Raw genomic sequence first — 72,089 nt, forward strand, 5'->3', positions numbered from 1 at the left:
GTCCGTGAGGAGGAGCTGTGTGAGCTGCTCACATCCCCCAGGTGTTTTTACTGGTTGGATTCACTTCTGGTCGGGTTCAATACAGCGAATCAGAGTTCTGACCAGAACGTGAGATTCTAAAGTTTCACAAGGTCAAAGTCAATCTTATCTCTGCCCCGATATCCACTCCCTTACTTTCCCATAGCATCTTTCACATGTCAAAGTCAATCTTATCTCTGCCCCGATATTCACTCCCTTACTTTCCAATGGGAGTTTTTCACATAAACTATTCTTTCTCATACAATTAAACCTTTGTGCACAAATATAATGATGTCCATAAGGACCTTGAAAAAGAACATGTGTGTGCGCTGGTGAAAAGGAGGTGTGTGTGAAACAGGATCTCTGGGTCAGTGAGTTGTAAGTGAGAATATCATTTCTATATATGTGATTACTTAAAACAGTTCAAACAATACATGTTCACTAAAATACAATTCAAAATAATACATGTTCACTTCAATACAGTGTAGAATCATATCTTTTTACTTCACAGGCAAGCTAACTGTGTTGATTAGATAGATAGATTAGATAGATACACACTCCTACCACAACTACTACTAACGAATCTAAAACAACTAAGTTTCTCTAATATTTTGTGATTTGCATTTGATTTCGTCCAGCCAGATCAGGAAACTCCTGGCGTATCTGACGGACAACACACACACGGGATGACCCACTCTGATGCCTCGTCCTAAAAAGCCCCGGCAGCTGCTTACAAAGCTGCAATAGGCAAGATGCCGAAAACGCCCATAAGGGGAGGAATGGATGATATACAGTGTAAATGTGTATATTTACGCATGTTCATTTTGTACATTTCTAAAAATAAAGTTTGATGGAAATACTTAGTAGGCCTATCCTTTCTTCCCTGAATTATTTGCTCCTATAACATATCATTCATATATAGCAAACCATGATTTGATTTCTAATCAAACAGTAGTAGTTTATTACAGGTAAAAATAACTTACACTTCTATAACAACAGTTGTAGGTACAGTTCGGTTAGTTAGCGTATAAAATATACGGCTGCACCGAGGCCATTATAAGACTGTTGTTCCGCTGAGAGCGAGCCGAAAAAAGCAGTTAGACATGGGCGGAGCCTCTCTGGTGGTTGACTAATCAGAACAGAGTGACCAATCGGAGCACACTAGGCTCACAGGGAGGGGGGGGCAAGAGCTCCAACGAGCCGTTTAGTGGAGAGAGTGAATACTGCTGAATACACATACTTTACAGAGATGCTATATGCGAAACCAATGTGAGTTTGGAAAATTGCACAGTATAAATCTATTTTAGTATACCTCAACAATGGAATTATGATCAGTGGAAATGGCCATGACATGGGCCCTTTAATGGAACAGACCCATGAAGATGAAACCTTTAGACAGTTCACGCACTTGTAAATATGTGGCTAATTATTTGTACAGACAGTTCACTGATTTGTAATGTAATTTTCTTTTTACAGATAGTTGTGGCAAACTTTTTTTTTTATTGTATCGCACACTATTGACTATTTTTATCGTATTGTATTTTTGTATTGTCTGTACACTGTACAGTTCTTTGGATAATAATAAATGAACCACTTTTTACCGCTACTGCAAAATGCAAAACTTTATTTCGTACCTTCATACTACAGCCATTAGAGAATGAGGATACAATTAGCTATACTACACTAAAAGTCAGAAGATACATCATGATATGTACATGATGATACATCATTTGCCTGTCAGTGTTATTTATATATATCTTTGATTATAATTACTGATGCATGGAATGTGGTAGCAGCAGTACTTTAAGGTTGCCAGCCACAATGCTGAATCTGAATCTTCAAAGTTACCAAAGTTATCAAATAAATGTAGCGCAGTATAAAGTAGCCTACACCATTTGCCTGAATGGGAGTGGAGCAGTACAGTAAATGTACTTTGTTACTGTCTACCACTGTTCATTGTTCATTTACCTATTGTGAGCATCACATGGAAATGTACATTTGCAAGACTGTTTCTGCCCCCTCTATTCACATGTAACCTTTCATACATGATGGTTTCTTCATTCTCGAACTGTTGTGGAGCAGAAGTATACAGTTGCAGGATTAGTCTCAAGTACCTCAAGATTGTCCTTAAGTACAGTGCCTAAGTAAATGAGCTACTGTCTACCACTGTTCATTGTTCATTTACCTATTGTGAGCATCACATGGAAATGTACATTTTGCAAGAAGTGGCCATTATTCAGATGGGTGTTCCTGATGTTCAGGTGTATATCAGTATGTAGTGTCTCTACTTTAAAGAGTCCTCTCCTGCTGATGTTCAGGTGTATATCAGTATGTAGTGTCTCTACTTTAAAGAGTCCTCTCCTGCTGATGTTCAGGTGTGTATCAGTATGTAGTGTCTCTACTTTAAAGAGTCCTCTCCTGCTGATGTTCAGGTGTATATCAGTATGTAGTGTCTCTACTTTAAAGAGTCCTCTCCTGCTGATGTTCAGGTGTATATCAGTATGTAGTGTCTCTACTTTAAAGAGTCCTCTCCTGCTGATGTTCAGGTGTGTATCAGTATGTAGTGTCTCTACTTTAAAGAGTCCTCTCCTGCTGATGTTCAGGTGTATATCAGTATGTAGTGTCTCTACTTTAAAGAGTCCTCTCCTGCTGATGTTCAGGTGTATATCAGTATGTAGTGTCTCTACTTTAAAGAGTCCTCTCCTGCTGATGTTCAGGTGTGTATCAGTATGTAGTGTCTCTACTTTAAAGAGTCCTCTCCTGCTGATGTTCAGGTGTATATCAGTATGTAGTGTCTCTACTTTAAAGAGTCCTCTCCTGCTGATGTTCAGGTGTATATCAGTATGTAGTGTCTCTACTTTAAAGAGTCCTCTCCTGCTGATGTTCAGGTGTATATCAGTATGTAGTGTCTCTACTTTAAAGAGTCCTCTCCTGCTGATGTTCAGGTGTATATCAGTATGTAGTGTCTCTACTTTAAAGAGTCCTCTCCTGCTGATGTTCAGGTGTATATCAGTATGTAGTGTCTCTACTTTAAAGAGTCCTCTCCTGCTGATGTTCAGGTGTATATCAGTATGTAGTGTCTCTACTTTAAAGAGTCCTCTCCTGCTGATGTTCAGGTGTATATCAGTATGTAGTGTCTCTACTGGGACATGTCCCCATGCTTTAATGTTCAAAAAGCTCTTTATTTTTCTCATACTGCCTGTGCTGCAGCACCTCTTTTCACCCTCTGTCTGAAACCAGAGCCCAGTCTGCTCTGATTGGTTAGCTGGCCGGCTCTGTTGTGATTGGTCAACCGCTTGGTGATGTCCCGCCCCTTAGCCTATCACGTACAATGTGTTGGAACGCTAGCCAATAGAAGGCTAGTGTTACAAAGTGATGTCACTATGTCATGGAAGTAAACAAAGGAGAAAAACTCCATCTGGAGGGATTTTAGTCTTTGGATACCATTGACATTTACAGAAACACTACAGGAAAGGGAACACATCAAAAAGCAAAATAGGGCCTCTTTAACAATGTTTACCAGACAATATGTTGAACTACATGTTTGATTCATAGCAGTTTATTCATTCAAAGAACCAACTCAAGTCAGACAGCATGAAATCAGCTTGTTGTTTTTGTTGTGCATTACATTGGGAAACGACTCTATCTAAAAATACATTCTATATACATTTATACAACAGTTCAGTGTGATTATCTCAACATTTTCTTTGTGGTTCTTTGTCTGATTACATCACGCCTAAAGTCCTGAAATAAACAAAACACACAAATCAGTATTGTCGACTCTTTAGCTGCCACTACATTAAACAACACAAACATAGAGAAACACTTTACACTTCATTCAATATCTTTTTTTCTGACCGTGAAAGTGTCCGACAAACAGAACTATGTCCCGTCCTGTTATACATCCAATAGAGCATGTTGTTTGTCCATCAGCTAACTTCAAATAACAAAAACACTAACAAAAACTATTAAATGTACAGTTTTAAATCCGTTTCATGGGATCTTTAGAGTAAATAAAGACATGGGGCAGTCCATTATATCAGTAGCAGTGCATTTAGTGTTATTTATAGGGATCAGACGAGGCAGGAGTTTTATATTTCTTGGAGTTCACAGCCTTTGTTGTTCTTGAATTGATGAAATCTGATTTCCTGTAGCCACACTGTGAAAACAAAGGGTTGATTATTGACACTATGGCCCAATCCCAAACCACGCCCTACACACTACCCCTACACACTACCCCTACACACTACCCCTCCGTTTGCGTGTTCGCGTGGAGGGTCCGCCACATTAAGTGCTGTTCCAAACCAACGAGTGTGGAGCAGTGTCGAGGGGGAGTGGGCTATCAAGCCATCAAACAGCGAGGGTGTTTCTCAATGTCGAGGAAAGCTGCTCCAGAGCCACTATTTCAAGCACACTACGTCATCGAGTGCCGCCGAAAGACTGTTCCAATGTCCAGCATACTTCAGCGTAATTCTACCGAGGCCGGCGTACTTTGTAGCGAGAAATTTCGAGGCTGCACATGTGTAGACTCCGCGGTCTTAAAATCCCCACAATGCTTTGCGCACGGACCAATTTCCAAATCTTTGGCGGAAATCGCGCTCCATTTAAGGCGGGACATCGCATATGACGCACACCTGCACACCTGTTAGTCTGTTCCACCATTCTTCGTTTTCCGAGGCTAGGAAGGATTCTTGCTTCACTTCTGAAGCAAGTGACTCGGAAGACATGTGCTACCAAGCAAGCGTCCTCAACATTGAGAAACACCCCGAGTCTGCATCGGTGCTGACTGGAGACCGGTCTCTACCTGACCGGTCTCAACGCGGTGTGTGTCCGTCAGGAAACACGCTGTTTACAAACAGTTCCAGCAAACATCCACTGATAAACTGCGATGTTAACAACCTCATGATAACCTCATCTTTGTTTAATTTAGGATCATACCTGTGTTTAGTCTAGAAAAAGGTAAATGTGTGCATTTTATTATAAAGTTGTGTATATTTACAGATTGTTGCAAAAACTAAGAAGCTTATAAACATCAGGTTTAAAACTAAAAGAGCTTTACAAAAAACACAATTAAAGATGTTTGGAGTTTTATTTTAGTTATTGATTTTAATTTGTTGTCTAAGAGATGCTGATTTGAAACCGTTGTTACATACAGTTACGGCATTTCCTGTTTCTGCCGGAGAGAGGGGGAGTTTGTCCCAAAGCTTGCCGCTGTATTTCCTCCCTCCATCTGACAGGAGTGTGTAGGGGTAGGGTGTAGGGCGTGGTTTGGGATTGGGCCGAAGTCTATAAACGGTCACTGCACAGGCTCTTAAAGCCAATTTGAATGTGTTTAACTTTAGTGCCCTCTAGTGGTTATAAGAAGAAGAAGACAGTGGGATAAGAACAGGCCTGAATTACTGATAACAGACTCTTATAAAGCACATTACAGACTGTAGTTGATACATAAAAAGCAAATATACTTTAGGACACTACTCACAAAATATCAACGTTCAAAGTTAAGTTATTTTATACAGAAAAGACTGACAACTAATTGCTTTATCTAAATCAAGCAAAAACCAAAAGTGTTTATTAAAAGCTTCTAATTTGAGCCTCACAAACAATGATAACAACGCACCTTCCTGAAGGCCCCGTGTAGATCGCTGTATTTCCACATGCTGTGCAGCAGGATGCACGCTGCCTGACCCGCTCTCGTTGGTCCATAACTAGAAAATTAACAGGTTAGATTATTTTTCCCAAGAGGTAGGACCAAGACATTGTTTTGCAAGTTAAAAGTAAGTCTCAAGTGTTTGCAATCAGGCAAGTCCAGAGGCAAGTCCAGAGGCAAGTCTCAAACCTGACAAATCCAAAGTCATATTGGAAAGTCGACTCCTTAGTAAAAACTGACGGGTTCAAAGACATGACTTACTGGTCAAAATGTAAGACTGAAGTCCCAAGTGAAGTCCCGAACACAATACTTAATGTCTTAAATCCTAAATATATCTTAATGTGCTCTTCACCAATTTTTGAAAATGCAAAGGTTCTTTTTCTCATGTCGATAAGGATGACTAAGACCTGAGTCTGACTCCAGTCCAAGTCATGTGATCTACATTTCACTGGAATCAAATTTACTATAATAACATGTCACAATTAAAATGGATTGATTGATTGAATTTAGGTTAAAAAAACACTGCAAGTCAGATGCTTCTGGATGAATCATTTCTTAAAAGGTACCCAACAAATAAGAGTGCCATCACATTCATATAGTGCTGTAAATGATTCAGTTTCTTTTGGATCACATTTCAACTTCAGTGTACATATACATATGTAGTTAAATAGTTTCACAGAGTGGTCCGTTTCTTGACAAAACAACAACAATAAGCTCACAAGAACATGGGTTGTTTTCTTTTCAATATAACACATTGACAGTATACAGTAGATCATTAAATAAAATATTCAAACAGTTAAACAAAAGAAGGGTGTATCGGGGTAATACACACTTTCCATTTCTCCCAAATGTCCTCAAATGTAAGTTCCTGGAGCCTCGAAGGTTAATCTTTCCATTACAAAGATTTCATAAATGATATTGCACCAATCCTCTATAGTTGGGCTGTTTGGTTTGAGCCATTTCTTTGTGATTACTTTCCTCACAGCTACACTCAACTACACACCAAATAAGTATTCTGTTTTAATATTTCAGTGATTCAGTTTTATATCACGAGGAGTGTTACTGACCCGTTGTCCTTGCTGCTGATGTTGATGATGTTGGGCAGCGCTCCCTGGTTGAAGATGGCTCTGACGTTCTGCATGTCGCTCTGGCTCAGATTGAGCAGGGTGTTACAGAGCGTGGCCGTCACCTCGGTGGGCAGATCGGTGCCGGTGTCGTCGCACGGTAACATCTCCACCACCTCCGACAACACCTGCTTCACTTCAGGAGGAGGAGAGGAATTAGTCTTCTTGCCAGAGTCCTTTTATGAACCAGGAAATATTGATACCCCAAAGTCTAATGATTGAAATGTTTAGTACGGGTCCCCAGCACATAGATATTGCCAGATGCTAACTTGCATATGTTGCATTAATTAGCATATGCATATTTTTTTTCATGCTTCTTAGTTAACATTAAGCTGTCTTTGGCTCTTTTCTGCTGTAACAATGAACATTTACCCTCTGTGGGACTAATACAAGTATTCTGATTCTGATTCTGATATTTTGGCGTGGTTTTGAAGGATAATGAGGATGCCAAATCCATTTCAAATATTTTCAGGATCCAAAATGGCAGTTTTAAGCAGCAAGTGGCCATATTTGTACTCTCTGTGGGCTAATTTTGATACATTTTGGGTAGATTTTAAAGTTTCAGGGGACTAAAAACTGCCATTTTTGATCCTGAAAATGTCAGAAATTGACTCAACATCCTCAATAACCTCCAAAACCACACCTCCAAAAATTGTCCAATTAGGCCAAGCAATTGTTTAACTATTTCGCTCCATATGCTTCTTAATGCTTCTTAATGCAATTTATGCTAATTGTGCAAATTGTCCCACAGATGCAAGTTAGCATCCGGCAGTTTCTATGTGCTGGGGACCCATACTATACATTTCAAAAATGAAACTTTCGGGTGCTCAACACTGCTGGAAAGTAGACTAAATTGTGAAGAATGAACTCTAAGTTTAGTTCAAGTATGTGTATTTTGTTGCAACCAGTTACCGATCTCGGGGTGCAGCTCCTGGTATCGTGAGAGGTTTTTAACGACAGACAGAGCCGTCCTCTTCACATCGTTCTCTCCCTCCTCCAACATCCTCTTCACGTGCTGGAGGCCATTTTCCCGCTGGACGATAGTGAAGGTGATGGATTCACTCCTCTGCAGGGTCCCATATATCAGAGTCCAGGTTAATAAAATACTAATACAGGATATTTCTCACTAAATGTATCGGACATGTACGACCCTACTAACATTTCTCAATAGCAGAGCACAGAGGGAATAAGGCTTCATATTCTCTCCTGTTAGCAGATTTAACTCTAAACTCAGGAGGTTTTTATATAGTTTCCTTCTTACCGCCCCGCTGCCGGCGGTGATGTTCTGCAGCGCCCCGAGCGCCGCCTCCTGCGTGCCGGTCCTCACGCTGCGGGCCATCAGAGACAGGTACATGCGGACCGTAATGGCGCTCCACAGCCACTCCACCCCCCGAGGGTTAGACTTCTCCTTCAGGAGCGGCCACTCTCGCTCCAGATCCTGGGAACAAACACTGGATGAGCTCAGAATCAGAATCCCTTTATTAGTCCCACAGAGGGGAAATGTACATTGTTACAGCAAAAAGAGCCAAAGACAGCTTAATGTTACCTAAGAAGCATGCATAAAATTAAAAAATTAAAATGTATATATATATATAAGCCTTCCTATTATAATAATTTGTTTGCGAATATATATATATATATATATTTTAGTAATAATTATATAATCTATTGATAATTGTAAATGTATATTGTATGTTGACATACATTTAGTCAAAAGAAAAAAATATGTATGTAAATAATTTAGTTTTTGGGAGAAGGGGTGGGATTAAATACGTGTCAACTTCTTCCCACCCCTTTTCAGGTAAGTAGGCCGATCATTTGTTTATATATCATTTGTAAGTCAATAATATTTTTGTTTATCAATTTGATACTGCTTAAGTTTGTACAGTATTATAATTCTCATGTTTCATTTAATTATAATTTTTTGTATTATTGTTTTACACATTCGAAATAAATCAAATCAAATTCTAACGTGTATCCCAGTGACTCTCTCTGATATTACACAGTCCTTTAAAAGATAGCAACACTAAAAGCACGTCAAGTGCTGACACAGAAGCACATGAGAAAGCTCTCTGATGTTCCTCTCCCGCTAAATATGATTGCCTTCTAAAAATAAAGTTTTATGGCTGATTAAACCTGCAGCAATGCACGCAATACTGCTCTTAAATATCACACTGCACGAACATCTTGTGTATAGTCAACAGGATTAGGGTCTGGAGGGATTACCTGTGTGATCTTAGCGCTGCGATAAGCGAAGCAGCCAACAGCTGTTTCCTTCGGAGTCAAGTTTTGTCGAGACTCTGTGATATCTGTGATCCTCTGAGGGAGCTCGGCCTCCATCTGATAGGACAGGTTGTGCATGATGCAGACGCAGTTCTCCGTGGACTTCAGAGCAGACATGTAGATAAATAATAAGTTAGATAAAGAACCTGAGTAATCACACAGATACTGAAACTCTTTAATCCAGTGAGAGACTACATGATTTATGTGTACATGCCGTACAGAATAGAAAAGGTATATATATTTATTTATTTTATTTTAGATATTTATATTTTACCTCCTTGTGTCTCTTAAACTGCTGCATGTTTCCCTCATTTTTTTTTAATGTGTGCCAATTTGTTGGATATATATAGCACATCCTTTCACCTTGTCGTCCGTCTTGTAGTCAGCCACCGCTCCCCGGATGTAGTAGACCAGAGAGTCGATCAGATTCTCACATTCCCTCATCGCCTTCCTGCCGTCGGGACCGGCAGAGCTCAGATTCCTGGAAACAGAAAGAAAAACAATCAAGGTCATGTGACGTGTGTGTGTGTGTGTGTGTGTGTGTGTGTGTGTGTGTGTGTGTGTGTGTGTGTGTGTGTGTGTGTGTGTGTGTGTGTGTGTGTGTGTGTGTGTATGTGTGTGTGTGTGTGTGTGTGTGTGTGTGTGTGTGTGTGTGTGTGTGTGTGTGTGTGTGTGTGTGTGTGTGTGTGTATGTGTGTATGTGTGTGTGTGTGTGGTGTGTGTGTGTGTGTGTATGTGTGTGTGTGTGTGTGTGTGTGTGTGTGTGTGTGTGTGTGTGTGTGTGTGTGTGTGTGTATGTGTGTGTGTGTGTGTTTCAATCACACACCCACTGACCCATTAAAGAATACCCACATGACAGAGAGACAATAAAAGTCTGTTTCTGTCAGACCAGAATTGCAAGAAGTGTGTGTGCGTGTGCGTGTGTGTGTGTGTGTGGACAAAATGAGGGGAATCATTAATTTTAGGGTGAAGACTTGGTTAGGTTGAGGGTTAGGGTTAGGCATGTAAGTCAATGTAATGTCCCCTGAAGTGATGTATACATGGTATGTGTGTGTGTGTGTGTGTGTGTGTGTGTGTGTGTGTGTGTGTGTGTTTCAATCACACACCCACTGACCCATTAAAGAATACCCACATGACAGAGAGACAATAAAAGTCTGTTTCTGTCAGACCAGAATTGCAAGAAGTGTGTGTGTGTGTGTGTGTGTGTGTGTGTGTGTGTGTGTGTGTGTGTGTGTGTGTGTGTGTGTGTGTGTGTGTGTGTGTGTGTGTGTGTGTGTGTGTGTGTGTGTGTGTGTGTGTGTGTGTGTGTGTGTGCATGACAGAGAGCCAATAAAAGTCTGTTTCTGTCAGACCAGAATTGCAAGGGGTCGATGGATTTGAATGAATGATATCCAATTTCCAGAGGAAAAGAAATACAACGATTGTTATTCTGTGTCCCGAAAAAGGTTATTTGTGCAGTAATATAATATAAACCGGAGAGAAACTCATCATTTTTATCTTCCGCAGGGACCTCGAAAGGATAGAGGAGAACTTGATAACATGAGACCGGCGAGGAGTGCATGAATTATTCAGTTTCCTCCTTTGAATCGGCTTCAGCTGCTGCTTCGTACACAGACTCACAGTGTGTCTCAACAACATGATACACAACGTGATACACAACGTGATACACAGTGAGAGACACCAGGAGATAAATTGTAGTTCCACACAATGCCATGATGTTGTATAAAGATAGGATTGGGATTCATATGTTTTGGTCGCTATGCTTCATGAGAAAGCAGCGTTTATTCAGGCTTTATTTGATGCGGTAGTTAGTGGAAACTGAACTAGTTATTTGTGGCTAATGAGGAAGAAATTGCAAATATCACAAGCTACCACGCTGGGAAGGTAATTGAATGCTTGACACAGTTTTTTAATTATTAAACCGTTGGAACAGTTGCATACCTGTATAGCAACACGTGTGTATCTTTACTGCTTATTTGTACTGTTAGCTAATTAAAATCCCCTTGGTGGATTAATAAAGATTCATATTAATCTTATAATACATCGTAAGACTTAGCATGTTAATATTTTGTATCAATGGTAGCTTGATGTATCATAATGACTTTTCCCCCTGCGCCATCAACAGGTTCACATTAGTTAAAGGTCCCATGTCATGGCCATTTCCATTGATCATAATTCCATTGTTGAGGTCTACTAGAATAGATTTATATTGTGCAATTTTCCAAACTCACATTGGTTTCTCATACAGCATCTCTGTAAACTACGTGTATTCAATGAATTTCACTCTCTGCCTTTAACGGCTCGTTGTAGCTCCAATAGCTCCAGCCCAGTGTGCTCTGATTGGTCGGGACGTTGTGAATCGCGCTGAGCTCCGTGGAGGTGTTGTTTCTTTGTTAGCGATACACAGCCAAACACAGCCAAACTCATCCTGAGCACACACAAAGTCACAGCCGAAGTAAAAACAATAAGTGTGGCTTGATATTGAGTAAGAAAAAGGTTGATAAACGCTGTGAGAATGGGTCTGCAGAGAGAATTTCACCGCAATCCCAACTGTCTGTTATCAGCCTGCAGCCAGGGAGGAGAAATCAGCTGAGCTGCCTGCTCCCTGCACACAGATGTGTGTGTGAGGAAGTCCGTGGATTGGTCAATTTGGACCAATCAGCGGGGGCTTAACGTAACGGCTCCGCGGACGTAACGTAACGGCTCCACGGATTGGTCCATTTCGTTCCGGGTACGGCTTGACATCATGCCGTCCCGGAAGAATCAAATGGACAGTGACGTATCTCCAACGAGGCGTTTTGGGGAGGTATTTTCTGTGTTAGAGTTTTACTCCCTACAGGGTGTACTTTGAGGGTTTTGACTCTGCACACCGTTTACATGCATAAAAACCTTCATAACACACAAGGGGACGGGTAATAACCGGAAAAGCATGACATGGGCCCTTTAAGACAAGAGATCTAATAAACACAATGTTAGTTTTTACATATATTGACTTCGATGTGATCTCAAATTGTCCAAGTTGTACTGTTAGACACCTCCCCAAAGTAAGGGCATGCCAAATGTCAAGATTACAGACCAATCAGATCAAATGTTGTCTTATTTCTTCCTATAATACTAATTCATCTTTGGGTTAGCACCATGATTGTGCATGGCAGCTTTTTTATGCTAACATTCTGCACAATTGCACACTCTTGGATATTTCTATCAACATGTAGCTGTCCTGTTTTCTTGTCTAAAGTATTTTATATATATTTTTCAACAAGATTCACCCTAAATCAAACACAGTGATAGTTCGTTCTGCAGCAAAACAGTCAGTATGTCTTATTTGTTATTACAGCAAGACTCAGATAAGGGAGGATAACAGTCTATGTTGAGAGACTGTTGACTCACAACTCAGCTGATACTGTATCGTAATGTTATTCAATTATTGTTATATTACTGTGGTTATGCAATCTGTCAACTCTTACCCTACTTTGATATCATAAAGTCATTCCTAAGGATGCAGTGACAAAACTCGGGTTACACTGCACGTCTGTTTCACTGCTGACAGATTGTAAACTATATTTATTTAAAATGATCATCCATTTTTCTTAAGGAGACAACATCCTTTATTTGAGCAGGACCTGTGAACTCATACTTGTTATTTCTTGTCATTGTAAAAGTTATTTCTTTTTGGTTGTTTTGTACAAAAACAATGATTTGTTTAAAACAATGAATCCAATATCCCGGATGCTAATGACGATGACATAATCTTCTATTTTCAAGAAAAATGTACGCTAGAGGGGGACGGACTAGAAATGTTTTTAAGCTTCTTCTTGCCCCTGTTGAACATGACAGAGACTATTTGAGAATTCATTTTAAAAATTGTTTTTTTGTACCTTGAACGTTTTTGTTTTGCCTCTCTTTGTTATAATTATTATTATACATTTTTTTAAAACATTATTATAATTGTTGTATGTTTTGTTTCTGACATGTTCCATAAATTGACTAATATTTAAAGGGGACCTATCATGCAAAATGCACTTTTGTACGTCTTTTATACATGAATATGTGTCCCCGGTGTGTCAGGGAACTCACCAAGTGTCAGAAAACACAACCCTCTCTATTTTCCTCCATACCCAAATCTCTAAAAACGGGCTGCAATGGAGCTGATTATTATTTGAATTTTTCTGACGTCAGAAAAGGGGTGCTCCGCCTATATGGGCAACTCTCCACCTATCAGGGGAATGAGAGACCGCTCGAAAGCGCTGGAGACGCTGTAGTACATATGCCAGGCCTGTAAGTGGCGCTGTAGTCTGCCACAAAAGCAGAATCAGCCCTTGCAAAAACAGGGCTGGAAAAGAGCAAATAGAGCGAAATGAGGCATGGCTAAAATGCATGATCTGTTTGGTATTTTGAAAAAAAACCTTCACAGACATGTTTTATATAGGTATGGCCCTACAATATATTTTCGAATATAGCATGATAGGTCCACTTTAATGTCAAGCAAAGTTGTGAATCCTTTTGTCGAAATGCTGTACTCAGCATGGTCTGAGCTGTATATCTGACACAAGAGGAGGTGTCTCTTTACTCAAATCTATTCATCCTCTCTGCAGAAGCTGCCGGAGTATCTTGTTTCAGGATAACAAAAGGATCTCACCGCAGGCAGCCGGTGGCATTGTGGAAAGCGTCGGAGTCGGCCAGCAGCTCGTCTTTTGGGTTTTCTCCTTCAAAAATGCCGGAGCTTGGAACCAGAACGGAGTGAGTGAGGACGGAGAGGGACGCTCCTCTGGAGAGACGCTCCTTCAGGAGGTCGTGAGAGGAGAGGTTCCACAAGAGCCCTGGGAGGGAAATGGCAATACACTTTATTATAGGCAAAGACATTTGTTGAAATATCTAAGTTTAAAGGGGCACTATTATGTTTTATGGTATTTCCCCTTTCCTTGTTTGTTTGTAGCCATTATTTATCCAGGTAAAAATCCCATTGAGATCAACGATCTCTTTTACAAGGGAGACCTGCCGCACATTGGTTACACATGTAACAGAAAACAAAAAAGGACACATACAACATAATGACAGGGGTACAATTTACAAACCTTTTCACAAAGACAGGTAGTATCAAATATCAATTCCTCAAGTGTTAGGGAATAATTTGCTTAGGTATTCAACCTGACCCAGTTCATCATTTTCTCCTCTCACTGTCTCGTTTCCCACGGCATAGTTCTACGGCCTTGGGTATTGCTGCTATCTCTCTTAAGGAGGGGCAGCTTGGGCGCATTGTTGTTGCCAGTCTATGACGGAGCACAAGCCGCCATGAGGTAGTTTACTGTTCAGGGACGTAGGTTCCCTGGCGCACATTCTTTCCTATGGACGAGAGCTCTAGTTAGATTCAGGGTCCATAATTGTTAAGTCTCACTGATGAAGAATGTTGATTATTACACTCTGAACTAGTTAAAACATCGAGCTGCAGAAAGAGTTCTTCAGAATTGGTTTGGCAACCGCTGTGTCAACTCGTGACACACCACCTGTCTTGTCAATTCTCCGGCCGTAACTCCAAATAAACCGTCAGTGTTTGCCATCAAAGCTCCAGCTCTCCTCGTGCCTCTCTGAGTCCTGTTTCCAATTGCTTCAGAAGTTTCCCCCACATCAAGCTGTGCTTTAAAATGATGCAGGGGAACCAAAATGCTCATTTTCAATATGTTTTGCAGAGTGTTCCAAGCTAGAGGAGCTGCGCACATAAAAGTTGTAGTGCCTAAAACAGTCCTAGCACTTGGTACATGTAATAAAAACACATCCTGGGATCTTAGGCAATAGCTACTCTCTGTGATATCAGTGAGCAGATGTAAGGTGGTAGTTTACCCAGCATGGCTTTATAAAAGAACATGTACCAATGACTGAGTCTCCGAACAGTAAGTGATGGCAGACTTGCCCTGGCATACAGGGTACAGTGATGAGTAAGTATGCATATGCAGTGTGTTATATGGATTTGTGTGCATGTAAATGGTGTGTAAAGGCTAGTTTATCTCCCACACAACCCCCCCCCCCCCCTGCCTGAAACGCCTCCATTGGACTCCTTTATTTACCTCTGTAACACAATGACATCACTATGTAACACACATTACTCAGCACAAATGGTAAGTCCTTAATGACTCGGCTGAGACTCACTTGACAGAAATTCAGTAACAATTACTCAGAAGAGAGGACACAACAGGAGAGTTTTTAAAATGTAAATTGGGTTAACATGGATAATATGTTGAGCAATCTTTTCCAATATTGGCACCACTTACAGTCCATTTTTATGGCATTATAACTGTTGATACTACACAAAATACATTTCTCACCAGTGCAGCAATGACTGTGCTGTTTCCAATGAGTTGTATATAGCAGTGGCCAACAATGGGTGAAATGTGAAGAAGCAAAAGAAGCCACTAACAGTAAAGAAAGTAAAGTAAGTTCAGGTGTGAGCAGCAATCCCATATCAACCACTGACCTGTCAGATGCCGCCTGGTCTCTAGATCCCGGCTGCTCTTCAGCGTCTGCAGGACGGAGTTCAGCCCGTTGCTCTCCTTCACCTCCATCTTGTTCTCGCTGCTCTGGTAGACGACGTTTCGCAGCGCTCCTGCGGCGAGGCGCTGCACCTCCTCGTGGTCGTGGTTCAGCAGCTGCAGGAGCTTTCCTATCCCACGCAGATAGTACACCTGGAAACAAAATGGATTACTGATTTAAAGATAATTCGGGACAGAGAGGCGCACGGCGTGAGATATATCAACAACATGGAGGAGCTTAAATCTCTTCTAAAGCCATAGACATTCAAAGAGTCTCTGGGAGGTCTTTGAGTGTGATTTTTTATGTCTAGGCTTGGAGTACTGTTAATTTTTTAGAGCTAGTTTTATTGAGTCTTAGACCAGGGTCAAATTTCCCAGGGACACAACGATATGCTAACTGCAGTGGGGTTTGAACCTGTGACCCCCTGATCCGAACACCAACGCATAACCCACTGCACCACACGCCTCAATGATCAAACGTACCATCTTCCTGGCCTCAGCGCTCTTGAAACATTGGTTCTGGATGTGTCCGGCTGCACTGATCAGCGTCTCCTCGTTATCCTCCTGACTCAGCAGGTTCACGGCCCGCTCTAACGTCATCTCTGGAGGCCTCTCTGACTTCCTGTGTGAGGAAGCACAATGCAAACACATGTTAAGATGTGGGCTTCACTACACACATGTTAGGCTGGAGGTTCAACCTGCTATAAATATTTTTCTGACGACTTTTTACTTTCACTTCTTACTTTTTGAACACAAATACCTGTACTTTCTACTTCTTACTTTTTGAACACAAATACCTGTACTTTCTACTTCTTACATTTTCCAAACAGGCTGGTTCCTTTAGTTTGAATGTGTGTTTGGTGGCGTGATCATTATTATTTAGAGTCATTGCGTGCCTATTGATTTGAACACGATCCGTGTATCCATCATTTCCTGGTCTTCTCTAAAGAAGAGGGACCAATGAAAACGTTGTCATGTTGCCGTTGTTCAGCATGGAAACATTCATTAGCTAACAATGACATTATTGTTCTATTAATATAAAGGGAGGTCAGGTACTCTTTAAAACAGCTGGTAGTTATGGGCACTTTTTACTTAAGTACATTTCAAAGCCCTCTTTACTTTTACTTGAGTAAAGAAGTTTAGTCAGTACTTCTACCAGAGTATTTTTAAACACGAGTATCTGTACTTCTACTTGAGTAAAGGCTGTGTGTACTTTTGCCATCTCTGATAGTGTCCTGCAATAAGATAGGTGAACACATGTGGTCTTACACTGTCCTGACGGTCTGTGCGCGTTTCTGCTGAAAGGGCAGATCCACCTCCATCTGTCTCCCCATGTCCACGCTGGTGAGGGAGGGGGGGTATGAGTTCAGTCTGTGGAGCCCCAGCCCGTCCCTCCTGACCCGACCCAGCCAGGACAGCCCCCCGTCCGGAGGCTGGGTCCCCACAGTGTGCTGGTCCTGTCTGACGGGGTTTTGGCTCCATCCATATTCTCCATCCTCCCATATACCCTGCTGAAACACAGGCTGTGGCACCCCCTGTCTGATGGATCTGTGCCGGAAGGTTCCCAGAGCAGAAGAAGCCGTGATTGGACGAGCCACACGAAGAGGAGCTTCTGAGAAGGCGTATCGGCGGAAGGATTCGGACCCGTGAGAGAAACCCATCCCTGCCCTGTGGGAGGGATTTGGCCCCGGGTGGGTGTAGGTCCCGTAACGGAGGGTGCTGGAGTTGAAGCGAGGTAACTCTGGGCTGGGCGGGGGGGAAACTTCCACCCTCCTGGAGGGTCTCCGCACATTGTGGCTCGATAGGGAGCGGTAAGTGGGACCCCATCCGTTTACCTGTGAGGGAAACACAAGGTGAACTTTAAAGGTCTCCTATTATACTGTTTTTCATCAATATATTATAGGTCTCAGATATATACAAAACATGTCTCTGATTGGCTCCAAACACCAAACAGATCATTGCAGCATCCCATAATCCCCTCTGTTTCAGCCCTGTTCCAAAAGTGCTGATTCTCTGTCTGTTACTTTAGATCAGCGGTCTCCAACCTTTCTTCATCTGAGAGCTACTTTGAAAAAATGAAAGTGGCCAAGAGCTACTTGCATCACATCGCTTACATTTATTCGCATAGCCCTCATCAGTTGAATTAAGCTACTTTTGTACACGTGTGAAATTGCAATACCCAAAAAAAATCAAGGTCCAAGAAAACGACAATTTCTCACTTCTTATTATGGCCCACATAGTAAATACATCACCTTAATCACCACCTTACAAGCATCTTATGGCACATGTGTAAAATAAGTGCATACACTCTTTTTCAGTTAGTGAGATGACTGGCACTGCATGGAGTCCACCATACAGGTGTATGCTGGAGTGTACCCACTTAGGTTCACTCTAATAGAGTCATTTAAATGTTCATCAGTCAGTCTTGTTCTGTATTTAGATTTCATGACATTCATGTCAGAAAAATCTGCTTCACAAAGTAGAGCCAAATAAAGTATTTCCAGTGCTGCTTGGGCAAGGTTCTTTTCTGGGTCTACAAGGCTCCAGAAATGTTGTGAGTTTAGCTGAGACTCAAGCTGAACATGATTTTGGAGATTTATAACCTCCACCTCCATCTCGACAGGATTGACACTGGACAGTTCAGCCATCTTCTTCTTCTTCTTCTTCTTCATCTTGCCATGAAATTATGAACCATAATAAATCAATTGTATAGGTCTAGCCTCCCTATATCTGTGTGTGAAATTGTTCCATCCTCAAAAACAAAAAAACAATACTTCTGCAGTCTAGCTGCAGCTTCTAGCAACGGTCTTCTGTTTAAAAAAAGGACACTGAAGGTCCTCCTGAATGTGGCATCACAAACATGACTTGAGTCTGAACACAGTAGACAACAGGAGTATTTACAACAGCATATAAAAACAAAAATACTGCATGTGGGTGCACACTTATTCTCTGTCTTACTGTTACATAAATCTCATGAATGTATGTATGAGATTAAGTTAGCTTCATAATATCTCAATCAGTGATTAAGTGAATAATAACAGGTCACTATCAGCCTGTCACTCATTATTTTCAGGGAGGGGGCGGGGTTTGGAGGAACAGAGAGGAGACAGTGATCGCGGAAGCTTTCCTCCTGCCTTCACAAACTTTACACACACGTATTTATCAACTGAAAATAGCAAGAGGACATTCATACTCTGCAATCCAAGACTTGATTAAATCCACCAAAAACCTGACATGGTGCTAACGCGAGTATTTTTAAAAACATAAATCCATGTGTGTCTGAGCCGCAGCGACACGGACTGATTCAGGTGCATTTATTGTCGTCTACACAGTCAGTGAACCCGCGAGCGGCGAGCTACTGAAAAGCTGCCTGCGAGCTGTTACCTTGGTTGCTGATTGGCTAATGGTTACCAAGCCAAAACATCGTTATGACATCATAAAGTGGCCAAAATCTGATCAGCTCATTTTCAGACAGGTTTTTTATATAAATGGATCAGGACAAAAAGAGAGAGAATCTTTTTTCCTGAAACTTTCAGATTCTCTTTTCACAGAGGGGACACATGTTGATGAAGAAGAGACATGAAGAAGAGGGGACACATGTTGATGAAGAAGAGACATGAAGAAGAGGGGACAAATGTTGATGTAGAAGAGACATGAGGAAGAGGGGACACATGTTGATGTAGAAGAGACGTGAAGAAGAGGGGACACATGTTGATGTAGAAGAGACATGAGGAAGAGGGGACACATGGTGATGTAGAAGAGACATGAAGAAGAGGGGACACATGTTGATGTAGAAGAGACGTGAAGAAGAGGGGACACATGTTGATGTAGAAGAGACATGAAGAAGAGGGGACAAATGTTGATGTAGAAGAGACATGAGGAAGAGGGGACACATGTTGATGTAGAAGAGACATGAAGAAGAGGGGACACATGTTGATGTAGAAGAGACGTGAAGAAGAGGGGACACATGTTGATGTAGAAGAGACATGAGGAAGAGGGGACACATGTTGATGTAGAAGAGACATGAAGAAGAGGGGACACATGTTGATGTACAAGAGACATGAAGAAGAGGGGACACATGTTGATGTAGAAGAGACGTGAAGAAGAGGGGACACATGTTGATGTAGAAGAGACATGAGGAAGAGGGGACACATGTTGATGTAGAAGAGACATGAAGAAGAGGGGACACATGTTGATGTAGAAGAGACATGAAGAAGAGGGGACACATGTTGATGTAGAAGAGACATGAAGAAGAGGGGACACATGTTGATGTAGAAGAGACATGAAGAAGAGGGGACACATGTTGATGTAGAAGAGACGTGAAGAAGAGGGGACACATGTTGATGTAGAAGAGACATGAGGAAGAGGGGACACATGTTGATGTAGAAGAGACATGAAGAAGAGGGGACACATGTTGATGTAGAAGAGACATTAAGAAGAGGGGGCACATGTTGATGTAGAAGAGACATGAAGAAGAGGGGACACATGTTGATGTAGAAGAGACGTGAACAAGTGGACTTCGCATAATAGGTGACCTTTAACATTCGTATGGGATTACAGTCCAAAATACACATAGTTGTTTAATAATTAACTTATCAAAAAGGTCTTTATGACTCCTTGTTAAGTTATCTAAAATATATGCGGGTTATCAAAGTCCATGGAGGCCCATAAGAGCTAACTCACAAAGACAGATAGATTATATGGAGTTTATAAATAAATATAATGCTTATGCTTTACCTTAACTTCCAATCAATTGTTAAAAAATGCTTTTATTGTCTTAATCAGTTAATGAAATACATGTCAACGCACTTTATTAAATGGCTTAGGACAAAAATACCCTCTAATTTCACAATTTATCAGATTGCAAAAGAAAACAAATCATTTTTTTCGTCACTTTAGGAGTCCATAACCTTTAAAGCCAACACTGTTAAAAAGTCACAAATGATGTATGATGTTGTGCTGAATGTAAAAACACACACACACTGATTCATTGGATAAGCATGGAGGCAAAGCAGCAGCAGATGATTTGCCCACATTTAAATAACGCTGTACAATGTGTCCATGCGGATCTTTCTTAATGGACAGGTACAAAACTTCTCTGTCATGGAAATAGAGTTACTTCATCATCAGTTTTATCAGACGTAAAGGACAACAGATGAACTTTGAAGAAGATGATACACGTCTCTGAATTGCACGAGTGTGTTAGTCAGGGTATATGCAGGAATCCTGAAGTCAAATGTAAAACCTTTTAAGACCTTTTTTAAGACCCTTTCCATACATTTTAAGACCTCATCGCCACTTTGAGTTTTAACCGGTTTCATTGGCGACACACTTTACCTCACATTTACTATATACAGTATTGATTGTCCTTCCTGCTTATCTTCCAACCATTTGGACGCAGACTTGCATTTCCCCATAACGACGTTGATTAACAACCGGCGTAAACGGACCTTCGCGCGCTATCAAGCAGTGAGCGTGCGATGTCCTGTTCAGATGACGTCAAATCCAACGGGATGCCATAAATAAACTACACAGAATCACACTACACACCTACGCAATGATTACATTCAGGCAAACTGTAGAATACAACCTCTTTGGACAATTGATATACTTATTGGAAACAAGCTACAAAATGTAATACCTTGGAAAATGCCGTTTAATACTTTTTAAGACCCCGCGGACACCCTGGTTAGTGCACGCAAGAGTAGAATAGAAGAATAGGGAGGGATGAAACCCTCTTTAATGGTCACACATGCAGAGCACACAGCACACACAGTGAAATTTGGCCTCTGCTTTTAACCCATCCTAGTACAAGGAGTCTAGTACTAGGAGCAGTGGGCAGCTATTGTACAGCGCCCGGGGAGCAATGGGAGTGGGGGGGAAGGGGGGTGTCCGGTGCCTTGCTCAAGGGCACCACGGCAGGGCAGGAGGTGAACTGGGACCTCTCCAAGTAGAAGTCCACACTCCATATTTAGGTCTGGTCGGGGACTTGAACCAGCGACCCTACGGCTCCCAGTCCAAGCCCCTACTGACTGAGCCACTGATTGACCAATCAATCAGCCACTGAGTAAAGAGAGTGAGATGTCTTACCTTCATGTTTGGCAAAGATCCATCTGCAGCATCGAAGCTCTTTGTAGAATTTTTGTGTAAATGGACACCACCTGAAACAAGTTGAAGAGGTTTTGTTAGTATATACTGTTTCACACTGTAGTTACCTAAAGGCATGGCAACACTCCAACACTTCCTCATGACTCTGATACTGAAGTACACACTCATAGAGCTGCGAGTGTACGAATGCAAATCAAATGTTGTGCTCATTTGCATCAATAGGACGCAGAGGGAGAGAGAAGTGAGATACACTAAACCAAAACACATCAGGAAATCCTATCTGTTACTTGTGCTTTTTTTCATTGACATAGTTGACATAAATACTTATTATCTACCTAAAGGCCAAAGAAAAATCCATTATTTCTTAAAATGATCTTCTAAATTAGCACACAAGTCTAAGCTGTCCTGAACATATTGTTTTTACGTTTTCAATGATGACTAACACAGATGTTTTTTTAGCATACAAATACATAATAAATAAGGGCATAGGTGACATGTCCATCTCCCTTCCAGCGAATGAATGAAGCTGCAGGAACCTGTTGGACAGGCAGGACTGAGAGCAAGCATACCACAGGAAGGCCTGTATTGATAGTAAATTATAGCAGACCTTCACACAGAGCACATCCTCTGATAGAGACGGACAGGTGTAGTGTTTGGTAGTCAGGGAGACGAGATAATTAGAGATAAGATAAAAATGTATGTTTTATTTTGTTGTTTTTATTAGCATTTTCACTGTTGTCAGCCTGTATGTTGCATGGTTTTATTCACTTTTTATTTTAAATGTAATTTATTTTTAGGGTTACTTTACAAGATCTGTCAAGAGACTATATATTTTTTAATTATTCATTATTTTATTTTTCATTTATTTATTTTTAGAAATTAAGCGTTTTTTTCTAAATTCAAGTAATATTTTATGAAAACAAATTAACTTAAAGGTCACCTATTATGCTATTTTTAGGCAATAGCATAGGTCTCAGATATATACAAATATATAAAAAACATGTCTATGAAGTGTTTTGCTCAAAATACCAAACAGATCACCCATTCTAGCCATGCCTCATATCCCTCTATTTCACTTCCTGTTTCTAAAGTGCTGATTTGGGGTATAAAGCTTTAAAACATTTTTTTTTAATTAAAATCAAAAAGGAGGGGGCTGAGCTCATGTGGGACCCGGCAGCTACTGTCTAAACTAAATACTGTCGTGATGAAACGCCATATCATGGATTATCAAGGATTATTTCTGAAACAGTATGGAGCTCAAAGGCTTTCTCTCTTGCCGGTTATACCACAAGGTGAGTTCCTTTTTATTTCCTGCTTTTATTACGTCATATCAGACGCAAATCTGGATCAGCTCCGTTGAAGCCCCGTTTTTAGAGATTTGGGTACGGAGGAAAAGAGAGAGGGTTTTATTTTCTGACGCTGCGTGAGTTCCCCGACACACCGGGGACACATATTTAAGTATAAAAGACATCAAAAAGTGCATTTTGCATGATAGGTCCCCTTTAAATGCTCCACTATGTTCACCAGCTGGTTTAACAACTGTTAGATTTTCCACAATCAGTTGTATTATTGATTATATCTGATTTCATGAAGGTGTATTTTCCAGAAATGGTTGTTTTACAGTCTTTTTTCACTGGTTTCTTAACACCTTTTAACGTTAAGTTACGTTATTTTAACTTCTGGAAATATAGTTACTAATCTAATCAAAGAGTTTTAAAGAAGCTAAGTGAGTGCAAGCATACACTGCTTTATTTTAAGAGCCTACACGCCAAACTAATAGTTGTCTGATACAGTTATTTCCAAACTAAAGGGTCAAATGAATTATAATCTTAAAAATTACCATTAAAAATGACCCTTCTCAGTGTACCAAATCTATGAATCAGAATTGAGTTTATTGACAGGTACGTTTACACATAAGGAATTTGCTTTAGTGGATGATAGTGCAAACATAAACAACATAAGAAAATAATTTGTCAAAAGTATAAGGATTATAAAAAGAAAATGTAAAAAAAACGATTTTAACATTAAAAAAACAAGACTAGATTAACACTACATGTAAATATACAAAAGAAACGTACAAAAAAACTGGAGTGTGTGAAGATATCAGAGAGCCTTTGTGTGATAGCTAGTGTAAATAAGGCCTCCATTCATTCACAGAGATTCAGATACGTTACCATTTAACAGGTGTACAGCAATAAGTAACAGTATTTAAAAAAACAACAACAAGTGTAGCATGCAGAAGTAGTGTGATAGCAAGGTGTACCAAACCTATCAAACTGGAGTGTGTGAACATACGTTTTTTTTTACTGCACATATTTTATATTTTATTCCATTCTGTTTCAATGTAAATACTGCTTAATTTTATTGATTTTTTTTCTTATTTTTTTTTTTTAAATGTTACAATAGTGTTCTTAAAATCGTTCTCTATCTGTGTTTTTTAATTCTTGTTTTACTTATATGTATGCACCAGACACCAAGTCAAATTCCTCGTACTTGTCAACTTACCTGGTAATAAACCCGTTTCTGATTCTGATATCTGATATCTGATATCTGAGAGCCTTTGTGTGATAGCTAGTGTAAATAGGGCCTCCATTCATTAACAGTGTTCAGAATACATTACCATTTGACACAGTCTTCCTCGCCTTCCGGGCCAGAGTGAGCTGGACCTGCTGCTGGACCCGCAGCTGGGACTCAGAACCGGACCCGGTACCGGGCAGAGCCAGGCTGCTGTCCTCCAGAGCCAGACCGTCCTGAGCGGGTAGAGCAGACTTAAAGAACACCTCGTCCATCGTGAGCTGATCCAAACCAGTCTAGTTTACCTCGGACGCTTCATTTGACTCGACAGGTAGAAACTCGATGAAGTCCTGCTTTGTTGTCCCGCTGGATGATATGACGCATAGGGGCGGGGCTAGATGAGGGGCGGGGCTTACAGGCGATTCACCTGAGGTGTCAGGTGACGCTGCAGGCAGGGATCGATTCGTTACCTATTACAACCAGAACCAGGGGTGTAAAGTAACTACATTTACTCAAGTACACAGGTGAGAGAAGTAGATCTTAAGTCAAAGTAGAAGTACCAGAGTACTCAGTAAAAGTCCTGCATTCAAAATGTTACTCAGGTAAAAGTAGAAAAGTATTAGCATCAAAATATAGTTAAAGTATCAAAAGTAAAAGTAGTCATTGTGCAGATTGGTCCATTTCAGAATAATATATATGATATGTTTTATAATGATTGATCATGAAAGTGTTCTCAAAGCTGGTAAAGGTGCAGCTAGTTTGAATGACTTTGTATACTGCAGGGTAGCTTGTGAATTTACTCCAGGTGGAACTAAAGTCTGATTTAACACTTGATTATATTTCACATCATTCATCCACATCTGTAAAGTAACTAAAGGTATTAAATACATGTAGTGGAGTACACCATTTACCTCTGAACTGTAGTGGGTCAGAAGTAAAAAGCAGCACAACATTGAAATACTGAAATACTAAATTACAAGTATCTGAAATTTGTAATTAAGTACAGTACTTTAGTAAATGTACTTAGTTACTTTCCACCTCTGGGGTTAAGTCAGCTCAAATGGGCCACTTTCCAGTCCATGTTTTATTACATCATCACCTTAGCCATTCTATTCTTATCTTTATTGTTAGGCTTCACTCATAAAAGAAAAATCCCATATGAACCTGAGCATAATAGGGTCCTTTAAAGATGTTACGACTTGTTTAATAATCACCTGCAAACAGAACTGGATTCTGGGTAAAGCTCCTAAAGGCTTAATCTAGGCGTGTTAACTTGTGGATTTATGCAAATGTAGTTCCAGGGTCAACCTTTAGTTGTACAGCTGTGTCATTTGACTCTGAGCAAACTGTCCAACCCAAAAATGACTTACCTGTACAGGTGCTCATCCCTGCTGAGAATGGGGGGCGTTGGTGGGAAGAAACACACATTTTACCCCGAGGCCTTTAAAGCAGGTTCATCTAGTCATGACTCAAAAACAATGACCTTTTCCATGTGATTAAAAAACACAACAACAGCTGCTGAGCTACTGAAATATTTCCATTTTTGGAACAGAGCATATGGTATAAATAAACGAAACTTCAGCCACAGTTACAACAAGATTTTTCCCCTTTAATGCAATCTTTTCGCAAAAAAACCATCGTTCCAGTCCTCGTGTCTTTTACATTAAACGTCTCTGTGCATAATACTCATGACGAAACAGTGAGAAATCTTCGCTCTGGATACATCCGTGTGACATAACAGACAACCACGCATCCAAATCCCAACATTTAGTGGACGCCGGTGTCTTACATTGTTGAGCACATACATTTCATCGTGGTGTTTTTAATTTAAATCTCATGCTTTACTCATAAAAGACTCATTCAATGACCCACGCATCAAACAAAGGGTTCAATAGGTGGAGGAAGGAGGTGTTTCAGCATTAAATATAAAGATTAATGGGTTTAAATTAAATGTTGAATGTAGTGTGAGATGGTCTTTTACTCTCAGTTGAATCACAATACCAAAAAAATTGCTTCGTTAGTTGTAATTTCAACCATGAAGGATGCAGTCAATCATTAAAAAAATGCACTTTTTTAACATTACAAATGATTATATCGTGTCATTTGATGAATTATCCACCTTGATCATTATCATTTATGATCAAAAATGTTCCCATCTGACAATTTTTTTTAAATTTGGCACATAGTATTTCATGTTCATCAACCCACAATACACACTTACACACACACACAGGTTTGAGGTGTTTGGACTTTACCAGTCGAACAAGGCAGAGTTGATCAGATTTGTCAGATTTTAAGCAGATTCGACGAAACTCTGGGACGTTTTGAAGCATGGAGAAAACTTAAGAGATATGTTACACTCCTTCTGAACAGTGGGAATAAACAGTAACATCAAAATGTGTCTGTGGTTGTAAGCATTCCCTTACTGTCCAGTCTTTATTTAGCAAAAACTGCACTTCCCTTTATATTGTAAAAAATCTAATGTTATGATTTACACCTATATTCGTTTTTGAGTTAATCAGCTGTTAAAAAAAATATTTTCTTTACCCCAAAATCTCTGAAATGTTAAAGATTCAGTCGTTAATTTTTTTGCCGATCTAATGTTTATATACCATCCTGACAAACTTGTGAATTTTGCCATGTCATGATTTAAAATGTCCTTCACAGTTAAACCCTTGGCACATTGTCAGCAATACAAATATTCTGTACACACCGCTCTCGTTTGTTTTCTCCTACACATAGTTAAAAAATATATAAAATATTAAGAGACATTTTACAGGTACATTCAGGTTAAAAACACGTTCAATGTTTCTCTGCAAAGCTATTTACAAATCTCTAGAGTCGTCATTCAGCCGTCGACACAGGAGGGAGTGAGAGTCTCTTTTTCAGCGACGATATATGTGAAAAATAATTACAAAACACAAAATAATGACCTGAAATGGGACCGCCAATTTGAGCCATTTTGGATTTGGATTTCTGTCTTTTTGATGAAAAAGTAGGTTTGAAAACTTTCAAAGGATCATTTTATGCCTTTAATTGAGCACCCAGAATTGCGCTTGTTCAGGCAATACCAAAAAAACATGACTTTATATTGATAAAAACTGCATTACTTCTACATTTTTGAACCAGTGATAGCTGTGTTTTCACTTTGAAATAATGAAAATACTTCGTAGTTGCAGCCAAGGCGCAAGTAACCCTAGTTACAAGCAAAAAAACAATCATATTGTACAGGGAAAATGTTATTTTGTGGTCTGATATCGCCTTATAGCACCATGAGACGTGATATAACAGCTTCATAGTGATTTAGAGAGCAATTCACTTCAGATCATCTTCATTGAAAGACAATCCAATTCTTTAATTAGCACATTTGAATAGAATCAATGACCCTAAAAGCACGTAGAGATGTACCTTTTAAATACTTCCACTGTGACCGCATGGGAACGGTAACACAAGGTTAATGCGAACGTCACGAGACATTGGCTGAATGTTAACCAGGAACACAGCAGTGTAGTGTTAAAGGATATCGATCACATGACTCAGCGTTTACACTTTACTGAGGTATCCACTCACTGATGTCATTATTTACTTACTTTTTAAGCGCCATTTTACCACCATGCCACTTCCTTATCTACCTGAATGTGTTCTCCTGTTAAATTGTAGTCATTTTGATTTGATATACTTCATGCATGCCTTTTTTTATATATATATATATAAAATAGTGTTCTCTTTTCTTTGTTTCTATCTATGTACATTTCCCCTTTGTGGGAGGATCAAAGGACTTCTGATTCCTCCGATGTTTTGATAGGAGATGTTGTGGTGGCTTTATCATTTTAAATTTTAGGATTTATTTGGATAATTAATGCTGACATGGTGTAAAGAAAATCCCTTTTTGTAGTGTAATGTGAATATGATATATCCCTATGTCCTCATTGGTTGAGAATATGGAAACATTCCCTACATGGACATGGCTTTAGGGTCACTTACCCCTTTTATTGACTAGAAAGCATATCCATTCCGCTAAAGAAAAAATGACGTCGGTGATTTAAAATGACCCAAAGACAACATTCATACAGATTCTGTGTAAGGCATTCCTTCGACAGCTCAGTAACTCCAGCAGAGTGTGGTGTTTCCAGCAAAAAAAAGTGTTCTTGAGATATCCACAGTTGTCCTGCTCCGTCACGCGAGACTGAATCAGTTCTGGTGATGGCTTTGGTCTGTCCTGCAGCTACGACTACAAGTTATACGGTAAAGGAAAGAGTCATTTAGATTCATGCAAGACTGTACAGGCGTTTTGAGTGACAGGTAGCTCAGTCCTATCTGCAGGAGGAGCCCAGCACGCTGCCCGTCGAGGGCGTGGTTGCCGTGGCGCTGTAATGGGGGTAGTTGTCGTTTGGGGGGGGTCCCGGGAGGATGGAGTTCCCGTTGGTGGGGGAGCAGCTGAGCTGGAGCCGGCGCAGGTAGTCTGCGTGCACCGGTTTGTGGCTCTGCAGCACTCTGATGGCCTCGTCCACCGTGAACCACTCCCGCTTCCGGCCTGCAGGGGGAGACAGAGAGCAGCGTGACACACAGGAAACACCCACTGACTGACTGACACCACCGGGAAACTCCTGAGGTTTATTATCCACATTTAATGTTGTATAATGTTTAAATTTGCAAAGAGGCATTTAAGAACATTCTCAGTTTTCAGGAACATCTATCTATCTATCCATCTATCCATCTATCTATCTATCTATCTATCTATCCTCCTACCTACCTACCTACCTACCTATCTATCTATCTATCCTCCTACCTACCTACCTACCTATCTATCTATCTATCTATCCTCCTACCTACCTACCTACCTATCTATCTGTCTATCCATCTACCTACCTATCTATCTATCCATCTACCTACCTACCTACCTATCTATCTATCTATCTACCTACCTACCTATCTATCTATCACGTTAAATATGTGCATTATTGCATACATGTACGAAACATGTATGCAATACAGAATAAGGCAATTATAATCTTTAATATGTTCTCTTATCTTTTACAGGGAGAAATGGTTCACTGAAAGTAGGAAGTGTCATGTGATGCAGAGCTGAAGTGTTTTGCAGAAGGCCTTCACAACAGGAAGTGTGTGTGAAGCCAATTGGTCCGCACCAATATAATCATCATATAATGGTCATGAATTCACGGCATATACACCTCTAAAAACGTGCTAACATGTAGTAATAAACCGTGTGTGGGGATCAGTGACAGGTGGAGGATGCTCCCCACTGAGAGCATACAGAGTGAAGCCTACATGCTACTGACAGCTGGAGCATCCTGCAGACAGAGAGAGGATTTATCTCCTGTTGTCACTGCGTGCCCCAACACCAGTATAATCTCTGGCCTTCACATTAATACAAAACATGGTTCTGTAAAAGCTGTCCTCTGCAGAGCAAGGAGAGACACAGATATGGAAGTAAATAAGAGACATGAGAGTTTGATTTAACAGCCTGTAAATAACATTAGAGTTTAATCACCATCGAAGTCGTAGATTAGGAATATTTTACTTATAAAATTATGCATTTTAATGTATTTGTTCTGAATTCTCCTCCTGAGCAAAAGGTGAAATGTCTTGATTTGTGATTACAAAAAAAGAATAATGTCTTAATTTCAGATCTAATCATTAAAGGTGGGGTAGGTAAGTTTGAGAAACCGGCTCGAGATACACTTTTTGTTATATTCCATGGAATGCTCTTAACATCCCGATAGCAATGAATATCTTAAGTGCTTTGACAAAAAATCCATAAAAAACTGTCATCTGTGGAAGCCGTAGTACTGTAAAAGCACAACGATGGATGGCCTACCTGCCTGTCAGCCTTCCATCTGTGCACAAACTTATCTCGTGCCCTCATTGGTCATGTGCGCGTTCGTGTGTGTTGGAGGAGGGGCTCTGTAAGGAAGTGGCAGATTTTCTCCGGTTGTGTATTTTCAAATTCTAGCGATCTCGAGCTGGTTTCTCCAAAATTACCTACCCCACCTTTAAAGTAAAAAATGACCAATCCAGTTCGACTGCTGTTCAATTTGAAAATTCAGCTTTTAAAATAGAAAATCAAAGAGATGTTGTATTTTAAATTTTAATAAGACAAATCCATTTACATACTTTGTTCTGGTAGTAATCTAGAGACTATGTTTTGATTAGGATAACACAAAATGCCAAATCAAGCCCAGGGGCCCAAAGAGTGTGTTTAAATTGAAAATGGCAACACTGTTCTTGTTGTCGAAGCGTCAGCTAAATGCAATGTCATGTAATTTAGGATCTCACTGATGACAGAAATCAATGCCAGAGTCACGGTCTGGGCGGGTAAATATATTTCTATGAAATCTGTGGTATTTCACTATCAATTACTCAGTGGCTTGTAAATACTCATGTCTCTTATTTGCCTAAATACAGACACCACAGCCCCTGCAGACACTTGTGAGAAGCTGCCGTACCGATGTTGACGGAGTCCTCCCAGGCCTCCAGGGTCTCGGTGACGGTCAACACGTAAACGTACGTCCGGTGCTTCCTGTCCTGGTTTTGCTGTAGAAATCAGACGAAAATGAGACTGAATGATCATAAAAATGGTGGTGGTTAAGGTTAGTTGGTGTATATAGCGCATTTCAGACACAAAGGCAAAGAAATTAGTTAAAAAAAAAGAGACATTGTGAATACACATAATGTTGCAAGAAGCGCTGAAGAACAATGTTAAAACATAGTTAAATGACCTCTGGAAAAGCAAGGTTTTTAGCCTTGATTTTAAAGAAGGGATGGACCTCAGATTCAGCACATTTGATGTAAGATAAATCTGTGAAATCTTACCTCAAATACTCCCAGCAGACGTCCTAGCTGGCCCTTCACACCGGCCTGAGGAAGTAAATCACAAATCATTAGAAACTCACTTCTTTCCAACACAAACAGACAGAAGAGGACACAGAAAAGTTGATCAAACACAGACTGTGTTCTGCGTCAGAACAATGGGTTTTGTGTTTTACTTGTCAATGTTTTAAAGGACTAGCTGTACTGAAGTCTCTGTACCCTCTCTGGCTTTGTTCTGTAGTACACTACAGAATAACGCTGAGATCTTTTTTAAAGTTCGCTTGTGTCCTCCGAGGCCTCACAGCTATTTGAAGTAAGGTTCTCGATCAAAGACTTCCAGCAGTGCGAATACAATAATTTCACGTGAAATCCTCAGTATGCCTTGAACACGGCACGAATCCTGAACGACTACCAGTGCGGAAATGTAATTATGTCTCTTTCATAACCCCATAACAGTTGCTTTATTAATTCACAGGAGTCACATTACTGGCAGGGTACGTGACATCCATCCCCTGCTCAGCATACTTCACAAGTGTCAATCTGTCCCACCAATGCGGGGCTGCGGGATTCATGAGAGCTCAGGAATCCAACGAGGTGCCGAGTTTAGATCGCTGACGTTGCTGAGAACACAAGGTTCCCGATCGGTGGGCCCTCAGTCACCCAGATACTGACACCGTGGCCCCCTGAAGGTCTCACCCTCCGCATACTGCCGACAACTGCTCCTGCTCTACTGGAAATGGACATCTGCACTGCAATGCATGGGCGGATCTAAAGGGGGGGCCGAAGGTGGCCGGTGCCCCTGTAACCATGAGTGTAATGGGAATTAAAGCGGTCGATTTTCCCTATATTCCAGTTGCCATTATTAGGGGAGAGACTGATCTTTACGCCGTCACAAACAGATGCATTTCCGGTCGTTGGATGCAGTTTAGTTCGATGTTTATTGAAGAGTTCGAACAATACCTGACCCTTTTTTTGGTCACCTTTGACCCCATTTATACAACCTTTGCAGCTTATCCCCGCCATCAAGTGTTCAGAAACTGACATGTCAACAATTAACATAAATGGCTCCTACAATGAGCTTTGACCGCCTGTGGCCCCCCCTCCAAGCAAAGAATTTACGGTATAATGTGAATACAATTTAAGGTAGCATTGTGCTGTTACTAGCCAAAGTTAACTGGAGTGCATTTTGTCTTTCATAATGTAATTAAATACAATTTGACAACAAAAAAAAGAAACGCCAATGATGGTAGGTTTTTTGTGCGCTATGACTATATCTAAAAAGTGTATTTATAGACTGTTATTGTTATACTTTTCTGTTATTAAAGTCAACATCACCTGTCGATAGGTCTATGAAATGTCAGTTAATAGTGGAAAGTATAAATTGGTGTCTTTAAACATTTCGCTGTGTCATGTTTCTGCCACTTTTCCATGATCATGTAAAGATTATCAAAATTGTTTGTAATTATTTTTCTGTCTAGCAACTAATCGATTAGTCTTAGATTAGACTTATTGTTCCAGCTCTACCTGCGACAGGTGTTGCAAACAAGCTATAAACACACACTAGGAATAAGTGGGCAAAATATTACAATTGTATTTTCGGATCCTGAACGAGACCGCCGCCAGAGCGCGTCTCCCCGTTACCTGCAGAAGGAAGCCATGCACGCAGCGCAGCCCCGCTCTCTTTAACTCCAGGTGACTTTCTGCCGCTTTCCTCCGTGGTGCAGGGCTGATCGTTTCACCACAGAGGAAAGCACTTCACAAATTGCAGTACCCATAAGGAGCTGTACAAATGCCGCAGTTTTTGCGTGGCTGTGTCTTTAGTTGAAAGCCCAGTGGCGATCTGCTCATCTCTCATCGAAATAACATGCTACACAGGGGCGAACTGGCCATCTGTGTGTTCTGGAGAATCACAGAACGGACGATCGTCCATTATTATGCCGTTTAAACCAATTATTTAAATGTGTTTGTTGAATTCGGCATCATGTAAGTTGCGCTGACAGGTCCACACACTGCTTCCCCGCAACTCCTCACCACCCCCCTTTGATAATTCACGATCGTCGGCACTTCATATCAAAAAGGTTGCCGACCCCTGATCTATGAATATTGTTTCCATCCCTATCAAATAACTGTAAAAACAACATAATAGCCCTGATTTGTAGCACTGTAGGAAGATCCTGCAGTTTATGGAGTTGCATGACTGAGGTCTTTTACAAGAAGCTTTAACACCGAGGCATTTACACAGCGAATAGTTTCCATGCTCTGAATACCTGCTGGACGGACAGATGGTGTTGGGGTGAAGCTAAAGATCAAACACGGTAAAAACAACTATTCTTTGGTGTTAACCTGCCAAGTTCAACCGTCTATAAATATTTAGATGTATCAGCAAGCAGGTTAAATGTCCGTTCAGCTTCTCAGCAGTCAGTGTCAGTACGTTGTCTGTGTATACATGTATGTGCAAACTGTGTACTTGTAGTGTAAGTCATGTGTGAATAAGCTATTCTCTTTTATCTTGTACTAGTGTAAATGGACTATGTTGTATTTATCATTTGTTTTATCTTTTGTTGAACTGCAGGACCAAGGAGTCCAAAACAAAATTCCTTACGTGGACAATAAAGCGTTTTATATCGTATCTTATTACACGGCTTAGTTAAATACTCGATTCTGATTGGTCAGTTCCGACATTTAAGAGGTTGTTAATACTCGATAACACACCGCTGCTAAGCAAAAATAATGACCGTTGCTAAGAAGGATCAAGAGAGGACAGGAAAGAGGTTAAAAGACGTCATTGTTGCTATAATCGCTGCACATTATCCCTGACGTATCGTATAGCTCAGTTATCGATCGTACAGAACGACCTTATTTTAGACGGGGAGAAACTTAAAAGCTTTGATTTGTTCCTCACCTCCTCGAACACCTCGCGCACTGCGGCTCCACACGGCTCCTCCTCCGGCTCCATCCCCCCCCCGGGGACGATCCACTGGTCCGGGTGCCGGCTGCTGCTGACCAGCAACACCTGGAGAAGAAAGCACATGTTTCAGAAGTGTTTAGCAACTGTTAGAGCCTTGGGTTATTGTAAAAAAGGCCAAATATTGTCGCCTAATCAAGACCGGTAGCGGAGACTATAAAAGACTACATTTCCCACAATGCCACCCTCTTAAGAGACACAGATATGGGCAACCTGTGAGAAAGACTGCACAGAGACACCGTTTTTTAACCGTTATTTTATTTTATCCTACACAACTTCAAGAAAGAAAGAACATCCAAGTTGTTGCCTCTTTGGTTTTGATTTGTTTGACTATTGTGAAGGCCTGCTTTCTTTGTGAGAAAAATAACGCATTAAAAATGTCTGTTTAAGGCGTCTAAGTGGCTCGATTGGAAGCAAAGGGAGGAAGCCACGACACTAACCTTTATTTCATTGGAAACTTAAGTCATACTGCCCTTTAGACACAAATAAACATGTCACATAAAGTGGAAGCTAAAGGTCCCTGCGGTTCAGAGCGGGGTGCATTAATTCACATTTATTACATGGCTTAGTTGAATACTCAATTCTGATTGGTCAATTCAGAACACGCGACACGTTGTTAATACAGTAGTACAGACCGCTGTCAAGGACTTATTGACCGTTGCTAAGGAGGATCAAGAAAGAGAAAGTAAAAGAGGGTAAAAGACTGAGCGCTGGACGTCAGATAAATCACCAGAAGAAGGCTTTAAGCGTGCCGTGCCATGCACGGCCCGTTTTTGGTTGCGTTTCCACTTGGCGTAGTTCCGGCTAGCGGGTACTATTTCACAGTTTTTCTGGCCCCATAAAATCGAGTTTCTTTCCGGGCCAACAAACAGGGCTGAGTCGGGCTGAGTTTGCTAAACTAGAGAGAGAATCGCTGGCAAGGGGGCTACAACTACAACAAAATGAACATATTTGACCGTGATTTAATTGTAATACACGTTTCAAAATGATGCCGAAGTAACAACATACTGATACCGGTTAGTAAAAACCATGAATTAATGCTTTGAAAAGTCTGCAGACAGACGGCAGGCGAAAAACCTTTTAAAATGCGTGTTTTCTGAATGGAGATCGGCTAAGCTAACGTTGCATATGCTCCGACCGTCCACACTCACAACAACGGCCTATACAGACATAAATAAAGCAGCGACTGTATTCTCCATGACACAGGCAGTCTGTGGTTTGTACTTGTTTAACTTTTGTCTAGTTTCTGAACAGATATGAGGAGCTGTGAGCTCTGAGTGCTAACAGCTAACGGCTGATGTTTTGGTTTTATGTTTCGCATTGAAGATGACGTCACAGCTCCGCCTACACTGCGTTACTATAGTTACTGCCCCAGCTACTAAACTGTAATGGAAACGCAGCATAAAGTGAGCCAGTCCTAACAAGGCCTAACGAGGCCTAGCCGTACCGAGCGAGGCCGAGCGAGGCCCTGTAGTGGAAATGCGCCATTGGATCAGTAACTGTGAACAGAGTTGGACAGTGCTGCCGTAAAGTTGTTGTTGTCGCAGTTCCAGCCGTTGGTGCGCCGTGGAACGGAGTTTTTTTTTTTTTTTAGCGGAAGAAATACGATCATTTTTAAGTCAATAAAATAATTTCAATTCATATATGGAGTCGATTCCTTAGTTTGTTTTAGTTTGTTTTAGTACATCAGGCTGATCAAGATCCCTCCGCTTCGCTCCTGATCAGCCTGTCGGGTGTTCTTTTCCCCATAATGACCGCCTCGCTGCACATTATCCTTTACATAGAAACTGAGGCCTTGACATGAGACATGTGACCTTTGACCCTGGTCTCAAGATGATTGGTGAGACTCTGCTATTTATTCTCTGTTGCTGCTCACAGGAGCCTAAATACACCACAAAGTTCATAGCTTTAAAATGTTGAGGCGGTATAAATGTTCTCCTGGAGTTGATTGAATAAGAGATGGAACGACTAATCGATTCATGGCAAACTATTTATATTTAATCTGTGAATATTTACGTTTTTCCTTTATGACATTCAAGTGAGTGAAAACTATGATTCGTTGTGGACAAAACGAGACATTTAAAGTCATCATGTTGGGCTTTTGAGAAACACAATAACATTTTCTGGCATGTATAGACCAAATATCTCAACAATAGATCAGGAAAACAACCCACAGGTTAATTAAATAATCCTTAAATTGCCACCAATGGAATATATAGGAAAATATGAGATTGATTAATAGACAAAAAACATACTTTACTCCAATTTCAATTCAATTAGTATTTTCAATTACTGTAAAATATCGCAGTCAAAAATAAGTTAGCTCCCTCAAACCAGAGCGAACTGAAGATTTTTGGGGACCTTTGCATTTATCCGTTATATTTTTCCATTAAGAAAAAAGAGAATAATCACATTTACAATTGTTTTTGTCTACTTTGCCAATAACATTTTGTAGATATTCTACAGACGCTCAGTCAAAGCCGGTGTAGAAGCGGTTCCATAACATCCTTACAAAGCAAACAATGCCTGTAAACCAATCAGGAGCCTCTCTCATTCAGTCAGTGCTCTCCTAAGCGACTGCAGGGCTTGAATTACTCTACAGTTGCAGAGTACGGAGATACGCTCGGATCAGATGTGCCCGTGTGTGCAGTTTGGCCCCGTCTCCGTATAGCAACCACAACAGAGCAGCTGCTGTAAGCATTATCGCATTTTCATGGAGCCGTTCGCTCATCATTAAAAAGGCAGACTGTGACCGGACGGGGGTCGTAACAAAACCAACAGTATTAACTCTTGTCAGTGGTTCATTTATTTGTGATTGAACGGCATTTTTATCTGCCAGAAATGACCTCATAATACACAGCATAGGCAACACACATGCAATACAAGAGCGTGTCGAGCGGCTTGTATAACATATGGTGACATTTACCACCCATCTGATCACCATATCCAGTAATCTGCCAGTCTGTCACTTACCCTAACTCTAATCCTAACTCGGTGTTTGTAAATCTTAAATAATGGGATTGTGGGCTGCACCTATCTCGTGAGGGTTTAGGTTCACGGCTTATTCGGAAAGCGCTCTTTCACCAAACTCCATCAACTATATTGCCTATTTTAAGTCGAGTAATAAGTGAGCAAAATCAATCAAATGACGGTAAATTATTCTTGATAATTGAATATACTTATACCTAAACAGCCTACATCATAGCTTTCTTTTAACAGGGTTTAATTATCTTCATCTTGGCAGCTTAACCCCTTAAAACTAAGATTGCTATTTATCTCCCTTCACAGCACTGTTAGGGGGGATGAGGGGCAAAGGAAGGGTATGTTTCAAGCTTGCTATGCAAAAAAGGTATTGGGCTTTATCAACTAAGCTTTGTTAGAAAGTGTTATCAACTTCAATTGACAAAATGTATTGAAAAATGTGGCTCACTAACACATGAATACTTGGAAACCCCTTCCCCTGACGATGTGGGTTTAGGATAAAGGGCAGTGGGGCAGATAAACACTACTAATGTAAAGCGTGAGGATTAGTACGAGCATGCTCGGGAGACATTTCCACCAGGTGAGGAGGTCCTAGGAAAACACACAACAGGTGTATGGTGTACCGTAAGTGTTGGCAGTTAGAGGAAGGGGTATTGACACTTGCAGAATGTGACGTCTTCTCAGGGGAGTGCAGATTGTAAAGAAATGTGCAAAGTCAACCTTGTGACCTGTTTGAATGAGCTCTTTGATGGCTTTTGACCGTGAGGTGAGCTAAAACTGAACTTCTGTCCTTCAAACCAACACTTAAAAAAAGGGTGTGTGAGCGTGAGAGGGTTTATTGGACATGTCACTTAATAGAAAATATTTGAAAATGGGCTATTAAATGTGCTTTCTCAGTGGTATGACGTCGTGTTTTGGATAGGTTTGGGTTCTCAGAGCACTCAAACCCACTGCCCTTTGCTGTCTGGTGTGTGTGTGTGATTTTGTGTGTGTGTGTGATTTTGTGTGTGTGTGTATGTGTGTGTGTGTGTGTGAGGCCTAAAAGGGAAACCACCGTTGTCAACATGTCCTAAGTCCAAAGTGTGTACAAAACAAAAGCCACATAGCTTCCAGGGCATCGAGGACAAAGCACATTTCTGCTCTGTTTGTTCCCTTTTTATTTATTGTGTCCGTCCCTTCAGAATACAGGGCAAGCTGCTTTTAGTTTTGTTATTATGAATTTAGGAATGTAGAGCACTGAATCGACATATTACAAACGGAGTATAATTAGGAATTAGTTTCTTCACATGTGCTTCTGAGATAAATACAGCTCCACATTCATAACAGGGAGCAGCAGCAGCTTGATTTTCCTTTAAGCTTTGCAGAAAGACACTTCACTATCACAATGATATCAAACCTGCAAGCTTCTACTCATCTCTCTAAAAGCTGCCAGTTTTGTGAAGATGTTTTAGAAAACCAAGCACATTCACTGAAATGCAAGTATGTGAAGTTCATTCAGAGGTCAGCTAGGTGAATGTCATGATAACGACCTTTTCTAGTGATCAACCCAACATCAGTCAGATGCAAATAATTGACTTTAAACATTATTAAGAATAGAAAAAAGGAAATTGATATTGTTTCTCTATTATAGTGAAGTACAGAAACACCTTTTTGGAAAACTATGAGAATGAAGAGAGGTGATTGAAGATGAGAAATTATTGTATATGTATGTATAAATGTAAATGTAAGTAGGAATAACTTGCACAATGACTTAAAGGACAATCATTGATCAAGTAAGGGGTGGGAATTAATAAGCATTTGCTTCCTCCTACTCCCTTTCGGACACATATGATTTATTATTTTTTTATTATTATTATTATTATTAATAATATGAAGATTTTTTTGTTGTTGAATATATAAATATTATCGTGAATGTGGATAAATACTGTATTTTAACAATACGGTATTCTGTTTTTTCACATTTGTTATTTTTTATTTTTTTAATCTGTTCGAAATAAAGATTGAAATTAAATTAAATGAAAGCACCTTTTTTCTATCTTTTTCTTTTAGCTAACTTTCAACTTTGTATCCAATACTTACAGAGGGGTGCATCGATGATGTATTTTTGTAAGGCGACCAAGAATTTAGCGACGCAAGGGCCAGCTCGACAAAAAGCCAATGGGAATTTTCTATTGGATTTCAATATATTGCAGGAAATAAGCTCTGTGTCAAACACACGTTTATGATATTTACACGTGTGGTTCAACAGGATAATCTCCACATTTTAACACCAATCACGTGGGCCCAGCAGTTCAACACTTTTAATCTCAATCAGATCCGATCAGATTTTGAAATCCCATTTGTTGTGATCCAGGATCAGACAAGTCGGACAGATTTTGTCCCAGTATTTCAAAGCAATTCAGGATAGGATCACCCTGATCCAGATTCAGACTGTTCAAGATGACTAGATCCTGAATATCAGTGCTTTAATCCTACCGATCGCCATCTAGTGGATATGAAAAATAATACAAGGAAGATAAGAGACCATATTGCAGAGACATCTATTGTCCGCAATTACTTTTGAAAGGTGATGACAGATGATGGACTTTTCTTTTGTTGAAGATGTTTTTTCTTTAATCTAAATTACATTTGTGATTGACAATCTTTGTTCTGATACTTTTATGAGCATAAATATTTATGTCATCAACATTTGGTTGAAAACAAAACAGGCGTGACCAAAAAATGAAAAATAAAATTGATTTGCCATGAAGGCTAAAAATGGTGTATTACTTCAGTTAACAAACTTTGCCATCTTATTTATATTGAAACATATTTTTAAATAAATTGTACAGTACATTTTGCTCTGGTAATCCACTGGAAATCCACCCCTCTGGTGGGATCAAGATAATCCAGTTTTTTGGGATCAAACTGATCCCAATCCTGTGTTGTCGGTTTGAACTACCCGTTTTGAAGATTTGATCCAGATTAAAGCTTGGATTTGATGTCCTGATCTGATCGGATATCAAAGTGATCCTAATCCTGTTTTTTGGTTTTGAACTACCCAAAATCCAAATCTGATCCGATCAGATAGGGATTAAAAGTTTTGAACTACTGGGTCCAGAAGTACAAAGCTAACATTTAGTAGTCGAATTTAGTCACTTGTTAGCAATCGCCACTTTTATGAAACCTAGAAGCTTTAGTCATTCACGAATGGAGTATTACTGACGTATCTTAGGGCTCATTCACACCAGCCTTGTATAGTCCGGTTGAATCGAACCCTGGTGCGTTTAGCCGCTTGGTGCGGTTCGTTTGGGTCGGTGTGAACACAGTCCGAGACCTCTGAAGTGAACTAAACAACCGGACTCTGGTCCGCTAAAATAGGTGGTCTCGGACCGCTGGCTAGTGAACTCTGGAGCGGTTCATCGCTGGTGTGAACGCAGTCCGCACCAAAACATAGGAAGCGAAGTATTTACGTGTCACAAGAACGCGGATGTCTTCAAAATCGTTAGCGAAAGAGTGAAGCAGAATGAAGTGTTGAACTGTGTCGTGTAAAGTAAAAACAACTATCAAACTAAAAACTATACATAAAAGTCAGAGCCACCTGCCGTCGGTGAAACACCCTCCTTACTGCAGAACGTCTCTCATATATGTGTTATAATGTTTTTTATCGCACGTTGTCTGACTATATAATCATATGCGCCGTTGCTAGAATCTGTTGATCTCCAGATTAACAACAGCATGAAAATAACCTGCCGATGCTCCTTGCGTTTTTACCCCCTTAATGTCTGACCAATTGTTGAACAGCATTTCCGTGCACATGACTTGTGTTTAAAGTTTATAGTCCGTTTGAATGTTGCCTGTGTGAACGCAAACCGATCCTTCTGAAAAATGAAACAATGTAACAAACTGTGGTCTGGTGCGCACCTGAGAAGCAGACTATTTGGTGTGAATGCACCCTTATAGTCTAGAGTAGACCAAAACTTTAAAATCTCTTCAGCTTGTGTTAACAACAGACCTTATTTTAGGCTGCTCATAAACCATTGCCCTCCAGACGAGGGAACCAGAAGTGGTAAAATGCTGACTCATTTCCGGGTTCAAGGACTCATTCCTGCACCAGCTAACTATCAATCTATGTATCCATTGCTTTGAGCTAACTATCAACCATTTAGTTATCATCCATTAGTTGTCGTTAACTATTAACCATTCACCCACTCATTTAAAAAGTGGACCTATCATGCTATATTTGAATAATATAGTGTAGGACCATACCTTTTTTTTTTCAAAATACCAAACAGATCATGCATTTTAGCCATGCCTCATTTTGCTCAATTTGACAATTTCTAGCTCTGGGCAGATTCAGTGAGAACAGCACCATCTACTGGCCTGGCATATGTACTACAGCGTCTCCAGCGCTTTCGAACGGCAATGGCCGTGGCTGTCTCCTCCTGATTGGTGGAGTTGGCCCAATAGCCGTAGCGCCACCGTCCTGACGTCAGGACAGTGTTCAAATGTGGATCAGTTTTTATCAGATCCGTTGCAGCCCCTTTTTTAGAGATTTGGGTATGGAGGAAAATAGAGAGGGTTGTGTTTACTGACACTTGGTGAGTTCCCTGGAACACCGGGGACACATATTCATGTATAAAAGACGTACAAAAGTGCATTTTGCATGATAGGTCCCCTTTAAGCTAATTGGTTAACAATGTAACTTCTTTAACAGTTGATGTGACGGGAGGCGTGTGGCGCAGTGGACTAGTGTGTTGGTGTTCGGATCAGGGGAGCACAGGTTCAAACCCCACTGCAGTCAGCATGTCGTTGTGTCCCTGGGCAAGACACTTCACCCCAAATTGCTCCTGTGGGGATTGCCCCCAGTATTGAGTATGTAAGTCGCTTTGGATAAAAGCGTCTAACAAGTCACATGTCATGTAAAAATGTATTCCTTTAGCAATCTATTTAAACCCTTTAAACATCTTGTACGGACGTTTAGACTTAACTGTTTACTTTCTAAGTACTTTTCAAGCACTTTCAATGGTAACAGTGTTCAGAGTTTATACTCAGAACACCATTCTTTCTGAAAATGGCTTTAGCATTATAAACAACTTCTAAAAGTGTGATTAGAAAAGCCAAAACAAAATAGATCACAAAATCAAAACGAAGGGCAAAGGTCAGTTGTACTCTGAGCACATGACGCCCACTTATATTTGGAAAGAGGAGCAGGGGTGGCGGAGAAACCCCAGAGGGAACACCGCCATGTTTCCTAGACACAAAAAAGGGCGGCGAAACCTGAAGTAACATACAGTGAATATAATCTCCTCTGGGTAATGAAATACAATATGTAGACAAATGTCAGCCTGCAGGTGATGCAAGCTAACCTCCCCTGATCCAAAAGTCAGTCTTGTGATCTTGGACCTGATTTACAAAAGACCATCACTCACCCCTAACCTCAATAACTCATTTTGAGACATCAGAATTATGGCTGGCAGTAAAACACAGGCAGGGATATTCTGGATGACATAAACACCGCCTCCGCCTCCACCTCCGCCTCCTCCTGCTACTCGAGGAGAAACGCCTGTAGCTGTCAAATAAAGAAGGTTCTCAATGCCTGTCCGAGCCGGGTGCCGCGGAGAGAAGATGATGGAAAGTCTTAAGACGCTCAAGTAGCAGGGGGGGGGGGATCAATAGTGCTGAGACAGTGATATAGTCCCAGTGTTATACAGGTACCAACAAATAAGAGAGGAGTCGTAACGAGAGACAGTCGGAGAGCAGGAGATGCAGTAAACTAACGCCTACATTTCTGACGTTCTGCTGAAGCCTGCCAACTTCCCCCGACCACATGACATTATTTACAATCTGTTGCAGGACTTTTAATGTGTAGCCTCTGGGTCAGAATTATATAAACACTGTGCAAGAACATATAACGCCTCAACACTCATAAGCACCACATTATATTGCCCCTAAGTCATAAAAGAAACCAGAAATGTTCAAATTAAATGGGAAAAAGACACCTTGGTGATGTAAAACAAGCTGCAAAATCTACATATTATCCCTAATGGTGGACTGGTTAGCAAGCATTTGCTTATTTACACATCCAGCAGGTATGAGAAAACATTTGCCTTCATTTGGAGTCGTACTTTCGTCCGCCTGACAAATAGGAATCCGATATTTACCTGATTTGACCTCTTTTTTTGTTCTCCACCAACTCCCAAAGGCGTGTTAACTGCCTAATGCTCGACTATATGTTACCAGCTAGCTGCTAACTTTGTCTATCTGCTGTTTGCTAGTGTGCTGTTGGATTTAAAGAGCTTTATTTGTAAAAACAGCTGTCTGCTACAGCTGGAAACAACACCAATGACAGCTGTGAGAATGAACCAAAACATTTAAGCTGCAGGTCAGAAACTACACAACAACACATGTCTGTAAAGAGTCAGATCCTTTCTCTTGATTAGTCACTCAGAGAAACCAATCTTAAAACACACAGCCATTTAATATATTGGAAAGCAGCTCTGAAGCCACACAGCTTTACTTTTTTGCTGCATTATGGTGATTTGCTGAACTCATTTCCCAGAAGCCCACCCACACCATTGAGGCTTTCAGTCAGAATAACTTCAGAAACTTTAAATGTTAAATGTCTACCACTGCACTACAAGTATGTGAAATAATTAATAGAAGCTTATAGCGCACAGTTAAAGCCACTAACATGCCGTCCCTCTGCATTGTTCCTGTTTTCTCCTGTTGTGAGTTTAATTGCTGTCAGAGAGTACCTCGCCCTGGGCTCAGCTTTCTGCTTTCCTCTCCAAAACAAAACCGTCCAACAGCATGCGTGGCTCTCATTTCACCACAGTTGTTTCTCCTGTATCTAGGAACGGAGGCGTGTGTTTAAGGAAAGTATTGATGACACAATGCCCCATATCTCAAGCTGCTGATATAGGCATAACAAGGCCATTGTTCGCAATCAAAATCCTAATCAGAGCCTCAGATTGGTTCTCTTCCTCCTTGTGATTGTTGTCACAATGTACTCTGACTGTCCTGTCCTTTGATAACAAGCTATATTAAATAATCACAGCGTACACACAGAGAGGTACAAAGTTTCATAACAACAAATGTAAAAAGCAGAGAAAAATCTATACATTTCCTATCAGTGCAATTGGAAAATCTTTAAAATGTAGAGATAATGATGTGTGTGTGTGTGTGTGTGTGTGTGTGTGTGTGTGTGTGTGTGTGTGTGTGTGTGTGTGTGTGTGTGTGTGTGTGTGTGTGTGTGTGTGTGTGTGTGTGTGTGTAAATATTCAGATCTGTGTGTTGTACAGCCAAACACTGCAGGGCTTAGTTGAGGAACACAACACACACTGGGCTGTTTAGACTGTAGTGTGTGTATGGCAAGCTAAAAGAGGAGGCTACATTTAGACAAGTGCCACAAAAACAGAGATATGATCCTAATGTTTTGACATAAATATGACTACATTACTATTATTAGTCCCAACCAAGGGAACCAGTCATGCAAGTGTATCTTTGACAATATAACTCTGTCACTCCATATTCATTATTTACATGTTGAGGCCAGAGGTGGGAGAAGTACTCAGATCTTGTACTTGAGTAAAAGTAGAAGTACTCAGAGTGTAGGAATACTCTGTTACAGTAAAAGTCCTGCATTCAAAATGTTACTAAAAGTAGAAAAGTATTAGCATCAGAATATACTTAAAGTACCAAAAGTATAGAAGTAGTCATTCTGCAGATTGTTTTTGTTTTGATTATAATTAGTGATGCATTAAAGCTTGTGAATTTACTCCAGGTGTAACTTTTAAGTGTTGGTTATATTCATTCATCCAAATCTGCACAGTAACTAAAAGGTATTATATAAATGTAGTGGAGTAAAAGTACACTCAACACCTCTGAATTGCAGTAAAGTAGAAGTACAAAGTTGCAGAAAATGGAAATACTCAAGTACAAGTACCTCAAAATTGTCCTGAACTACAGTACTTGAGTAAATGTACTTTACACCACTGATGAAAGGTGCGTACATCCTCTTTACAGTTAATCTTCAGTATTGTATTTCACCGAGAAAAGTCTAGAACAATATAACTCTGTCACTTCATGTCCATTATTTACATGGTAAGGCCCCTTTAAATCTTCTTGCACATAATTGCTACGCAGCTAAAGGCCAGCGGGATGCAGCAAAATCATGAATGGATGTTAACACAGCTGTGTTAATAGATGTGGAAAAATGACGTTGCATTTGATATATAAATGTATTAATAGAACTGTATTTTTAACCAGTCACTCTAACACAGGGATTTTTAGCCCGCTATTATTGGAAACGTGCAACAGAAGCGCCTCGCCCCCTCTGCGTTGGCTACGTCAAGCTAACAATAATATAACCGGAAGTGGAGCGAATCTGCCTTCAAAATAAAGGTTTGGTTGTAAACTCAACTACGTTTTGAATGGGGGTTTTTGACCGCCGCTTTTATTTTGAAAGTCCAAACTGATAGTGGTTTGTTATTAATGGAAACAACCTTGACAACAGCGCTTTTTTCTCCTTTCTCTACAAGCACCTCAAACTAGCCTAAACTGGATGGCCAAAGGCGCATCAACAGAGGCAACACCGAAACACACACCAAAACAGTGGCTGAAAATCAAAACCCATATGTTTTAATAAAAAATATTGTCAATTTTATTCATAAACCTTGTGTTTGAGTGACTGGGCGCTGACATGGGGATGACTAGGCCCACCAATCACACATAAACCCTGGATAATATGGTCCTAGTTTCAACCTCTTACCTCTTCTTCACGTTCATTCTTGAAGCACAGACATGCTGCTCGTTTCTTGAAACCATCGCCATCGTATGTCCTGGTCTGGTTCGGTTTCAGCTTCATTGTGGATGAAAAACCGGTGGAAAAAAACACTGAAAAGGGTCCAGAGAGTTCAACAGCAGAGCCGCCGCATCGCTGCTGGTTTCTGCATCCGTGGTTTAAAGAGGAGGAGAAGGAGGAGGAGGAGGAGGGTGTTTGGAGAGATCCCAAGGTACCACTATTGTGGATTTTGGTTTTACGCATGAAAACAGAAGGATGGATAAAAAGTCAAGGCTCCAGCTGCTGCCTGTGATTTGCAGTCTGCAGTGAGTGTGTCCTGCAGGAAGAGATCTTATGTAGACTACAGCCTACACAGCACACCCTCCTCTGGATCCATTTGCGCATGGCCGCTGACTCAGTACAATGAACAGGCAGACTGGAGTTTCACATGCACTGATCACTCCTCTGAGGCAGCGGTGAGCTCATTGGTTGGTTTAGCCTCAGTAGGCGGGGCTACACTTCTGGTTCATAACAGTGGTAATAAACAAATGCGTAATTTCTTATTCTGAACTCCACCAGACTGCTGCTGCAGATCATGGGACTTTTTTGCTAAGAAGACTTGGTAGATTATTACACGGGAGGGGTACTCAGATCTTGTGCTTAAGTTAAAGTAGAACTACAGGAGTGTAGGAAAACTCTGTTGTCACTTGCTTTCTAGCACAGCAAAACATAAACACTGTAAATACTGAAATACTGACTGAAAATGACCATAAATGTGAATTGACACAGATGACATGTTATGGCCTACAAATTGGCAAGGGTGGGTAGAAGTACTTAGATCTTGTACTTAAGTAAAAAAGAAGAAGTACCAAAGTGTAGTAATACTATGTGACAAGTAAACATTCTGCACTCAAGTAAAAGTAGGAAAGTATTAGCATCAAAATATACTCAAAGTACTAAAAATAAAACAGAAATACACTCATTTTTTGAACATATAGTCACTACTCTCCACAGATTCACAGAGAAAATGTAGATGAGCTGACCTTGGTGTGTTTAACAGATACAGCCTTGGTGTGTGTGTGGTGCAAAGCTTTTTAAATGGTTGGATACAACAGTAAATACATTTTCTAAATAATTGTGTAAAGGCAAAAAGGGCACAGGTGTACATTTATTATATTAGTCATAGACCAACAATTATTTGGGGCCTTACATATCCTAAACTAAAAAGCATCAGGCTCAGCTTAGAAATTAAATTAAAGACTAACAATAAATACCAGCCCTGTTGTAGGATCAGGTATTTGTCATGATACAGTCAGCCAGTGACTTTTTTATTGCACCAAATGCATGTCTTTGTACAAGTTCCACTTGTTCCAAACACAGATAATGGTACAATCTGCCTCGCTTTATTTGCTAAAGGAAGCTATGGTGTTATATAAAGGTTAAATGTTGTATAAAGTGAGCACTCAAATGTAACCTGTAACACCTCCTGGATTCCAGTCATTGTGTCTTGTGTCTCTTTGGGAGTGTTTTTGATAAAATTGCACACGATATCAAAAACGATGTGTTCAAAAGTAATCCAGCATTTTTGGGAATGTCAGCAACTCCCATGTTTCATGGAATCATAAATGGTATTTACACAATCACCTAATCAAGTTGAAAGTCTAAAGAATAATATGCTTAAATCTTGTGTTGTAACTAACTAGGGGTCAGAGGTCACAGTGTTGCAATTCATCCGTTTTAGGTGGGAGTTGTCACTGTGAATAAGCACCACTCCTAACTTCTCCCCCTGACTAAACTAATCTGACTAACATCTGTCTCTACTCTTACAGTATCTGACGGCGCTCCCATGCTGTCGCTGGTTTCATCATAAAGTAAGGTATATGAATGATGCCTTCCCTTCCCTCCGTAACTACAACACAGGTGGGGATTGCATTGTGAGCGGCTGTAACTCATTAACACATTTACTGTTTCAGTGATGCGCTCAATTAATGGTGTTAGATACAGATACTCACCCCCATAGTGTGTGAATGATATTGCCCCAATACCCTCAGTTAATCTGTGAGGATGATCACAGTGTTGTAACTCCACAGATAACATCAAAAGCCAAATGACCTCCAGGAGAGAATAATCAACAGATGAGTGACACTGTTAAAAGTGGCGAGACAGTGCTCTTGTTTGTGAAGATAATCAAGAGGTATTAGTATAGTGATTTTTGCATTACATTACATTACATGTTACTTGTTAGACGCTTTTATCCAAAGCGACTTACATACTCAATACTGTGGCCAATCCCCACAGGAGCAATTTGGGGTGAAGTGTCTTGCCCAGGGACACAACGACATGCTGACTGCAGTGGGGTTTGAACCTGTGCCCCCCTGATCCGAACACCAACTTTTTTGGTTTGGTTTTGATTTATTTGTTGGATTTGGAAAAAAATAAAAGCATGAAAATATAGCTAAAAATACATCAAATAGTAGATAAGAACATATACCTACAAACGAAACATCCACATGATGTGAAATTGAATAAGGAATACAAAAAAGGATCCCAATTCAGAATAAATCTGAATATATGAGTGATTCTGAGGGTTAGTACATTGTTTAAGGATCGTAGAGTATATCAAGGCTTTAAGGGGATAGAAACATGTTAGAAAATGTATTTATTTATATAATTATAATGTCATTTGCCCATTATATATAATGGTAAGTCATTCATACTGGACTTAAATTAGAATCTTGCTTCCAAATATTACAACAGTTGCCCCGTCGTTAAATCATCTTGGTATTAGTCACCTCGGAGGGAAATAAATCTTTCTGTCATGGTGCTACTTGAAGGGGTTTATCATTTGCTTTCATAGCATGGAAATGAATAGGTCCTCTTTTAGACAAGGTGTGAGGAGAAGAAGAATCCAGTTTCTCCTGGCTCACGTCCGGACACATGGAAGAAATATATAGACAGACGTGAATGGATTCATTGGGAGCGTCAGAAACACAAATAAACAATACAACTTTTATACTAATCTGTCATTTGTGTTGGAATCCAACTTTGAGCTGTAAGGGAACATCAGAGCCACAAAATCTCCCTCTAACTCAAAAGATAAACGTCCCGATTAACATGAGGCATCATTTATTCCCTGCTAAATCTAGCAAATAGCATCCATCAGGCTAATTTTAGCGCGTGCCATCTGTTTCCCTGTAATGTCGCCATTATTAGACACTTCAGCTTTAAAATGAAGCTTTAGTAAACTCAGCCTTGCTTTATATATATGACTATGACAAACACAAATAGGACAGGTGCTCAGAGGGAGGTGAATGTTCTCATGGGATGGAATTCATCCAATGATGAAGTGAGCTCCTGACAGTTAGCCAAGGCTGCTCAGATGGATGTGGGCTGCTGTCACTGTGGAATAAAGAGCCTCTGACGCCTCTGCTAATGGATCATGTAGCAACGAAGAGCTCAGAGGACCTTCCTGCTTTGTTTTGAGCCTACTGTTAGCTTAACCAGAGTTTTTATTCTTAAGAAACGTTAATGTCTTCAGCTTGACTCCATCGTAAGCCCAATGCTCTAAGAAAGAGATGTTGATGTTCGCTTAAACGTACCAAAAGTAAGCTAAATTGAGCTAAACAATGTAGTGGAAATTAGGCATTATTAGTTAACTATTACAAAGTATTGAGACTACTGTTAGGTTCACCAGAGTTTTTATTCTTAAGAAACATTAATGTCTTCAGCTTTACTCCATTGTAGCCTACTAAGCCCACTACTCTGAGAGATAGCATTTGACGTTAGCTTAGATGTACCAAGGTTAGCTTAGTTGAGTTGAGCTAAACAATGCAAATTAGGCATTGTTAGCTAAGCTATTACAAAGTCTTGAGCCTACTGTTAGCGTGAAAATATTTTTTAATTTTAAGAAACATAATATCTTCAGCTTGACTCCATTGTAAACCAAATAGCCTACTCTGAGAGATAGCATTTGACGTTAGCTTAGATGTACCAAAAGTTAGCTAAATTGAGCTAAACAATGCAATGGAAATGAGGCATTATTAGCTAAGCTATTACAACGTTTTGAGCCTGTTAGCTTCACCATAGTTTTTATTCTTAAGAAACATTAATGTGTTCAGCTTGACTCCATTGTAAGCCCAATACTCTGAGAGATAGCAGTTGATGTTAACTTAGATGTAACAACATTTAGCTAAGTCGAGTTGAGCTAAACAATACAGTGGAAATTAGGCATTTAGCTACGCTATTCCAAATGCAAGCTAACGTTGAGCTAAAGCCAGATTAATGTTAGCTAGCTAAGCGGTGTTAAGTAGCTCTTACATGAAAATATATATTTGACACTAAAAACATGTGTTTGTTCTGCCAAATTTTATTTGGATTTTATGTTTTACTGCACACATTTACAGTATTATAACTGTACACACATGCATTTTAGCCTATTATAATGTAGGCCTATATGGATAAACAATCTGTATACATAGGCTACCTCAAATACAATCCAACCGGTTTTTGACAACGATACAGCTAGCATTTTTGGGTTAATTCATAGCAATTAATCTCAAATTTGTGTTTTTATTGATCAGATAATTTTAGGTGAAGGCAATATTCTGAAGAAGTTCAAAACCATTCTTATGTTGCAACACAGTCTCACGGCATTTCGTGTTATAGCCACAAAATTAATCTATTGATTCGTGTTCACCAACACGATTTCGCCATTTTCTTCGTGTCACACAGAACGATTTTAAAAGCAATGTAAATAATAACAAATTAGAAGGAAAAACAGATTTAAAAAAATACAGATTTCAGTATTCTGACACAGAACGATTTTAGAAGCAATGTATTTCTATTGGTAGTATGTTTCGTGCCTGCACCAAATAATGACAAATTAGAAGGAAAAAAAGATGACGAAAAATACAGATTTCAGTATTCTGAGGCTCTGAGCCATTTCTTTTCCTCACTGACGGCAAAAAAACTCAGATAATATACAATTTAAAATAAAAGGGATAGGGTTAGGCTTAGGGTAAGATATTGAGTAAGAAAATGTTTTTATGAACCAGACAGCTTCTGGTATTCCAAGACCCGACCGGACAAAAATACGTGGTGCAGGCACGAAACATACTACCAATAGAAATACATTGCTTTTAAAATCGTACTGTGTGACACGAAAAAAAATGCGAAAATCGTGTTGGTGAACACAAATCAATCGATTAAATTAATTTCATGACTATAACACGAAATGCCCTGAGACTGGGTTGTATGTTGTGAATCTTCAGATCTTCATCCTCCTAAATTCCCCCCTTGTTGCAAAGGCCAATTCTCGATGAGATTTAGGCGTGCCAAACTACTGTATGAGATGAGTGGATGGAATTTAATTTATGATGCTCGCAGCAATTTTTTAAATAATTTCTGGAGACCACCGGGGAAAACAGTTTATACAACAGAATACATGCAGGTTTCAAGGCTGCAGATCCATAGTGTGACAATAAGTTGTTTGTGAGGGCTGAAGGAGTGCCTGTTGGTGCATATTAAAGTCTGTCATTATGATAGCTGTGGATGAAATAGACTCAACATGGGTAAACATCACTTAGGATGAATTACCCTGCAATATCAGAAAGATGGGGATAAATAGAACAGAGTTATATTTAGCTTCTTTAGAAATCAAAATAAGAATATGCAGAGAATACTAGCCTTAAATAACTTATGCATACACTTTAATTTGACAGTAGACTTCTTGTGGGCTAATGTTCATCTCACAATGATGCCTCTGTCTCCTTGAGGTAGAACACAAACACAGACACTCTATAATCATGTGAAGATTAGGCTTTAAGGGGCATAAACACGAACAGATAGTGACAGTGTGATTGCCATAATGTGGGAAAGTTGTCTGAGACAAAACCCCACAGTGATTATGACACACACAGGCTGAAAAAGATCGTCATGCACCAAGTTGAATAAAACTTTTTTCCTCCTGTAAGACACTTTGAGAGATGATGTCACCTTGGGGTTGTGGGAAAATCTATGAGCCATAAAGTGTGTTTTTTACAGGCCTTGTTTTGTTTTGTCCTCATATTGAATGGCAGGGATTTAAGTACTGTATGATACAATTGTTTATTCGACTATTAAGGTTTACTTTACCTTTTTGAAGGAGCTTGTCACATCCTCTCAGTGCGTCTTCTGTTCATTCAACAAATTCCTCATTCTGTTCATACTGATATGAAGGTTTCACAGTATAATATGACGGGCTCTTCCTTTTTCTCCAATTGGTCGTTTGTTGGTGCACGGTGACTCATTTGCTCTTGTTCTCTTAGTCACCTCCGCCAAGGATGTTTTTGGTTCAGTTTTCTCCCTTATTTCCATGACACTTGGTCAAGTGGTACAGCGTGGGCAATGGAAAATGTAAATTCAAGGGGGATTTTGATTGGTATTCGCTCTTCAAGTGTCCTTCTAGTTTTTATTTCTGGAGTTCATTCATGTAAGCAAAACATCTAATAGTCTATTGGCAATTTGATGTTCCTTTGAGTTCATCTTAGAGTAGTTATTATATGTTTTAGCCTCTTTTTGGAGTTATTTTTCTCGCAATGTGCTTGTTTTTCAGTTTTTTACCCTTCATTTTCCACTTTTTTTAAAGTCCCTGGACAAACAGAGCATTATGTATACTATTAGATTGTAAAAAAAAAACTAATGTCCATGGTGGTATCCAAATGATACAAGAGCCATTTTTACTTTTTGTCAGTTTATTTAAAGGTTTTTCCCTCAATAAATAGTTATCAGAGGTGACCAGCCATCCAGATCCTGTAGCATGTTGTCAGGTGATCGCATTTTAGTGACTGAATTATGACCAGGGACGTCCCTGGCCAACATGAGGCCCCACGCAAAGTTATATGATGAGGCCCTCTGTTTCACGAGCGTCGTCGACGGACGGACGGGGGTGCGAGTGGAACCGTGCCGCGCCACACTAATTGCGCCACATAAGCGCATAGGTGCGGCTCAGTTGAGGCACCCTCCGCAAGTGGGGGCCCCCTCCGCAAGGTGAGGCCCCACGCAGTCTGCATGATCGGCCTGTAGGGAGGGACGGCCCTGATTATGACCTTAAACAATCATTCAACCTATTTGTAGTGGCAAAAATAAATAAATAATTAAAAAAATTAACTGGAACTGCTGCAGTATAACTGTTAGTTAGACTGATTTATTTGCAAATATTTAAAAAAATGTATGTAAAAATCTTTTTTTAATTCTAAACGTATAGATGACAATATAGGTAAATGTACCCATAAAACATACGAAAACACCACTATATGCCTTTACATAGAATACAAATGTAATTTCCCTCATTATAGTTAGAGCTAAACCTTGCAAATGCAGTAAAACACACGTTTTTTTATATAAAAGTCAGCAGCCTTCTCCAGTCTTTCCCTCATCCCTTCCGTGAGGTGTGGTGCTGTTTTATGAATGAGCTGTTATGCAAGAAAAGGTGACCTGAATACAGACAGCGGGGGAGGGAGGAGAGTACTGTAAGTGACGTTGCGTTGTGTGAATAAAAGTGCAGAATCACATTTTCTATTTTAGTTGTTTGCTGCTAAAGGTACTATTACAAATATGTGTTGTATCTGCCGGTGTAATCGCGCTAAAGCTGGAGATTTGCTGCTGTTTATCGATGTGTTCAAGCTATAATCATCATGATGACCTGAGGAGAACCAGCACTGGCTCTGTGGCAAACCATGTGACAAGCAAACAGGGTTTAGGTGCATGTGGGAAATCTGTTACTCACTACCACACAGGAATATAATAATAATTAATTATACAAATAGATGGTATTTTTATAGCGCTTTTCCTAAGTGGTCAAAGATGCTAAACATTACATGACATGCTACTTGACACTCTTATCAATATACTTAATCTCTGTGTGCTGTTTTGCAGAGTAAAATCCATGACTGATGACTTGAGACTTATTGTACTGAAAGAAGAAATGAAAAAAATGTAGTTTCAAACACATATTGTGTATGATTTGTGTACTGAATGAAAGGAATAACCCTCTAAATAAAAACATATATACATTCAGTTTTGTCCTTTTCTCTGAATGATGTTTGAGATGAATAAAGAGTTTGATGTCCTCTAAATGCAATGTAAATGACATGAAACTGTGAACAAAATGTTAAACTAGGCGTAGTCCATGAGTATTTTTGCAAACAAGGTTTTAACTCCTGTCCACACAAGCAGTGAGCAAAACATCTCCATGTAGATGGAAATGCATGAACCCAATTATAACGCAGTCAAGGTCAGTGGGCAGGTCGACACACACACACACACACACACACACACACACACACACACACACACACACACACACACACACACACACACACACACACACACACACACACACACACGCACGCACACACACACACACACTGACGGGGGCGGTGTCATGGCAGTGTTGGATCATGTGGCAGTGACCTCGGTAGTGCATTCTGTCACCTTTGTTCCTCTGTATAACTGAAGAGTCACGGTATATTTGAGTTATGTGTTAACATGTAAGAGTCCGGTTAGCAAGGTTATATATTAGTGACGCCTCACACAGGAGATAATGTCGCACACACGGACGTAACAAGTCAAACGAGTTTAAAAACCTCTGTTTTCCGAACATAAACACTAAAAAATAGAGTTTCTTGGAATGTCTTCACTCTGACTGAGGATTTGGAAAAGCTCAGTTTGCAGTAAACGTAAACACCATTTGTGTGTGGACGAAAGGCCAAAACACATAGACTTATGTTTTATAAAATATTTGTGTACGTGTGGACTAAGCCTTGGTTATATAGGAGATTAAATAACTAAATAACAAGTCAATGCAATTGTCAATTTTGATATGGTATAGATAATTTGGTATGGACCAACTGACCCAATATTATCTGCTTCCAGCTTCTCAAATGTGACTATTGGCTCAATATCCTATTTCTTTATGACTATTTTTAGTTATTATAAGTTATTATACATTTTAATTTGGACTTTTGGTAAAAAAGTAAGACTTATTTGGCAATCCTATAACCAATGTTGGCGTTATTTAAGAAGATAATTGGCAGATTAATTGATAATGTAGGGTTAATTGCAACCCTGATTACTACTGCTATACTGGACCAAATGCCTAATATTAAATCCCCACTGAATCCTCAATTCACACCTTCATTGGCACTAGTATATCAAAGGTCATTGCACCTATAGCAACACATCCTCTTGGCAAACACTTGATAACCTGCAGGCGTTCGGTCATGTGATCGAGCGTCAGTGTCTAACATGAATCTCTCAGTTGTCCTCAGGGGGAATCAGTGGTACTGAGCTGTAAGCTGTTCTGTCGGCAACATGTCCCAACAATCTGCTGATCTCCAGCGTGTGTTCATGTAATGTCCATGGAAACACACTCAAGCAAACAGTGCAGACATATTGACCCCCGAGAGCTCGCTATCAGCACTCTGTTCGGCGGGTTATTGATCCGCACTGTCAGCATGACTTACACTGTGTGATTCCCTTAGATACTCTAATGATCTATCAGGTTTGTTTTCATGTCTGGGTGGTGGTTTCCCCTGCCGAGGTACCATAAAGACATTCAATGAATTGTTAATTATTTACGTTTAACACCGCCGTGCCCCTACCTGTATGGTATGCACAGTATGTGTGTGTGTGTGTGTGTAAGTGTGTGTGGGTGTGTCAACATCTGACGAGATCAGTGCTCAGACGTCATTATTCCCAGTATCTGACCAGGGCTGATTTATTTGCCCCATTACCCTCAACACCAACCACGGGGAGCTGTTTGTTAGGAAATCACTGATTTAACACATATCTTTTGTAAAAATCCTTACAGCACAGAAGGATGTGTTCACTCTTCTTAGAAAAAAACGTGTAGATTCCTGTCCAAAACTACAAGTTATGTGCCATTAAAACGTTTGATATTTCAATAATTATCAGGAGATGAATGGAGGGAGAGAAGCTGCGTTGGCAATGAGGAGAAACAGAATTAACAAATGACTTTTCGACAATAACTTTTTTTCTTTTTTTTTTTTATGTCAATTTATTGAACATGTCAGAAACAAAACATACATCAATACTAATAATAATATATATTGCTTCTTCCTTTTCTTCCTTCTCACTCATAATAATAATAATTATACCAAAGTACAATAAAATAAATAATAATGATAATGCAAAAAAAAAAAAAGAAATAAAAAGAAACAACAACAATAAATCTTAAATTAGTCTCTGTCGTGTTCAACAGGGGCAAGAAGAAGCTTAAAAAACTTTTCTGGTCCTACCCCTTCTAGCGTACATTTTCCTTGCAGTATAAATGAAGTAATTAGGTCATCGTCATCAGCGACATGTTTGTCTTGATACTTTTTTACAAAAACAATCAGGAAGTAATTACTTTTACAATTACAGGAAATAACAAAAATAATTTTTACAGGTACTGCTCATAACCACTAATGGTTTGGCTCTTGAATAATACTTTCATTTTATATAAAGTTGTACAATTTTTCAGTGCATCACTACATTTATTCCACAGACTAACACCTTTTGATGAGATGCAATGAAGTTTGGCATTTGTACGTACGGGTGGTTTTTTGAAAATGCAGTTTCCTCTCAACATGTGCATGCCTTCTCTCCGTGTAAAAAGTCCCTGGACACCATGAGGCAAATGATGATTTGCGGCCTTGTACATAATTTGAATGGTTTTATAGTCAACCAGGTCTTGTAGTTTTAGTGTTTTTAGTTTGATAAATAATTTATTTGTTGGTTCTCTGTACGAAGTTTTGTGTATAACTCGTATTGCTCTTTTTTGCAGGATGAAGATAGGATGTGTATTTGTTTTGTATGTGTTCCCCCAAACCTCCACACAATACATCATGTATGGAAGTATGAAGGAGCAGTACAGCATAAACAAGGAAGCTTGATTAACTAGGTATTTGGCTTTATTTAGAATTGCTATTGATTTGGATATTTTGGCTTTGATATAGCTTATATGTGGTTTCCAACTTAATTTATTGTCTATGATTATTCCAAGGAATTTTATTTCCGTTACTCTTTCTAGTTGGACGCCATTTATAGTGAGTTTCTTCTCTGTATTGGTCGACCGATTCCCAAATATTATGAGTTTGGTTTTGCTTGCGTTCAATGTTAATTTATTTTGGTCAAACCAGATCTTCATCCTGCTCAGTTCCTTTTCCATTGTGACCAATAGCTGTTCTAGATTGTCCCCACAGCAGAGTAGACTTGTGTCATCTGCAAAAAGAATGGTTTTAACAGTTTTTGATACTTCACATATGTTGTTAATATACAGAATAAATAATAATGGCCCCAAGACAGAGCCTTGAGGCACCCCGCATGTAACCTGTAGTAGTTGTGATGTATGACTTTGTATTTCAACGTACTGATTCCTGTTATGTAGGTAGCTGGATAGCCATGATAGTGCAACACCTCTAATTCCATATCTCTGTAGTTTTTTTAGTAATAGTTCATGGTCAACCGTGTCAAATGCTTTTTTAAGGTCCAGAAATATCCCTATTGCATATTCTTTCTTTTCTATTGCCTTAGTAATGTGTTCCATAAATTCTATAACTGCAAATGATGTGGTTCTGTTTGCTCTGAAACCATATTGTTGTTCATAGAGTATGTTATGTTTGGTGAAGAAGTCATTTAGTCTTACATAGTAGATTTTTTCCAGTATTTTAGAAAACTGTGGGAGCAATGAAATTGGTCTATAGTTTGACAGTACATGTTTATCTCCAGATTTATGTATCGGTATGACTTTAGCAGTTTTCATTTTATTTGGAAATACACCGGTTTGTATTGACTGATTACAGATGTGAGTTAGTGGTTTGGCTATACATTCAATAATGTTTTTAACTGTATACATGTCAATATCATGACAGTCTGTAGACCTTTTACTCTTTAGTTTTTTAACTGTGTCAATAATTTCATTTTCATCAGTCCCTCTTAAGAATATAGTTTCCTTCACATTTATATCTTTACTTTCTACACCTTCACTACTACCAGTATTTGGAATTTCCCCAGCTAGACAAGGACCAACATTAACAAAATACTCATTAAACTGTTCAGCAACTAAGGTCATGTCATAAATGACTGTATTGTCTTTTGACAGAAAACTGTTTGGGTGCTGTGCTTTTCCATTTCCTTTTTTAATAATGGTATTTAATACATTCCATGTGTTTTTAATATTATTTTTGTTATCTTCCAATAATTTGTTGTAATGATCCATTTTGCTACATCGTATTATCTTTGTTAATTTGTTTTTGTATGTCTTGTATTTTTGTTCAGCCTCTACTGTTCTATTCTTTAACAAGTCTTTATATAATTCATTTTTCTTTTTACAAGCATTTTCTATTCCCTTAGTGATCCATGGTTTTTCAGCATATTTTTGTTTCACAATTTTCTTTACACGAGGACAATGTTTTTCATACAGCCCTGATAGAAAATCTAGAAATGATTCATAAGCTTCATTTACATCTGGTACATACACTTTGTTCCAGTCTTGTTTACGTAATTCTTCTTTAAAAGAATTGACAGACTCTGGTGTTTTGTGTCTTGTAATTACGACTGTTCTGGTGTCTTTTTTGATCCTAGTACAGTTCTGTATTGTTGCAAAGACTGGCAAGTGATCACTTGTGTCATTTATTAATATTCCACTTATTACTTTCCTATCCATAACATTTGTGAATATGTTGTCAATGAGTGTAGCACTGTGTGATGTTATTCTGGTCGGTCGTGTGATTGTAGGATATAAACTGTTGCTATACATAGAATTAATAAATTCTGTAGTTGCATTGTGTTCTTGTGGGTTCAGCAAATCAATATTAAAATCTCCACATACAAAAAGCATTTTCTTGCTGCTTGTGTAGTTATAAAGTTCAGCTAGCTTTTTCTCAAATGTGTCAACACATGATCCTGGTTTTCTAGTTATGTGCCATTAAAACGTTTGATATTTCAATAATTATCAGGAGATGAATGGAGGGAGAGAAGCTGCGTTGGCAATGAGGAGAAACAGAATTAACAAATGACTTTTCGACAATAACTCTCTCAGTATACTGTCATTTAACCGTAAATTAGACAATTTCCATTGTTTTGGTAGTAGTAGCAATTTGTTAACCCTTTAATGGGTTAAAAAAAATTGCTACTACGACCAAGAAAAAGGACAGGTATCTTGTTCATAATATGTGTCGGCTGGCACCCTTTCCTCGCATGCTTGCAGGGGCTATTGCAACCACACAAAGACACACACACACACACACACACACACACACACACACACACACACACACACACACACACACACACACACACACACACACACACACACACACACACACACACACACACACACACACACACACACACACACACACACACACACACACACACACACACACACACACACACACACACCCTTTCCGCAGTGCCTGGTATTTATAGAGGGAGTCGGGGAAGTGGAAGAACGGCCCGGGACAGCCTGTTCTCTGTGGATGACGTCACGGCAGCAGCAGAGGAATCCCAGCCGACAACACAGGGCTCGACAATATATCCGTATTATTATATTGATAAGAAACTATGGATACATTAATGTTATTGTAGTATTGCATAAGTGTCTTTCCCTGGTGTGTAAGGCCGCGTTAGAGTAAATGGATGTCCTCTTACACTGAAAAAACTGAACCGTTGACTTATGTCTGAATTATGTCTTTGGCCTCAAGACTTTGTAATTGTTTAAAGGTCCCATGTCATGCTTTTCTGGTTATTACCCGTTCCCTTGTGTGTTATGAAGGTTTTTCTGCATGTAAACGGTCTGCAGAGTCACAAACCCCTCAAAGTACACCCTGTAGCGAGTAAAACTCTAACACAGAAAAGACCTGTCTATGCTGCCCCAGAACGCCTCGTTGGAGATTTCTCTTTTTCCATTGTTTACTTCTTGGGTATAGTGACGTATTTCGGGTATAGTTACGTTACGTCCGCGGAGCCGTTACGTTTGGACCAATCCGCGGACTTCCACACACACACACACTCGGCGGGACGTTGCGAGGCTCGCTGCTGCGAGGAGCGAGACACTGTGAGCTGGCTCACTGGTGTGGGGTCGGCGAGACAGCGAGACACCGTGGAAGAGGGAGGGTCAGAGAGAGAGAGTGAGAGAGAGAGTGTCAGAGAGAGAGAGAGAGAGAGAGAGAGAGAGAGAGAGAGAGAGAGAGAGAGAGAGAGAGAGAGAGAGAGAGAGAGAGAGAGGGAAAGAGAGACACGCACAACAACACATAACAGCTGTTCATCTCCTCACAGCTCACTTCTCATTACTGCTCTACTTCATGTGTCTTTGTTTTGTTTGTTTGTTTCTTTATACATTTGATACTTGCGGTTTTGTAATAATATATTGTTGTAGATTGTTTAATGAATGAATTGCATTTTTTTTCCTTATCATTTCACTATTGAATTGTATTATCCTTGACGCTTTGGCAATATTGTTCACCTGACATTCATGCCAATAAAGTATATTGAATTGAATTTAAATGTAATTGAATTGAGAGAGAGGGTCAGAGTAGCATGGCTAAGTTTAGGAGGCTGTCTGCACCATCACTGCAGCTATACTGTCACACACTAACTTTACATGACAAACGATGTCATCTGTGTCAATTTAAGGTTGTTTTCAATGGGGATGCTGCCATGTGTAGCACAGCCTCACAGAGTGTGTGTGTGTGCCGCCGTGCTGGAAAACTAGATCTGTTAAAAGTATATGGCGCATTTCCACAACAGCGCGGTTTAAGCGTGCCCGGCCCGTTTTTGGTTGCGTTTCCACTAGGCGTAGTTCCGGCTAGCGGGTACTTTTTCACAGTTTTCTGGCTCTCCAAAATTGAGGTTCTTTCCGGGCCAACAACCGGGCTGAATATGCTAAACTAGTGAGAGAATATATATGCTCCGACCGTCCACACTCACAACAACGGCCTACAGACATAAATAAACCAGCGACTGTATTCGCCATGACACAGACAGTCTGTGGTTTGTACTTGTTTAACTTTTGTCTAGTTTCTGAACAGATATGAGGAGCTGTGTGAGCTCTGAGGGCTAACAGCTAACGGCTGATGTCGGTTTTGTGTTTCGCATGACGTGAAGATGACGTCACGGCTCCGCCTACACTGTAATGGAAACGCAGCATAAAGTGAGCCTGGCCTACCAAGGCCTAACTATACCGTACTAAGACTTGTGAGGCCCTGCAGTGGAAAAGCGCCATAAGTGACATCCCTCAAACCTTAGGTACTGCAGTTACTATTCAGCCAATACTGAGGCAGAGACTTGGACGAAAAAGGGTGGTAAACGAACAACAAAAAGACAATTTATATATATTTTTAAAAGGCATTAAAGTTGACGTTAAATCTATGCATTTGTACTTGGAATTTTGGAGCAAATTCTTAAAACAATTGTAGTCTTGCTGTCTTAATGTTGGTTACCTATGAGATTCTTGATTTTGCATTAGTCAATCTTCAGAAAAAAATGTAGAAACATTATAGAAAAACAGGAAGAATTAATGTTGATCATGAGAAAGACCAATGCCCAGTTTTTAAATAAGTATAGGATCTTAGTTTAACCCTCCTATTGTCTTTGTTTTCCCCCCCCCCTTACTTTGTTGTTCGCAGTCAAATTTGACCGGTCCTGTTTTAACTGCTATTACATTAACACAAAAACCATGAATCATCACCACATTTCATTTAACACCCTTTCAAACTGTACATATTGTATCAGACTACTGGTATACATGAAAAACTGCAGTAAATATACAAAGAATAGACACTGAACATGTATTGCGTGTGCCAGGTGTGATCCATGTGGGGGGATGGGCACATAAGAGCGGGAAATGTGTCAAATTGTTCTGTGTGTGTGTGTGTGTGTGTGTGTGTGTGTGTGTGTGTGTGTGTGTGTGTGTGTGTGTGTGTGTTTTATCTGATCCGGATGGTTACTAATTCCTTTTCTTTATGGCGGTCATTTTTGACCGGGAACACCATGGGTGTTACAAAGTTGACTAAATCATCCAAAATTCAATGAAAGTGGTGATCAGCAATTGTATATGTTAAAATATCTGTGAAGGATATCATAAAGCCTTAATGCAATCGAATGTAAAACAAAAAAGTTATGATTGATGAAAGTAGTAAATCGGTCAGATTTGACCCGAAGACAACAGGAAGGTTTAAGTTTTATTCCTAGCAGTCTGATGGCTTTGAAAGAGCATTTAGACATTATACATTATACATTACACTCTATAATCTTTCATATTCAGGATTTGTTTTTAACAGCCAGGACATTTTCAATTTGTTGGGAAATAAAATGTTCAGCAAAACAAAAACAAAAATATGGAAATGCCAAATATTTAAATTCATTTATGGGAGGTTTATGTGTGTTTGGGGAACTTGTCCTTGAAAATGTTTAAATATTTCCTGGCTACAGCCTACTGTAGCATTTGGGATTTGACTTGTGCAGAAGGGAAGATAATTATGTGTTTTGTGTTGATCTCATATTTCTACCTCTTGTTCAACAGTCAAATATGTCGAAAAGGTCATTCTACTTTTGTAAGTTGGCAAAAACAAACCATAAATGATGTGTAAATGAAGTCAAAGTCTATAAAAGCTGAGGCCCTAACCTGATTAAATAAATAACAAATCGTTCAAGCTGAAATGTAATGTTTTTATCAGTAGTGGTTAACAAATACACTGAATTGTGTTTAGTTATACAAAATGGCTGATAAATATCACTTGTATTTTCTTGTCATGGATGTCGAAAGTGAGCCTCGGAGACTGGCTAATGTTTTTGCAGGATACATCAGACAGTCAGGGGAATCATTTCCTGCACTTCCACTCAAAGAATGGCAGCATACCAGCCTCAATGACTCACAGTTGCCATATAAACCGGGCCATAATCATAAAACATAGTGCAGCCCTTTGTTTTCTGGTGAGGAGACGTGAAAAACACGGGCCTCCAGGACAAGTGCCGCTGTAAAACTGAGGCCAAAGACCCACAGATTGTGTTTGCTCATGGTATCCAAACATCTTAGACAAATACCCTCGTGATAACCTGGAGGGAGGAAGTTATTCAAACAGAGATAAATGCAAGACGACGAACACACGCCAACTCTGAAAAACACATTATTACTGAGGTATCTTAGTTCTAGTGAACAGGTGTGAGGTGTTAAGATCTACTGTTTGCATGCAGCGCCATCTAGTGGATTCCTATGATAAAGCAGGATATATAAAGGGTAGTGGGTTTCCAATAGGCTTTCCATTATGCACAAATGTACAGGTCATAGCAGAAAATGCTTAGGTTAAAGCAGGGGAGTCCACACTTTTTCCACTGAGCGCCACATACAGAAAAACATACGAAGGGCTGGGCCCCTCAGTCGAGGTGAGGTATATTTCCTCTTAAGTTAAGTTATGAGTTAGCAAAATCAATCAAATGTAGGTCAATTATTCTTTATACATTACATTACATTGCATTACATTACCTTGCATTTAGCTGACACTTTTATCCAAAGCGACTTACAATAAGTGCATTCGACCAAGAAGATACAAACTTGAAGAAAACAGAATCATATAAGTACATCAGGTTTCATAGAGCCAACACATTTCAAGTGCTACTCAACTGGCTTTAGATAAGCTAGTCCTTTATTAGTATATAAGTGCTTTGTTAGAAATTCTATCGCTCGAAGTGGAGTCGAAAGAGATGAGTTTTCAGTCTGCGCCGGAAGATGTGTAAGCGTTCTGCTGTCCTGATGTCAATGGGGAGCTCATTCCACCATTTTGGAGCCAGGATAGCAAACCCACGTGTTTTTGCTGATGGGAACTTGGGTCCCCCTCGCAGTGCGGGTGCAGCGAGCCGTTTGGCCGATGCAGAGCGGACTGCACGTGCTGGGGTGTATGGTTTAACCATGTCCTGGATGTAGGAAGGACCAGATCCATTCACGCAAGTACCAGTGTCTTGAAGTGGATTCTAGCAGTTACTGGAAGCCAGTGAAGTGAGCGGAATATGCTTCAAGAAAAGAAAACCAAAGCTTTCCATCAAGTTTTATTTATTTATTTTGCAGCTCCTTCCTTAAATCAGAGGCCTCAGATTGATTATAATAAAGGGGAATATGAAGGGTATATTTCAAGCTATTTATGCAAATATGTTTATTATTTTAATCATTTAAGATTTGTTAGACAAAGTTCTCAACTTTAATTGACTGAATTTATCTGAAAAGTGGGCTTATTAACACATGAATACTGTGTAATATATGTTTTGTTTACATACTGTATATGAGTGATTCTACAATTTAGGGTACATTCCATGTCCATTGATGTCCATTGATGATAATTATAATTATTCTAACTATTTTCTTCAAAAATATCATATTTTGCCTATTATTGGAAAGCATGTTATAATATCACACAAACATTATGTGCATCCTATGCTTTATTTAGCTTGAAATGTGTCATGATGTTCTTAAATTGTCAGTTTTTGCTATGTCCGTTTTTCAGTTGAGGGTGTCTTGGTTTCAAAATAATGAATAAAAACCATTAAAGTAAATTAAAAAGATTATTCATTTATTTCAAAAGTCTAAATACTAAAGAATAATAAAATATTTTTAATTGATTTCCTCCTTTAAATAAGTTAAATATCTTAATATATGAATGGCCGCAAAAGTTCTGTCAACTATGTCACTAACAGAACTCCCCCCTTTAACTAAAAAATGGTTTGTCCCAATACCATGTCACCAGCATCACATGATGCCATGTTCCTCTTTGGCAGACATTTTGAACACACTGTGGTGAATGTCCTCTAATTTTTTACAATATTTTATGTATAATAGCACATTGTCAATGAGTATATTAATTGACCATCAACAATGTTACGTACATTGTTATGGTTTACAATTGTTTAATGATTTTAATTCAATTATATGTTCAAATGTGATGTTAACCTGTTCAAGAAAATGACATGTGGTCATCCAGGCAAGGCCTACCATTGAAATGATGGGTCAAAATAGGGAAATTGTCAACTAGGTTACCTGTCAACTAAGTTACCCAGTACTGTAATAACTGTAGTAACTTAGTTGACAGGTAACCTAGTTGACAATTTGTATGACATGTAGACGTCATTACACATCATTATCAATGGAATTTTGCACTTCTGCCTTGAAATGAACATAGTGCTGATGGTTAACAATGTGTCCAGTCAACTATGTTATTTTCGTCAAATGTTTGACTTTCATTGTCAACTATGTTGCACCTCATTTTTTCAAATGTAAAATATCTAAAATAGTGCTTCTGATATCCTTTATAGTATAATGTATATCTACACAGGTTGGAGTTTTACATGACATCTCTTAAAACTATCAAAATGACCTGTATGGTAGTTTTATAATACAAAATATCCCTAAACTTAATGACAGTGCTGAACATATCACATAAAAAAATAAAACTTTAATACAATTATTTTTTAAACTTTAAAAAATCTTTGGATATATGGTAGAATAGACTCAAGAGCCTTTCAAATTTGATTTTACTTGAAGTGCAGGACTTAATCAAATGATTGTAATGACATCAAGTTTGTCCGTAACATAGTTGAGTAGTGAAAACATCCTTTCCCTTAAAAAAAAAAAATTAAAAAAAAATGTTTAAGCTTTGCAACTAGTGGATATGTTACACTGAGGAATATACTAACTTGAACCACTGACGGTACGTCTACACAGCAGCATTAAAAAAATCTTGGAGGTGGGCGTATCTGAAGCTTGGGGATTTTTTGCGAACAACCAATCACATGAATCTCCCGCCCGCGACATACGAAGCCAAAAAGCCCGAAGTAAACTGGATATAAACTCCCCAAAACAGGCGAAAACATACCACTGTCTCTGCCACCTCCCTCCATGCCTGGCTCCTCCGGTTTATATCCCGGTAGGTCTGGTCATAAAGCACCGGGTGATTCCCTACCGCTAATTTCTCCTCCATTTTTTGGAATATGAGGAAATGACCTGCGGTATGTCTCTCCCAGCATACACGCGGTTTGATTGGCTAGAGCTTGAACTGTCAGATTTGCGTACACGGGATTTGATTGGCTGACGCTTCCACCTCAGCCTCAAAAGTTGAACATTGTTCAACTTTGAATCCTCAAAATCCTGAAAATCTCCGCTCGCCTGCCCACAATGCATTTCGGCGAAAAGTGAGGGAAAGTGACGTCACCCCATTCAAAGTGAATGGGCAGAAGCGTTCCAAGATTTTTTTAACGCTGCTGTGTAGACGCACCGTGATTGTTCTATTGAGAAAGAACACTTTCTTTGTACTGTTTTGTTGATGTGAAATGCACCCTGATTATAGAATCAGTCATATACTTCAGAAGTACAATATAAGACAAGCACAAGTTTCATTTGTTCGGCCATATTCCATTATCCTTTTTTAATTTGCTGAGGGCCGATTAAAAAATGGCCCCCGGGCCGTAGTTTGGACACCCCTGGGTTAAAGTATTGGCCAGTTGTTTATTTTTTGTATGTAATGTTTGTGTGTTTCATTCTTGCACACTTAATGTAATTAGTATCATACTTTTATATTGTGTTCGCTGTAATTTAGGGCTGTGTCAGATAGTTTACAGATTTGTATCTTCAAGGTCAACTTTGATATTTTCAGTTTTATCTTCAATATTTTTGATTCTATATATATATATATATATTTTTTTTTAAGTAATTTTTGTAATTACTGTCAAAATGCTGCCGTGATAAGATATTTTCCCAACTTGGGATAAATAATGAATATATCTAAAACCAGTAATTATACATGCATTTTCATACATTGCACTTAATTGATTTAAAGGTCCCATGTCATGGCCATTTCTACTGATCATAATTCCATTGTTGAGGTCTACTAGAATAGAATAGATTGTGCAATTTTCCAAAATCACATTGGTTTCTCATACAGCATCTCTGTATAGTATGTGTATTCACTCTCTGTCCTACACGGCTTGTTGGAGCTCCTGCCCCCCCCCCCCCCCCCCCTCCCTGTGAGCCCACTGTGCTCTGGTCAGCTCGCCCACTCTGTTCTGATGAGTCCACCACCGTTACAGCTGAACATCAGTGATTATGTGTTACAATGGCGTTTGTTAGCAACCAGAAAATGACACCAGTAAGGACAAACAGATGAGAATGCTGCGTGGGGTCTGGGTGCCGTGTTGGCGGGACGTTGCACGGCTCGCTGCTGTGAGGAGCGGACAGTGTGAGCTGGGTTCACTTCCTGCTTGCTGCGTGGGGTCTGCGAGACAGCGAGACATCGCGAATGGACGCGGGAAGGGGGGGGTGCTGATGGGGCTGCACCACCCCCATCGAGGCACCACTAGCACCCGCACCCCCAAACGCGGTGCACCTACAGTGTAAGCAAGCCACAGTTTCGCCGCCGCTAATTATGTTTCACATTTTAATAGATTTTCTTATTTATTTTTGCACTTTTGGGAGGTCGGGGGGTAACCTTAAGATTGTCCATCAATGATCACGGATATGTCCGCTTTGGGATAGGGATGCTTATCCCCGTGAACACACAAAATGTATGTTTGTCTGCTGTCGTCCATAGTTCCAACTGGCACAAGACTTTGCTTCACCAGAGACATGAAGCTACCAGTATCCAACAAAGAAGTGACCTGCTGGCCAGCTTTATAATGTTGAACACGTTCCTCTTTATCCCCAATGGGCCCCAGCTCTGCCCGGGCCGGGTGCAGACGAGCCAGCAGCTGGTGACCGGCTTCCTGCAGGAGGAGCTGCAGCAGGACTTCCCCACCGGCTGGAGGAAATTAGCAATATAGTTTTATCAAACACCTCTGACATTTAAATCAGATTTCATTTTAAAATTGATCCTAATGTTTTTGCCTTAAATCAAATAAAACATACTAATTCCTCTGGGACACGTGTCATATGTTACTGTAACTAATAACTCTTTGCTGTAACCTCCAAACTCCCCACAACATAAACCAGAAGTCTACTTACTTAACTCAGTTTATTTACAGAGCATTTGAAGAGCCATGTATGCAAAATGTACTGAATTTACTAACACTGCACGGGGAGCCGATTAATCGGACCTATCAGTATGTTTGATTTATGCTTTTCTAAAATCCAGTGACTGTTTCTAGGTTATGATTAGTGGGAGAAACAATAAATTAAGCAGGTTTTTTTTACGCCGTGCTCCTTTCAGCCTCCACACTTGAGTAAATGTAGTAGTTAGAAAGAGTTGGTTAATAATTCTGACGGGACACAAACCGATCTAAGCAACACCAAGTCGTCGATAATCCAAAAAGAGCGAGAAAAGAGGGCTTAAAAAAACTTTTACAACACAACTTCTTACCTCTTTTAAAAAAAGTTTTCCCAACAATTTTGAGGGACTCTTTGGCCCGATAGAGAGTCTGTAATAGCCTTTGATCTTGAATTATTTTTATTTCGCCACCACAATGACCCAATCAATTCAATGCACTTGCAAAATCATCACAGATCAGAATCATGGGAAGAGCAGAAGCAGGGGAGACAAACTCAGAAGAAATCACGGTGATTGACAACTTTTTACCCGACGACAAAGCCTTCACAAAAAAGAAACGTTCCTCAGCCCTCTCTAACACTAACAAGAACTTTACCACCAACCGTCCGGATGTTGGGTTATGGTACTTGCCTTTTTAATGAAGGAACACTGAAAATAAAATAGAGAAGAGGCAACATAGATAGCATGGACAGACAGTTAAAAAGAAAAAACAACTCAGCATCCTACACCCTTAAAAAAAGAAGAGACATTTACAACACACCCTCGTAGTCTGCTGCTAACATGCTAACATAGGGACCCTTTAACAAACTATTGTCTACTTGTCTGAATGTGTTGGGAATGGCTTTCTTTAAGCATGTGGAAATAATCTGCTCACCCTCCCCAAACGTCCTAACTTTTACTGAAAAAACGTCACACGAACACAAGACTCCTTGACCTCATTTTGAACATGATCAGATTTTTAGATAAATCATAAAAATTCCTTGTTACAATTGGCCATCTAATCACACGATCTGCCGTCTATCAACCGATGTTAATAATGAAAAGAAATGACAAAATGACATCTGCTGGGGTTACTCTGACATCGAGCATGGACGACATGTTTTAGCCGTTAAGTACTGAGGATCCTCTACCTGTAGATTTGGCAGGTATGCAGCAACCGTCTGCTAATTTACATTTAAAATGCTGGAATGAATCTCCTTCGGTTGTCTGTGGATGAATAATTTTGCAGCCGATTGGCACTGCATGTTAAAGGCGGATTAAAGGAGGCGGTACTTCCTGGGTGGAAACCTTGAAATGTACTCGTCCAATTTTAGAAATAAGATACTGTGCGATACAAATATTCAGTTCTACATCTGTGCTCGGGAACAAAGTGAGTCGATGCTAAGCTACAAACTACATATTTAGTGACGTGTTGGTGTGCACAGGAGTGGAAATCAAACTAACCTTCTCATTGGCTATTTCCCCCAAAAAGAGTAAAGACAACATTCATCATTCGTGTTCAGATTTCCCGTCTGCTAGTGAAGAGACATCGCACACTAAGCGTAGAAACAACACAACATGTCATCGCTCACAAAAGACATACAGATGTGTGGACAAATAATGCATGTGTTAAAAGAAGAACAGCTTTAATGCATGTATAGTTTGCAAACGTACCAGTATGTGCCTTGTCCAGGACAGCATATCGCAAGTTATTTTTAAGACTGTAGTGGGGAGGGCGTCGTTCTCTGTCCATGCATTTAAATAGCAACACAGGGGGGGGGGGGGGGGGGGAGGCTAACACACACTTAACGCGCCTTAGAGAGGAAATAAGTCACCCAGAGGTCTGCAGCAGTAAATCTCGTCGTTTCGTTCAAATAGATTTGGACTTAATATCTTTTTTTTTCTGCTTTTTTTTGTGTCCGTTTAAATTTGAATGTTGTTGACAGAATAGGAGTACATTTTGTGGATCACATTCAGACGCCTCGTCTCTCTTCTTCTATACTTCAGTGTTGCCTGCGTAGAGCCTGGTCCATGATCGGGCTGTGGGGGGGGGGGGGGGGGGGACAAGAGAGAAGATATGAGAGGAGGGTGTGAGGAGGACATGGTGGATAAGAGCAGTGTGGCAGAGTGTATACAGATAACAACTCCTGTTGTGTTCATTTCTCCCCTCTTACTTTAGTGCTCCCGGTCAAATGTCTCTTTTAACTGCTCTTACATTAAAGGTCCCCTATTATACTGTTTTTCATCAATATATTATAGGTCTCAGATATATACAGAACATGTCTCTGATTGGCTGAAACACCAAACAGATCATTGCAGCATCCCATAATCCCCTCTGTTTCAGCCCTGTTTCAAAAGTGCTGATTCTCTGTCTGTTACATTAGATGAAAATAAGGAGCCCCTCCCCACGCCCCTCTGAGAGATATTTGGTTAAAAAGAACACAATGGCGCTCTCGGAGGAGATTCAGGTGATAAGGTGGTGGGGGGGGGTTACCTTGGTTGGTTATTGGCTAATGGTTACACAAGCCAAAAAATCGTTATGACATCATAAAGTGGCCAAAATCTGTTCAGCTCATTTTCAGACAGGTTTTTATATAAATGGATCAGGACAAAAAGAGAGAGAATCTTTGTTCCTGAAACTTTCAGAATCTCTTTACACAGAGGGGACACATGTTGATGTAGAAGAGACATGAACAAGTGGATTTTACATAATAGGTGACCTTTAACAGAAAACCCTTAATCATCACCACATTTGATTGAACATCCTATTAAGCTGTCAACAATGTAATACCAAATTAACATGATGTCGATTTGAGTGTGTATGATATGATGGATGAACATCAGACATTTTTTACCAGTAACACATCGACTAAACCACTCAAAAGGCAATCAAAGTGGTGATCAGAAGTTGTATATGTTCAAATGACTACTGTGGAGGATACCATAAGACCTTGAGGCAATCAAATGTAAAACACAATATTTATGAAAGTAGTAAATCGGTCCGATTCAACCCGAACACGACAGGAAGGGTAATAGAAATCCAAAACAATTAGATAATCAGCTAACGTCAAATTAATCAACCATTTTCATGATCATTTTATCAATGAGAACATTTATGTTAACAAGTTTAGTTGGTTAACTAACCAGTACTCAACTAATTGGTTTGTAGAACGCCAGAAATATAATTGCCAACTATGTTGAAAAGATTTATGATGCAAGTAAGTAAGTGCAAACAATCTCAGAAAGCACTACTTAATTAATACAACAGCACAATTGCATGAGACAATAGAAAAACTTTGGGATGAGCAGTCTGCACTATAATGTGGATCATTTAGTAAATAAAATGTGATTTGTTCTCACATTTCGGTGCAGAATCATGTTATACTACATAAACCATCCTAACATGGATATAGAAAGAGTTTGAAATACAGAAGCTCGACACATTGGTAAGCCCAACGATGCCCTAATTTGTGCTAAAAGGAGAACATGGTTACCACAGTAATGACACAGCGTAGTCCATGTTCTAGCAGTACGAGACACCGCTGACTGTGATGAAAGCGCCTGATATTTAAACTGAATTCACTTTACTGCAGAGTGTAACTGCCTGGCCATTTGACACCATTGTTTGTAGTACGTTTAACATCCCTTATGCGACACCTGTTATAGTGTTTTATAACCCCGATGCTGAGCTTCTTTTACACGGCCGAACACCACGGAGATCACAGGACTCAGTAGACTGTGAGCTACTAAAAGAACCGTCGTCATTGGACTTTGTTTCTCTGGATTTAGAGGAAGTTATTTCAGTCAAACAACTTGCAGATTGAGGCCCCGGCCCCACGGGAACGCATACGGCAAAACGCATAGGATTAAGGCAATCGCCAAAAAGCTTCCGCCCACACGCAATATACACCGGATTGTGTCTTCCCACACGAGACAGCTCCGTTTAGATCCAACCGCTGGAAAAGCTGCAGTACATATGCCGAGCCTGTACGTGGCGCTGTAACTTCCTCCACAAAAGCAGCGAAGAAGAATGGTTGTCATGGCTGCACTTCTGTTTATTCTCCGCGGTGGGGGCGGAGGGAACCGCGCAGAGTTTTTCGCCGGTCAACGTGTGTTAAAGTTTAAATCTTCCGGACAAAATTATAAAAGTGCCGGTCAAAGGTCTTCTTTGTTATTTATTGAGCTTTAAAACAAATGAATAACGACGATATAATGATATATGATAATAAAATACACGGAGGCTGTCTCTTTTTCCTCTCTTCTGACAGCGTCAGTGTCTGTCTCAT

General features: G+C 39.8%; 3 protein-coding genes across 3 annotated transcripts in view; all 3 read right to left on the reverse strand.

Moving 5' to 3' along the window:
• Positions 1-3,468: 3,468 nt before the first annotated feature.
• On the reverse strand, positions 3,469-24,576 carry pkp2 (plakophilin 2). Its single transcript, XM_034131582.1, has 13 exons — positions 24,325-24,576; positions 21,687-21,757; positions 16,866-17,431; positions 16,080-16,218; positions 15,542-15,749; positions 13,712-13,892; positions 9,436-9,553; positions 9,016-9,174; positions 8,051-8,227; positions 7,702-7,855; positions 6,733-6,925; positions 5,636-5,723; positions 3,469-4,177 (listed from the first exon to the last, which is right to left on the reverse strand). Exons 1-13 carry the CDS (start codon positions 24,491-24,493, stop codon positions 4,079-4,081), a joined length of 2,322 nt encoding a protein of 773 aa, XP_033987473.1. The 5' UTR covers positions 24,494-24,576; the 3' UTR covers positions 3,469-4,078.
• Positions 24,577-25,806: 1,230 nt separating this feature from the next.
• nudt4b (nudix (nucleoside diphosphate linked moiety X)-type motif 4b) lies at positions 25,807-46,166 on the reverse strand. Its single transcript, XM_034131566.1, has 5 exons — positions 45,749-46,166; positions 33,952-34,062; positions 31,053-31,097; positions 30,686-30,773; positions 25,807-28,752 (listed from the first exon to the last, which is right to left on the reverse strand). Exons 1-5 carry the CDS (start codon positions 46,022-46,024, stop codon positions 28,532-28,534), a joined length of 741 nt encoding a protein of 246 aa, XP_033987457.1. The 5' UTR covers positions 46,025-46,166; the 3' UTR covers positions 25,807-28,531.
• Positions 46,167-68,205: 22,039 nt separating this feature from the next.
• ube2nb (ubiquitin-conjugating enzyme E2Nb) overlaps positions 68,206-72,089 on the reverse strand; it is a 7,721-nt gene continuing 3,837 nt past the window's right edge. The window contains exon 4 of the mRNA XM_034131399.1: positions 68,206-69,843. Within this exon, the coding sequence (XP_033987290.1) occupies positions 69,800-69,843 (44 nt within the window). The 3' untranslated portion in view covers positions 68,206-69,799. The remainder of the gene's footprint in view (positions 69,844-72,089) is intronic.

The sequence above is a fragment of the Trematomus bernacchii genome, unplaced genomic scaffold (assembly GCF_902827165.1).
Source record: "Trematomus bernacchii unplaced genomic scaffold, fTreBer1.1, whole genome shotgun sequence".
Taxonomy (NCBI): Eukaryota; Metazoa; Chordata; class Actinopteri; order Perciformes; family Nototheniidae; genus Trematomus; species Trematomus bernacchii.

Bases quoted from the DNA above. Each gene is read 5' to 3' on its own strand.
- pkp2 (XM_034131582.1), bottom strand. From the start codon at position 24,493: ATGGACGAGGTGTTCTTTAAGTCTGCTCTACCCGCTCAGGACGGTCTG. The intron at 15,750-16,079 runs GTACGTTTGATC...TTTTGTTTCCAG, and splicing joins GCGCTGAGGCCAGGAAGATG to GTGTACTATCTGCGTGGGAT. The intron at 8,228-9,015 runs GTAATCCCTCCA...GTTTGTTCCCAG, and splicing joins GCAGCGCTAAGATCACACAG to GATCTGGAGCGAGAGTGGCC.
- nudt4b (XM_034131566.1), bottom strand. From the start codon at position 46,024: ATGCGTAAAACCAAAATCCACAATAGTGGTACCTTGGGATCTCTCCAA. The intron at 31,098-33,951 runs GTGAGGAACAAA...TTACTTCCTCAG, and splicing joins TGCGCGAGGTGTTCGAGGAG to GCCGGTGTGAAGGGCCAGCT. The intron at 28,753-30,685 runs GTACGGCAGCTT...CTCCCCCTGCAG, and splicing joins GGAGGACTCCGTCAACATCG to GCCGGAAGCGGGAGTGGTTC.